The 72089-nt window shown below is 46.6% G+C and overlaps 1 pseudogene; it reads left to right on the forward strand.

Annotated features, from left to right (window-relative positions):
* Window positions 1–974: 974 nt before the first annotated feature.
* LOC114783574 (receptor tyrosine-protein kinase erbB-4-like) lies at window positions 975–46857 on the forward strand (annotated as a pseudogene).
* Window positions 46858–72089: the final 25232 nt, after the last annotated feature.

A 72089-nucleotide genomic window follows, 5' to 3' on the forward strand; every position in this document is an offset into this window, starting at 1 on the left:
TGGTTGTGGGTCTGGTCTCAGTCATGACTGTGCAGCCACTTTATAATCAGCAATTAAAAGTCAGTCAAGGTGAAAGGCTTCAGTCATCATGGACGTTGTGCTTTTTGTATTCTGAATCAGCGCTGTGTTTTTTCTACCGAAATTCCCGCCGGCTCAGGGCCATTTGTCATTTTGTCAAAAAAAACAAAAAAAAAAAGCTGCAGCCAAACGCGGTGATTTTACAAAGGAGTTCTGCTGGCATCAGCACATCAAATCCATGTGAAAAATGTTCATGGAAGCATATATGTGAGGAAAAACCGGGCCAGATCTTCAGAGGAGCAGATCACTTGGAACCTTCAACCTTTCGCCGGGTGACTTTTGGCCCTGGCATTTTGTCCCTGTTTGGCTTGCTCTCTTCGTTCTGTTGTCCAAATGTCACCAGAGTGGCTGTATGTGTGGAGGTGCGTGTGTGTGTGTGGGCGTCGCCAGAATGGAGTCTGTCTTCTAGAATAATAACTCGGCAGTAAAGTGGCGCCGGGGCAGAGGGTGACACTCGGCACGCAGTCCACCTACTCTGTAATTACCCAGCGGTCAATTAAGGCAAAATTGACGGCACGTTGGGGGGGGGACGGGCTAAAGAAAGGCCATGACAGTTCTGTCGGCTCGGCGGGGGCGGGCCCCTCCGCTGCGTGACAGCTCGGCCCCGCCCACTTTCCTTCGTTTCCGGCGCACTGGCTCGGCAGTGGGTTAATGAGACAGTAAATCGGAGCGGGATTAGAGGCGGGCGGGCGGGCGGGCGGGCGGGGTGACCTCTGGCGAGTCTTCAGATACTTGATCAACATCAGAGCGCATCACCGGCGGGGCGGCGGCGGCTTATTGAGGTCGAGTCACAACTCTCGCCAAACAAATGCTTCCGCTTATTTACTCTGTCAGGCCGTATCGATCGGCTCCGCCTCCCGAGCTCTAAAGGAAAAAATGAAGCGTGATGTTGATGCATGTCGTCCGCAGGCAGGCGATGTCACCGGTCCTGCAACGGACGCTGCTGGGGACATCAGGAGGACCAGTGTCAGAGCCGTGAGTTCCCTTCCACGCCCTGCATCTCACTACACCAGGTTCACCGGAACCCGCCCAGGTTCAAACCCCACTTACTACCACCGTGTCCCTGAGCAGGACACTTAACCCGGGGGGACACTGTCCCTGTAACTACTGATTGTGAAGTCGCTCTGGATAAGGGCATGTGGTAAATGCTGTAAATGTACCGTAATTTCCCAGGATGCATCAGAATGCGTTCAGGTTTCAGCACCGCAGTCCATCAGACGTGATGGAAACCTGGTGTTTCAGTGCTTCATCTTATATAATTATAGAAATAGCTCTCAAAAAAAGAGAAATATCTCTTTTTTTTTTTTTTCGTTCTTTTTTTCCAGGCCAGTTGTTAGCAGCTGAGCTATAAAATTCTTTTCTTTGAAAAAAAAAAATCCCCTCGTCCTTGCCTGAAGTTGACCGCAGCCTCCTCGCATCTCCTGGCGCGGGGGACGGAGACGCGCCAGCTCCACGGCCGGGGGACACGCTCTCGGTTTCACTTGGCGGTGACCCCCCCGTGACTCAGCTCCGGCGTGGGAGGCAATTATGGAGGGAGGCGGAGAGGCGAGAAGACGAGGCGCTCGGCGGCGCCGCTGGCCTCCGGCGGTCTACTTTAGTAATTACCAGTCGGCAACGCGGAGAACGAAAAACAGGAGTTCGCAACACGTCCGTCCGTCAAAGAGGGGAGAACTTCAGTAGAACAAAACAGCCGAGATTTCCACGCCGAACGGCATATCCACGAACGTATAAAACACCGGCGGTTTGGCCGCAGTTACCTGCAGCAAACATCACTGACCTCCAGGGTCCATTGAAAGATGCCAATAAAACAATATTGGTTTAATGGGACATTTCAGCTTTTGTCTTCAGGCATTAAACCGGCGCTTTTCTGTGTGCTTGGCTCCTCAGTGACGAAGACGGTGTGCGCCGAGCAGTGTGACGGCCGCTGCTTCGGCCCCTACGTCAGCGACTGCCACCGGGAGTGCGCCGGGGGCTGCTCAGGTCCAAAGGACACCGACTGCTTCGTACGTCACACGTCCCGCCGTCACAAAGTCGGTTTCAAGCCGCGGCGCGGTGGCTCGGCCCCCACTGACCTTTCTAACATTTTCCCCAAAGAACCTTCTAGTGGCCACCAAACAGCCGCGGTGACAATAGCCCGCCGGCACATCCATCGAGGCGTGCGTGCGGGTTGGAACCGCTGATGAAATGTTCGCCAAACGCGTTAATGAAGAGAACGTTTCACCGTCGGCACGACGCCGCGGATCAATGCTTCCAATTTCCTTCCCGTTTAGTGGCAGGAAGCGGGAGGCTCTTCCTAACCGCCATAAACGGCGCCAAACGCGTGACACTCCGGTTTAATATCGGTGACAGGTGCCATGTCAGGGCATGAAAAGGTGCCGTAGATCCCCCGCTGTTACACCGGCGTCACGCTGATACATCCTGACATGTGTCATAACAGCGGCGCGTCAAAATGTGCCGCCGCCTGACGCGCGCCTTGTGTTTTATTCAGGCCTGCACCAACTTTAACGACAGCGGGGCCTGCGTCACCCAGTGTCCCCAGCCGCTGGTCTACAACCCCACCTCCTTCCAGCTGGAGCAGAACCCCAACGCCAAGTACACCTACGGGGCCTTCTGCGTCAAGAAGTGTCCACGTACGGAACCGCGGCACCACACTCACACTCACAGAGGCCGGCGCCGCCGCCACCGCCACTAACTCAGCCTGCCCTCCACAGATAACTTCGTGGTGGACCAGAGCTCCTGCGTGCGCGCCTGCCCCAGCAACAAAGATGAGGTGGAGGAGAACCGCGTCAAAATCTGCGTCCCCTGCACCGACATTTGCCCCAAAGGTGAAGGGTGATTCTTTTAATCACTCGATTATTCTGGGAAGAGGGGTAATGAGGGAAATCTGCGGGAAAATGATAATGCAGCAGCATCGCGCGGCGGCTGAACTGGGGCGAATAAATCACCATCAGATGTGGGTTCCACCGGTTAATCACGGCCACATTCATCATTCTTCCCCGGGTTACGGCGGCCATTAACTGGAATTGATGCAGATGTAGTAAATTAATTAAAGTGTGGAATTTGCCATCGTGGAAAGTGTAATGCATGGAGCAGTGGGGACCCTGCAGGAAGAGAACATTAGTAGAGGAACGGAATAAATACGAGGGGACTTTACTTAGCAGTGCTGGTGGCATATGTGTTTTGTGGCTTTCTTTATTCTTTCTTTCTTTCTTTCTTTCTTTCTTTCTCATGTGTGTGTGTGTGTGTGTGTGTGTTTCAGTGTGTGACGGGATAGGGACCGGCAGTTTGCAGACGGCGCAGACTGTGGACTCCAGCAACATTAATAAATTCGTCAATTGCACCAAGATCAATGGCAACCTGATCTTCCTCATCACTGGCATCAAAGGGTGGGAATCCACCACGTCCACCAAACAGGCCGTAATCTGCTCAGACTGTTGCGTCTCTCACAGTTCCACCCTTTTTATCACGGGCTTTATACAAGCTCGACTCTGATTGGCTAGGAGGTGCCCTGTCTTTTCATCACAGGTTAATCGGTTTGCCTTCAGCGCTTTTCCACGGATGTACCATGAATCGCTTTAAGATCGATACGAAAGCGTGAGGTTTAAAAGCATGAAAATTTGTTATGATGCAATTTTTTTTACATATAAATTCAAAGTCGAAGTTTCTCGGTGTGGGAACAGCAGCAGCGTGCAAACTGCATGAAACATGCAACACCTACTGTATTTAATTCTGCAGTAATTATTTGTCTTTAGCCAGTTTCATTTTTGCATTTGTTTTTATATTTTAAATTTTAGATGCACTTTTGACACAGTAATTGATATTAAAGATCGTGCACTGTGTGATGGGACCTTGAGTCCAGCCGTCCGGTGTGCCGTGGTGTCTGGCACCGTTTTAAGGCCGCTGACTCAGCGCTGGTCTGTGGTGGGCATCTGATGGGCTTCAGACACCGACTGATGTTCTCAGGAGGCCGTACCCTCAGACCCGACATGTCAGGGGTGATGGATTGTCCTCTGACCTCTGCAGGGCATTGTTCCCCGACGTCCATCCACTGAAGAGCATGTTCTCTTTTGCTCTCATGTTGTCCTTCATATGGCTCTTGTCTTTTAAAATGAAGGTGAAAAAGCGGACTGATAATGGCAGAGTTTCCAATAATAACGAGTCTCTTACCTGGAGAGGGTTCGAGAAGCATCAGAGAATCAGCATCCAACCGCACACCATGGGACCATTTACCTCCATTAACTAAAAAAGGACCAAACACACACAAGTGCACGTGCCAAGCCGCCAAAAATGGGTCCATTTCACACATTCCGCAGGAATTCTATTCCTGAGAAGTTGCCCAATGACGATACACCATGCAGCACAAGCGTGATGAGTTTTACACAATGCAGAGTACATGAGCGACTGTAAAAAGTGCAAATCTGTTTCCGAACGAGACCAATAGAGAGTTGTTGGTGCATCGGTGCTGGGTCTCGACGTAATACCTGGCTTGTTTAATCTTGTTCAGGGACTCGTACCACGGGATTGGGGCCTTGGACCCGGAGCGGCTCAACGTGTTCCGCACGGTGAAGGAGATCACAGGTAAGGCAGCTCCTGTCCACGCTCTTCCTGGAAACGCTGCATCTGTCTCTTTACGAGAGAGGAGGTGGAGAAGTGGAGTATTTATTTGTTTGGTAATGCCCATTAGGATGCTGGGAGATGAACTATACCTCAAGTTTAAGGCCCTTTGTCACATTAGATTCCATCTCACCATTGTGCCAAATAGCTAATGGAGTGAAACTGCATTTTCATAATGAAAAGCCAAGCAACAAGGAAGAGCAATGACAGGCATGGAAATGTGCAATCCCGCCGGTGTCTGCCCGGGCAATATTAATCAATAAAGCATGTGCCAACCGGAGAAATCACCAGCAGCGGAATCAAAACTCATTCTTTTAATTAGCTTGATATTGTCTTCATTCCTGGTGCGTGCTTTTCTCGAGAGTAATGGGCCTGTTTTTGTTGCCTTGGAGAAGCAATAAAAGTGCAACTCCTGATGATGCCCAGAAATATGAGCAGTCATTGTTACAATGCTGGTTATTGTCAATTTATAGCCCCCCGCCCGGCCCTCCCTCGCCGCGCCCGGCCTGTGTCGTGCCACTGATTTATGCGAGGGCAATATCGGCTGCGACAGTCTATAAAAGGGACGGCTAAGCAATGATTTTTATTGTCCCTGCAGCCAATGTTGCCGAAAGACAAGAGAAAGGAAAAGTTCTTGATACAAGCGCTGGAATGGTGCGGTCGATATAAACAGGGCATTACACGACTGTAATGGTGGAGAACTCTCCATCACAGTCACTGCTGGCCAAATGGCTCCGCGTTGCTGCTCAGGTTCACACCGGGCCGTGATGGATGGTGCTAAAACTCGTCTCCCCACTGGACCTTTTGGACGGGAAGTGGCGCTCTTCTCGCCGTTCCCTCCTCATGCTTCTTTCCCTTCACTCTTCAAGGTTTTTTAAACATCCAGTCCTGGCCTGAGAACATGACTGACCTCAGTGTCTTCTCCAACCTGGCAACCATCGGAGGCAGGACCCTCTACAGGTAAACGGACGGTAAACCCACGGTTCCATAACAGGAAAATAATCCGCACATCACTGTATATAACGGCAGTGACATTATTTAAAAAGCACATGATCGTAATCATACGTCATTCAATGTGCTTTACAGAGATGAAATAAAAGTGTCAGAGTATCTGTGTTTCATGCTGACAGTCAACAACTGGCATAAATCTAAACGAATAAAAGCATAATGTCTCTGGATGTTGCCACGCCCCCAATTTAAGCTTAAAACTATGCAGTGGGTGGAGTTACATTAATGAAAGTAGTAGACAAAAATTATAATAGAAATATCCGTCTGTTTATCTTTTTATATAAACAATTAGTGCTGATCCAGAACACACAAGAAACTGTAGTCACATCACAAGCCTCCATACGAAAGAATTTGGATCCGGCCTAAAACCTGGACCTTAAATTATTTGAAAATAATTCAAAACAGGCCTTAAAATACCATGTACTGTATGTGAATGTTTCTTGTGGGTTGCTCAGTTGAGCCCATTTCATTTAATTCATTAATAACAAGAAAGATGCACTCAAAAATAAATACATGCATGCACGGGTTTTGCAACTGATAATTACCTAATGGATCATCTTAAGGTCTGATTTCTACCCCCAGATATAGAGCATAGAGTGACACCAGAGTTGGTTCACAGCAGCCTGTTCATTTACTTTACTTTACTTTACTTTATTTTACTTTACTTTATCCAAAGCGACTTACAAGAGGAAGACGGCAGCAATTCTCATTCGATTTCTATAGATTTTGAGTTACAAAACTAAGAGCTCTGATAAGGCCGAACTTGTCTGGAATAGAACATACTGGGAATTGTTAAGTGCTAAACAAAAAAAAATTAATTGTGTGTGTGCATGTGTGTGTGTGTGTGTGTGAGTGTGGTGTGTTGACTCGTGTGAAATGCTTTTTGAACAAGTGGGTTTTCAGCTGCTTCTTAAAGGTGGTGGTAGTCTCGGCTAGTCGAATGGAGCAGGACAAATTGTCCCACCAGCCGGGGACAACAAAGGAGAACAGAGTCGATTGGGATTGGAGACCCCGTGAAGAGGGAATTTTCAGTCTCTGGACGCTGCCTGGACGAGGAGCTGCATAGCCTGTTGAGAGTCTAGAAGTAGAATATTGCAATAAGACCATCTCCCTCACACAAGGCCATCGCTGCACTGAACGTTCATGGTGACACATGACCAGAAAAGGAAAATTTGTCTTTATAGAATGTATATGTAGTAAATGTGTGTATTAATATAATTATTTCTACTGTGTTCCTGCGGTTCTTATAAATGTATTTTATGATTACCTGAAAAGCACTATTAGACCATTTTTAATAACCAGTGTAGACGTGGCCTCATTGAGAATGTAGGGGTCGTCTGAGGGGCTCTCGACTGAGGGATGTGTTCCATCTGTCCAATCAGGAGCAAGCATCTGCACTCAGACGCCCTTTTAGACAGTTGAAGGACGTCTGTGGAGCATTTTTGCTTCTGAAAGTTGATATAAACCTTTTGAAACCATGTTGATGTTAATAGTTCCATCTCCCGTGTGGACAAGGCTACATGGCGGCATGGCGGATTTCACGGTGTGTTCCTTGATCGTTCTCCGATCTGATCATTCACTGGCTCTGCCTTTCATTTCCATTCCCCTTTCTAATTACCGTTATTACACCTCGCTTCTGATGAGTGCGATGGAGACCTTCTGTTTTCTCCTCCCTCCTTTACCCAGAGGATCTTGGGCCGTTCAGACGGGCTGAACACCCTACCTGGAAAAAGCCACTTTGATGCATTTCTTTGATTAATATGCTGTTTTAATACCTGCTTTACACAGCAGCAACCACAACCATATTATTTCTAAAGTAGGAAGTGAGATAAGGAAGTAATAATTCCACAGGCGATGCATTAAAAATGTGTCTTTATGCATATTTTACAGCGGTTTATTTGCATCATTACTATTTTACGGTAGTCTTTAAATCATTTACCATTGTTTACCATGCTTGTAACATTATATCCACTGCATCTCTTTAAGCGTCACCTTATCACAGATTAAAGTCCCACGGGGAAATCTGTAAAATGAATAAATATGAACAGGTAAATATGAACCTGTCCACTCTCGGCACAATCGCCCAATCACACGTCAGCATCCCAGGCTTTTACTGCTCAGTTAATACATTCTCAATTCAGTATTCTATTTATTGTTCTGCACATTTCTACAGTATATACAGTATATTACATTATGCTAAAGAGGAGGCATATTTCTTTCAACAGTTGCACGGAATTGAGCATTCCGGCTGAGACGCGGTTTGTAATAGTCCTGGTTGTCCCTGCGTCCCTGGTGGCCGCGCGCTGCCGTTTCATGTCATGTATCATTATGTGCTTGGAGAAGTTATGAGGCGCCTGTGCAGACATGAAAGCGGCGTGGTGTAAATGTCAGCGCCGTTTCCTGTTTGATTCGCCCCTGCAGCGGCATCTCGGTGCTGATCCTGAAGCAGCGCTGGATCTCCTCGCTCCAGTTCCAGTCGCTGAAGGAGATCAGCGCCGGCAACGTCTACATTACCAACAACAGCCAGCTGTGCTACTACAACACCATCAACTGGACCAGCCTGTTCCGCACCGGCAGCCAGAAGGTCCTGATCCGCAGCAACCGGGACTCCAGGGAGTGCAGTGAGTTCTGGACTTTACTACGCTGCAGCACAGCACACGGTGTCACGGTGAAACGTGTCCTCTGCATTTAACCATCACCCTTGGTGAGCAGTTGACGCCATGACAGGCGCCCGGGGAGCAGCGTGTGGGGACGGGACCTTCATCATGGGGACCTCAGTGGCACCTTCGGAACCTTCTGATTACGGGGCCGCTTCCTTAACCACTACCACTGCCCCATACACACAACATGCACACAAACATCTACACACATGATATAAACGGATGAATGTGGTACGTTTGATGGCTTCAGACCGGAGCTGAACATAATCCTATGCGCTACATGTCGTATTGGGGACTACCGAGGTACAGTCCGTCCAGAAAGTATCGACAGCGTATCCATTTTATCACATACAGCCTTGTTCCAAAATGAAATAAATCTTTTTTTCTGAATTTTACACACATTTTTGTGTAGACTGGCACACACCGCATTAAGAGTGAAATTTAGTTGACCTTTGCATGGTGTGATGCGTTCTTGCACAACCAATAGAAACAAAGCATTGAAACGAAGATGGAGGTGAAGTTGAGTACAGTCCGGATTATCAACACTGTATGGAAGGAGAAAATGGAGAAGGAGAAAAGTGGAAGAACCCATAAAGTTCCTGACATTATACAGACCTCTGGAATGTTTGATTTAGCAGCATAAACCACATATTTATAATTGAATTTAACATGACAGTGTGGGTCATATTTATAATTTAGTTTAAAATCTGCTAATTCGTTCGATTTTTAGATTGATGTGCTCAGAAACCTCGACATGTAATAATTTCAGTGGGGGAGTTTCCGGATTACGGTACGATTGGTTGAATTTGCGCTCTGTGAAGACATCTGGCCGCTGTTAAATTGTGCCTGTCGAGTGGGGGGGCAGCGAACCTACAAACAGCACAATTACGGGGAATAAGTGGCACCGCGTGGAAACCGAGGCGAGTGGCTGACGATGCCGACTGCACGTTGGAGGAGGTCTGTGAAAAGGAGCTAATGAAGACGTCCACCGGCTCAGTGTGTGTGTGAGTGTGTGTGTGTGTGTGTGTGTGTGTGAGTGTGTGTTCGCCCGCGGTGCAGCCGCTGATGTAATTAGCGCCTTAATGACAGTGTGGTGTTCGGGATCAATGGCTCCGTTTGTGGACTCATTCATTAGGCTCCTGGCCGCCAATCGATCAGGGTTGGTTTAGACAGCGAGGGGAGAAGATCCCAGGCTTCGGCGCGGCCATGTGACAGGCGTGGTGAGGATTAGCGGCCGGCTTGAGCCGTCAGACAGACAGGAGTCGTCCCTGCGCCCTGTCCCTGTGTGGCCCATTAAAAGGTCACTCGTCCCTGGCTGCTGTTGTCTGTGATCTGTTGCAGGTGTCACCATCGATCGGGGATCAACCAGGAACTATGCAGGAACTTTCCAGCAAAACTTGGCAATCCCGCGAAGCCCGAGGCCATGCTGGCAGAGTGTCCCGCAAACTTCACGAACTTTGCCACGGTTTTTCACTGCTTGTCTTCTCCTTTGTGTGTGTGCAGCCCAAGATCAGATGGTGTGTGACCATTTGTGCTCGGACACGGATGCTGGGGACCAGGACCGGACCAGGTCTCTCCTGTCGCCACTTCAGCAGGGGACGCACGTGCGTGGAGTCCTGCAGTCTGTATGAAGGGTGAGCAGGATATTTTCTGCCGGCCAGATGACCATGTTTTTATACGCAGGGGAGGAGCCTGTAGGCATGATGACAGCTTCCTCGATCTGGACTATTTAAACCCTCCTGTCAATACGTGGCGATGTTATTATTCATCTTGATGTTCTGTTGCTGGGTCACATCACATCTGTTTCATCTAATTCCTCAACTTACTGATGTTCTTCAGAATTTAGCATTTGGGGTTCATCCAAAGTTGCTTTCACAGGAAGTGAAGCAGCAGCGGGCAGCCATGAAAGGTGCCTGCAGAGAAGTGTGTGGGGACCTCAAGGGGACCTCGGTCGCACATTGACGATTCAGGATTCTAACCAGCAACCTTCTGATTACGAGGAGTGTTGAAACGAATCTCATGAGGCAGACGCGGACGATTCAGAACATTTTGGATTATTTCAGAATGACGTTTTTTTGGTGGTTTTCTAGTTAAAAGTAGTGCCGGTTGGGACCGTGGTGCCCTGATCTGTGTACAGCGCCACTCCGGGTACGAGTTTGGCCTCGTCCACACGGACATTTGAAATGAACGCCCACTGAACGGCGTACACGTTTTTTGTTGGGCTTTGTGGCTGGATTCGGTTTAAGGTTCGTCATGATGTCCATAGAAATTGATGGTTAAATACAGAGGACACGTTTCACCGTGTCACCGTGGTGCAGCGCTGCAGTGTCTCACATTGACAATCACTTCACATTGATAATTGAGACATTGACAATCGTAATGGAATCGAATAGTGAGAGCAGTGAAGGGTCCCACCATTGCAGCAAGTGAACTCATGTTTTGTAAGTTTGTAAGATATATACTGGTATTTCTGGTAGTTGATTCCTTATAATAGAAGCTTTCACTGAGAGTGAAATTGTCACCCGGATACAGTCCTGACACATGCAACTACAGATGTGGAATATAGGTTTTTTTTTTATTATTCTATTCTTTTAATTTAGCATGGTACTTTAATATACTGATAAAATACTACAAATAAAACCATTACAAGATATCCAGAGCAGATTTAATAAACAAAAAATAAATAAAATATGCTTCAAATCCCATTGAGACATACCGTTTTGGATTTTGGGCTAGAAATAAATATCCACAGCACTCCTATCTCTAAAGTATCTTAAATTGTTTTTGGAATGACTGACAATGACGTCATGTTCCATGTGGCTCCACCCCCAAATGACACGCTCCCTCTCCCCTGAGTATTAGGGTCTGTGTCTGTATCATGGGCACCCTGGTAAGGTCCCAGACCCGTATGGTGCAGTTGGCATTTCCTCTTGCACTTCCGGGTTGTGGGTTCCTCATCACGTTCCTCACAGGGTTCCTCACAGGGTTCCTCACAGGGTTCCTCACAGGGATCCTCACAGGTGTAACGAGCGTCAGAGTGTCGTGTGATCTGGAGTCTACAGAGCTGTTCTCCAACGCCTGCACTGAGGATCCCCCGTGTCCCCGCGCTGGTATGTGCCACCTGCTGCGGAACTTTGATTACGTAGACACGAGGACCCCTGGACTGTGTGTGAAGCGGCGGGTGGTGGTGCCAGAGAAGTGGGGACCACAGTTCCCCCTTCAGCGAGTAGCGTGGTGGATGATTGGACCCTTTTGCTGTTTAAGTTCTCATACTGGAGATGAACTGTGAGTTCATTTCCTCTCACTCCACCTCTGACCTTTCAGGTATATTTATCTCCATATTTTTTTTTAAATACCAAAACGTTAACATCTAGACCCATTTATTTTTGCAACAAAAAAAAAGGAATCAAATTATTGATGAGCAGAACGGACTGGTTCTAGACTGGTTTCAGAGAAGCTCCGGCTCAGCTCGGCTTGGCAGCATTTAAACATTTTCTGGTGGACCCCGTTATTCTGAAAGCGTGGCATCAGAGGGCCCAGGCTTTTCTGATGTCTTGTTCCTCGCTCTCCCCATTTCATCCAAGTTCATACAGTTAGAGACAGTGGAGGAACACTTTGAAGCCCTCATGACAGATGAAAGGACGCTCAGATGTGTATTAAGATTTGTTCATCACTCCGATTTCTGAAAGGCTTGTTGTCTTTGGCGCACGTTGCCGCGACCGTATCGCGCTCGGTCCTCCTCTCTTGTTGATTTTTGTTTCCAGCCTGGACGGTTTGAGGGTGACTTTGAAGTGGGAGTAAACTGCGGCGCTTTGAAGATAAGAAACGCTGGCCAGTCAGATCAGACGCTCACGCCTCAGCGCCCACTCTGGGAACGGAGACGTGCTCCACGGGAAACTTTGGGCACTTTTCCCCAAAGGCGAAGGGGTGTTTTCTGGCCGGGCGAAGGAGAACCTCGCGTGGACGTGCGAACACGTACACCACTCCGCAGGGATGCGGGGCAGGATTACAGTGCGCCGAGAAGGTTTAATTAAAGCGCCGCGGCTGCGGCCCGGGTGCTGGGAGCGGGAACAGGCCAAATTCCCATTAATCCGCCCGTCTGCGCCTCCGGAACCCACGTCCGAGCGGGAAATGCACGTTCCCCTCGCCAGGGAGGCGCGGGAACAAAAGGCCTTTGTTGGATGTGATTCTGCCTCCGTATCTCCCAGACAAAGGGCCGCTCTGTTCCCCGGATCTTTTTTTATTGGAAGACCCCTCCGCTCGGACGTGGGTTCTCTTCGTTTGCGAGGAGGTGTGTGGAACATCTGGCCGTTTGCTACTGGAACCGCCGGTCCATCTGCTGAGGATTTACTTTAAACAAAAAGCTGCGACAGGCTTGTTAAACATCGCAGCGTTATTCCATCAAAGACTCGGATTTACCGCGTGCGTCGCGGTGTAGGATGGAGAACAGAAATATTTCCATTCATTCTTCTATTAGTCCTGAAAAAGGAAGGTCCACGTCCACGAGTCTCAGGCAGTTGTCAGCCTGGACCCCCTCATCTTCTTTGTTAAAAGCAGCTTGAATGGACTCTGGTTCTGTTTAGGCTCGCAGCCACATCGAGTCGTGTGACAGATGATCGAGGACGGTGGCCTCATTTCAGTCCCCACTTACTGCCGTCTTTGTGCCTGTAATTGTCCTTCGTAAGCCCTAAAAAATTATTATTCACATTTGCCTGGACATGTTTTCCTTCAGCCATGGGGCACACCAGTCTACACCTGCTTCATGTTCTCTGGGTCCTCATGGACTCCTCTAGACCTCTGAAGTTCTCCTCTACTATCTGGAGAATCTGGTGACGCGCTTTCGCTCCCTGAAGTCCAACACAGAGAGAATGAGGAGGAGCTTCTTCCCATTAAAGCATTTCACTGCATATCATACAGTGTATGACTGTGTTCGTGACAAATAAAGTTCGAATTTGATCTGGCTTCGTATGGTGACTTCATGGATCTGCGTTCTAGCAGTGATGTTTGTGGTCTGCACCGTCCTACATTGCTCACCTGTCCTTGGTAGGACCTTGCAGCTGTAGGTCTGTAGCTCCTGACAGTGATACCACATGTGTGGGACGTGAATCAGCATCTTGACTCTTTTTTTGGTTGTTTTATTTGGTGATTCTGTTGATCGGGGACATGGTACGGACCGGAGCTCCATGTCCAGAGCTCTGTTGATATGGAAGAGAATCGTCCCTCTCGTGCCAGGCTTGGACGGCTTGCGGAGCCCCCAGGTGCCGTTCTGGTCGCGGCCATCTGGCCAGAAGGAACAAGAGAGAAGAATCTCTGTCCACCCCCCGGGAGACTGTGCAGGAAAAGAGTGTTTGTCGATTAATTATAATGGCATTAATTATTCATGGATCCCGTCGCTCCACTGTTTAGCATATTGACCCGGCTGAAGGCTTAACTTAATCACAGCAGACTCCAGCTCCCCGAGGCACCACAGCACCAGCAGTGGAAGTTACGGACCTGCAGCCTCAGAGAAGTTGCGAGATGGTGGAGGGAAGCCCACGTGGAGAATTCGGCTCTTTTTTCAGCTTCTCAGCTTCATTTATCAGCATTTATCATGGACGGTAGCTTAAACGAACCTGGTTTAGTGAGGAATTCTGCTTTCTCTGCTCAGAAATGTGGCCTGACAAGACCAGCGCGTGGATACGGGGAATCCGGGCTGTTATTCTGTTATTATATTCCATGAACTTTAATACATAGAAAAACACCCCCCCTGTACATTTACATTTACATTTAAGGCATTTAGCAGACGTCCTTATCCAGAGCGACTTACAACGTGCTTCCATGTCACCATGGATGAAGTGGTCAGTTCTGGTTCACCAGGACCCCCAACTATGAATACAATCTTTTTATTCACTCTGTTCTAGTTTCTATACAGAAGTCAGACAAGAAGAAGGTCACAAGTTCATCTAAATCTTCTCTAAAGAGGAAGGTCTTGAGCTGCCGTGTGAAGGTGCTCAGTGACTGAGCTGGAAGTTCATTCCACCACCGAGGGGCCAAGACGGAGAAGAGTCTAGATGAGCGTCTTCCTCGTACCTTCAGAGATGGAGGGACCAGGCGAGCAGTACTGGAGGCTCGGAGTATACGAGGTGCAGTGTGAGGTGTAATAAGGGCTGTGAGGTAGGATGGTGCTACTCCATGTTTGGCTTTGTAGGCCAGCATCAGTATTTTTAACCTGATGCGTGCAGCTACTGGGAGCCGATGGAGGGAACGTAGCAGAAGGGTGGAGTGGAGAACTTGGGAAGGTTGAAGATCAGTCGTGCTGCTGCATTTTGTATGAGTTGTAGAGGCCGGATGGTACATAGTGGTAGACCAGCTAGAAGGGATTAAAGCCGTAAAAAAGGAATCTTCACCGTAAAGAATGATTCGGTGTTTTAAATGTCTTTTTGGCGTCGGGTGGTGAAGAGCTTTTGGAATCACCTCTGTTCTTGAAGCGAGCTGAGATCATAAACGATCCTTGACCCAACAAAAGTGATGTTACTCAGCTATCATGCTCTAATGAGAGAAGTGTTAATTGCTGCTCATTATGGCCTCTCCCGAGTGCGGCATTTCCATTTTAAATCTGATTGAATCTTCTGCCTCCGCAGGGACGTCCGCGAGTTCGCCAACGGCTCGGCGTGTCTGGAGTGCGACAGCCAGTGTGAGAAGACGGCGGATAAATCTCCGACCTGCCACGGCCCGGTAAAACGTGCTTTCAGCGCTCTCATCCCCTCCCTCCTGGCTGTCCGTCAGGCCGCCGCCCGTGCGTGATTAACGCCGTGATTTATGCAGCGGGCCAATCACCGGAATCGACTGTTTATTTATGTATTCGCCTTTTTATGTGGGCTTCGGGATGCATATTCATGCGCGTTATTTTTGCATGAAAGGCCCTGGCTGGCACTGGCCGTACAATAACCGTAAATCAGACATCCGGACGGACGGGTTGTGTAGACGCCGCAGCGCGCCGATGCTCTTGTTATTTACAGCTGTTAATGTTAATTGTGGATTTGTGCCGCATATTCTGTTGGAAATAATCATTTCTTCACAGATAAAGCAAGACCGACGACAGTCACGCTTGATTATCTCTGTGAATTTTATTTAATGAAGTTAATATTTAAATATTATAGTATTACGTAAATACAGACAAACTCTACCTAATGGACAGAACAAATAGGCGTCACACGGAACATGACCTGCGGGTTTTTGTAGGCCAGTCCCCGCCCCCTGCCGTGGCTTTACGTGGACCCTCCTCTCCCTCTCTCCTTCAGGGCCCGGACCAGTGCGCCAAGTGCCTGCACCTCAAAGACGGACCCAACTGTGTGGAGAAGTGTCCCGACGGCCTGCAGGGCACCAGCAGCTTCATCTTCAAATACGCCGAAGCCAACAACGAGTGTCACCCCTGCCATGCCAACTGCACTCAGGGGTGAGCAGGAGTGTGTGTGTGTGTGTGTGTGTGTGTGTGTGTGAGATGGTGCTTAGATTTGTGGAAAATTCCTGAGAATTTGAAACGCTTCACTGTGAGTCATCATACACCACGATCACGCCACAGATCACACACACATACACACACACACACTCACACACTCTCAGAATCCCTGCTGGACGCAGGGCCCATCAGATACACTCATCTCCAGCTGCTGTGACAGTCATACAACTTTGGGGAATTGAAGAACAATCCAGCTTAGTCCTTTACACACACACACACACACACACATTCTTATTTTATCTCAGCCTCTGTGAGGATTCCCTCTCTCTTTCTCACACATTCTCTCAGTCCGTCTCTATCTCTCGCTCGGGAGTGGATCATGATTCCGAAATCAAAGCCCCGCCCCCCTCCCGCTCCGGGGCCTTCTGACACAGCGCTCCCCCTTCATCTCGGCGGTGACAGCCATCGCCAGCGGTTACTGTCAGCCAGCTCACTGATCCCCGCCGCGCCGTGCTCTGATTACTGAGTGCCGCGGTTGCCGCGGTGACAGTCTGCGTTTGGCTGTCATGACCCTGGGCCGACACGGGGCCCGGGAGATTAGCATCGGCGCTCCGCCCGCGCGGCCAAACAGAGAGCGGCGCCTGTGGCCCCCGATGCAGCGGAGGACCGGAGCCAGCGCGGGTCTGCAGGCTTCTTCAGCTGATGGTCCACAGGAACCAGATCATCAACTCAACAAACGCCAAGCTGCTGATCCCTTCAAACCATGATCAGATCGGGTCCACGTTCCCAGCGTAACCGGCCGGGTCGTGCACCGCTGCTGCCACTCTGCGGGGCGTGGCTTAGTGAAGGACTTGTGACACCAGAGCCAGTGACCAGGGTTTATTTTCAGTAGAAAATTCATTCGCTAAAGAGACAAAGGAGAATCTGCTCATTTTTTATATATACAAAACCGAGCAATTAAACACCATAAATCTCAAAAAGATAAAAGAGCATGACGCTGATGGAGCGTGCTCGGGCGCCCCGATAGATATACATCAAATTTTTAGAAATATAACGTGAAATACCACAAACAAACATAAAAAATGAAGCATTTCTTTCAGCCGTTACATCAGCGTGGGCTGGTCTGGGTCTCCACAGCCCCGATACCTGGACTGTCCTGGACTTTCCTGGACTGTCCACCTTTGGCAGCTACCATGGAAACCCGGTCATCCTGGTTCCACTGATGTGGCTGAGTTTTGGCGTGTTGGAAACGATATTCGTACGTGTTTGTGCGTTGTTGTAAACCTGCTTCATGTTTAAGCTGGAGGAAGCTCCTCCACGTCCCGCCTGCCATGTCCTGTCAGGCCTCGTCGCGGTTTTAACGAGCGCTGAGGCGCGGCACGCCGTCGCCGACCAGACACCGCGGATCGCTGCTTTAATTGCTTTCTAATTGCCAATTTGCCGCCGCTTAAGCCTCATGTCATTGTGAAGGGTTCTGCGGAGATGGATTTAATTTTCCCATCCCGCCATTTTTTTTTTTTTTTTATTAATTTATGGTGTAATTTGAACCCTGTTGCTGTCGTCAGGACAACCACGTCTCCGCTACCGTCTCCGAACGCTCCTTCTTCTTGAACATGATGACATGTAAATTACTGGTCAGCTGAAAGTGACTCTTCTCTCCTGTTCCAGCTGCACCGGGCCCGGCATCCAGGACTGCGTGGGGATGATCGACAGGTACGGGAAATTACACAGCAACACAGCGCCTGATTGGCTGTCAGTCTGGGGGGCGTGAAAGGTCACCGGCTTGATTAGAGTCCCTCCCTCCGGAATCTCGTTACACGCGGCCAGCAGAATTCCGGCTGGGAGTCGGTGTCCCTGCACTCCACATCTTTTGATGTTTTCTGCGTTTGCTTAAGCGCCTCTTGCTCACTGGAGTCTCCGGGAGGGGAGAGAAGCGAGAGGGAAGCGAGACGCAGTAGTAATAAAACCAAGTAACTGTGCGAGGGCGAGCCGCACCGCCTGATGAACGGCCGGGACGCTTTATTCCTCCACGAGACCAAAAAATAATAATAACTCTACCAACAATCTGGCCCCGAGGGGTTCAGCAGGGGAACGAGTTCGGCGAGCGGAGAAGGAAACCGCAAGGCACTCGGCCGGGTTGGGATTAGTTGGCCTTCCTGGAAACGTCCCCGCACCCGAGATCATTAAAAAATTGGACATCATGTCCCCGCTGTGGGAACCCCACGCACGCACGCCACGAGAACACGATGATTCCGTACATGTCTTTTGGGATATTTGTACACGCAGGATGTGGAAGTAGATGGACTAATGATCAACGCGACCTGAGGTGCGCGGCACAGGTGACCACACCCACTACAAACATCATCATGCTGGCTATCAAGCCTTCTGGTGGGTGACCTGGTGAGTTAGTTGGTTCCGACGGCTCCCGTTCCCTGTCCAAGTCAGTCGGTTTTGTCAGGTACTGTGTCAGCAGGGACAAGAAGGTTCGACCTGAGGGGAGCAGATGGCCATATTACCACTTTACACTGTGGCCATAAAACGAGAAGGACCACAACATCTGAACATTCGAAACAATCAGAGGTCCTTCACCTTCATCCGCACAGTTACATTTACGGCATTTACCAGACGCCCTTATCCAGAGCGACTTACAATCAGTACTTACAGGGACAGTCCCCCCTGGAGACACTCAGGGTTGAGTGTCCTGCTCAGGGACACGATGGTAGTAAGTGGGGTTTGAACCTGGGTCTTCTGGTTCGTAGGCGAGTGTGTTACCTGCTAGACTACTACCACACAGTTCTTATCTTCAGACTCACACAGATCTTTTACATCAAACCTTTTTCTAGTAGACAATGATTTAGCACCCAGTTTCATTTTCTCCTAAAGTATTGAAATCCCGTCTGGGCAGTGAGTTATGGCAATAGCTTGTTTTGTGTTCAATAAGAGGTGAAGGACTGAGGACTTCTTCTTCTTTCCCCTTCAGAACCCCCTTGATTGCAGCCGGGGTGATCGGGGGACTTTTTGTGGTGGTCATTGTGGCACTGGGTGTTTCCATCTACATCAGACGCAAGAGCATCAAGAAGAAGAGGGCCCTGCGGCGCTTCCTGGAGACAGAGGTGAGGGAACGTGTAGACAGACATGATGCCTTCTTCATGTGCTCTTACTTCCTGCCAAACTGAAGCAGCTGATCTTGGGATCCATTTCTGGAAAGACATCATAAATCATTCGCCTGCGGCAGTCGTCGTAACTCTCCTTTTACCATCTACAGCGTTTACCAGGTTAAAACACAAGGTCATTGTGACCAAAGAACCTCACAGGGTTGCACCGGGTTTGGATTTCAGGATTAAGAATAAGCGTGTTCTACCAGGACTGTATTAACTGTTACCTTTTTCCGGAAAATGAATATAGAACCACGCTGTTTAGAACCATGCTATATACAACCACATCATGTCGAAATATGTAGTGTATATAGTGAAAAGTGAAGTGATTGTCATTGTGATACACTGCAGCACAGCACACGTGCTGTACACAGTACACAGGGGAGCAGCAGTGTGGGGACGGTACCTTCATCAAGGGCACCTCATTTGCACCTCTAGGCCACCGCTGGCCCTATATATATATATATAACCATACTGTATATAACCACACTGTGTAGAACCATGGCGTGTACAACCACATCTGTGTAGAACAACACCATGTAGTAATACACCATATATTATCACATTGTATATAACCATGGTGTATAGAACCACGTTATTTGGTAATACATTATATAGAACCACAGCATATAGAACCACTCCGTATAGAACCACACTGTGTAGAAGAACACCCTCTAGTAATAAGCCGTATAGAACTACTTTGTGTTGAACAACACCATGCAGTAATACAATATATATATAACCACATCGTATAGAACCATGGTGTATAGAACCACTCTGTATAGAACCACGCTGTGTAGAAGAACACCATCTAGTAATAAGCCGTATAGAACCACTTTGTGTTGAACAACACCATGCAGTAATACAATATATATAACCACATCGTATAGAAGCATGGTGTATAGAACCACTTTATGTAGTAATACACCATATAGAACCATGGAATATAGAACCACACTGTGTAGAACCACGTCTTGTGAAACCGTGCCGTATCATTTAAGGATTTATGGTTATAGGTGACTCTACACTGACATACTTGTGAACCTGCAGGTGGTCATGTGACTTCTCATTACCAGGAACATTATCAGCAGCATGCACACCCACACACACATACACACACCCACACTCACACACCCTCACTCCACCAGCACAATCACCACAGGAGCCATGGTGTCAGGGGAGCTTAGGCTCCTCTCTCCAAACAAAGCAGAACCAAGATGCATTTTGTAAGTGTGTGTGTGTGTGTTCTGGGAGAACTGCCCAGCGCGGTTCTATCGCTGGTATTAAAAGCGTTTACGTGATGCTGCTGCTACTCGCTGGAAACGAGCTCTAGGTGTTGAAGCAGCAGAGCGCCACGCCCAGAAGAGTTTATGGCCATAAAATGCCCACGGCCGCAGGAGAACAGAACAACGGAGTGTGACGCTGCTGCGGCTAAAGCGATAATGATGATGCGTTCTTGGCATTTCAGGGGTGGCATTGGTGGGATAAATGCTAATGTATGCACGACTGACCCCTGACCCCCACCCCCCAGTGGCGCAGAGTGTAGCCAACATTAGATCTTAATTCGAACAGAGGAACCTATAAAGAAATTTGGTGTTTCCTCCATTACCTCACAGATGAGGCACATAAAAAAACAGAAGATAAAAGTCCTGATGTTCCTTGGAGCCCTTTCACCCTGTGACATGTGACGTTATACCCGTCCTTGGAATGAAACGTCTGTGGGACATTTGACCAAAATAAACAAGAAGGATGACGCAGCCCCTGGGATGAGCATCTGTGTGTGGAGATGTTAAGGTGGGGAATTGTTATTCCAATGAGCCTGGTGTGATCTCACAAGCATCTGAACAGATTTAGGCAGCAGCGACTGGGGTTTGTTGGGTGGAAGGGACATCTGAGACCTTCACACCTTCTCTTCTCTTTATAATGTTCCTTAGACGTTACATTTTCATTCACGGCATTTACCAGACGCCCTTATCCGGAGCGACAATCAGTACAATCAGTAGTTACAGGGACAGTCCCCTCCTGGAGACATTCAGGGTTAAGTGTCTCGCTCAGGGACACGATGGTAGTAAGTGGGGTTCGAACCTGGGTCTTTCTATACTTCAATGAATACTGAGAAAAATGTTGCAAATAAACACCTCATTTCACTCATCAATTCGTTCATAAATGTGTTTATTTTCCGGTTAATTTATCTAGTGCTGAACCTCGGACATTTTAATAACCATCACAAACTGATTACCTAGAAATGAATTACCGAGATCAACAATAGACATTAGAAAACCATCAGAAGGGTTGCGTTTTTGTCACGGTTGCCAGGAAAGCAGGACGCATACGCATGACTCATGAGACAGGGACACAAGACATCACCTAACAAACGACCCGATGGGGACCAGGCACAAACAGGGCAGCTTTAAACATGCATACACAGGTGAGAACAATCTAGAATCCGGGGAACACCTGATTCTAACCTCGGATTTCCCATTCCGGACAGGAACCTGACAATTTTCCTTCACTATGCGTCCATTGGAAAACAGCAGCATTGTCTCCTTTGTTAATGTGCACGACCCTGCGACACATTGGATTTTAAATGAACAGATGAGAGCCTTTGGTTGGTTAATGACTGTGGTGAAGCTTCGCAATCTCATCTTTCCGTGTACTTGCACACGGTGAGTTGAAAAAGAAAGTTCGTTCTGACTTTTGACCTTGATGTCCATAAAAGAACTAAAGAGATCAGTGAAAAGACCACATCTGAGTTTAAAACATTGCAGGCTGACCATCTTCCAGAGTGAACGGCTGGAATCATTTTTTTGTATATTTCCTCAGCTCTACTTCTGCAAATATGTGGTGTGAAGGGTGCTGTCAGTCAGGAGGCAAATTGCAGTAAAAAGTGCAGGAAGATGAAGCCCTGTGTGAACCTGCAGCAGTGTGACATGCCGGTTGAAACCTGCCTCCTGCCATCTGTGCTTTATGTGGAGTGAGAGGCAACTTCTGCAGACGTGCTAGATGTGGAGATGTACAGACTCTGTAGCTCTATAAATAATAATTGATGTAGGGCTCCGGTTCGAGTGTATTTTACAGCCCGCTTCTCTGGAACTATCATGCTGGACATCAGGGAAGTTTCAGCACCATTAGTCTGAGGGTGAGTCTGGACAGCTCCCGTTCTGTTGCTCTGCCAGAAGCTTTCAGCACCACCACAGCCATGGACAGCTCCGCAGTGCCGCTGGAGATCCCTCTGGTTCTGCAGGAACTGCACAGATCCTCGGCAATTCCCATCACTCTGCAACGTATAGAGCCTCAGTGGTTCTGCTCTCTCTCTCTCTCCCTCGCTGCCTCTCTAGCCAGGCACCCGTGGGGTTTTATTATCGAGGGTGTGGTCACGGTGTGTGAAGACTCTCTCACTGACGTTGGATAAGTACAGGAGTGTGTGTGCACTCTTCAACCACAACATTAAAACCACATGTCTAGTATAGTGTAGCTGTCACAGTTGCATGGAAATTGAGGACTCTATCGCTCGACTTATACACACAAATGGGGATTTATTACAAACAAAGAAACAAAGCGTGCATGGTAGCACTGGACAGGACACATAAGACACGCAATGACCCGACAAAGACAAGATGCATGACTATAAATTAACCCACGTGAGGCTATGTAATAAACTAAGCGCCGCGAGCTCTTGCTGTGATGGCAGCATTTCACACTCTTGTCTTCCCTCTACAACGGGGACGGTTTCCAGCAGTCCTGAAGGTTTATGCTGTTCACTGACAATAGTGAACAAAGCAGCCATGAAGGTAAAAACATAATTCACGTTGAATCAAACCTGCTTCACTTTCTCCTCATACAACCAACACTAAATATTAGATTCCCCGAAAAGGAAAAGGGGGCATCCAGATTTTTGACTGGTAGTAGATGTAATACTTACAATATATATATATGTTGTATGTGTTAGTATTTTAGGATAAGTAGACTCTGGCACAGTCCTGAATATTTCTGGCTGTTTCTCATTGCTCTGTAAATAGACGTGATTTATTTGTATCCACGTATTCCATTTTTCAAGGCATTCAGCTACATCCTGCAGTGCTTCTGCAGTGGTTACAGCTCCACAAACTCCTTCCTTAAATAGCATGACTTGCTCCTCTGTGCTATCCAGAGATCCTGACCTCCATGATTCACACAAAGGGGTTGCTGGTGGAGAGGCGTGGGTTGTGTTCCGACTGTTTTTCTACCCGTGTGTGTGTGTGTGTGTCCCCAGTATTGTCTCTTTTACTTTATTGAGGTTTACCCCCATTCCTCTCATTGTTTCTACTCGACGGCTTGAGATTGTGGATCTAATATATAATGAAACTGTTTTATCCCGCTGCCCACTGAGTAATGTCGATTTGGAATTATGATCATATAATCGGCCCGCCCTGCGCTACGCCCACATTATGCAGAATCCAGTTCGGCGGTGGAGAGTTCGACCACCTTGTTAATCTCCTCTTATATACTGCTTTATACTGAAAAGGTTGCTGCAGACCAATTGTACCCGTAGTGGTCATCCAACCCCCACAAGACATTCCATTTGTGGACCTTTTGGCCTCCTGGTGATTGTTCTTGTTTAAGAGGGAGAGACCATGGTTAGGGGTGTAAAATGATCATGATAAGTTGTGAAGTTCGCGCTTTATATCCTAAACCCTTACAAAGGTGACGACTGTCAAAAAAATCACACAATCAGTAGTGAGTGGGAAATATTGAATATTGTACCGCTGTCCATACAGGGTCCAACACGGTGTTAAAAAGCTCGTCTCGTCTTTGTGCATCGTCTCGTGAGCTGAGCTGCGTGTATAATCTCGCAGACCTTCGCTTTCTTTCTCTATGCTGTAGTGAGGCAGGGAGGACACGGGATGGGAGTCTGGTCCTGCCTACAGGCCCCTTGATCTTTCAGGGTTTAAATTCCTCAGACGGCTACATGCATTTCCGGTGAAAAGTTTACACTCACTCATCAATGTCATGGTGCTTTTGGACTTTCCGTGACTTCTTTGACTATATGATGGGAATGTGTGGCTGTGATGCCGAGAGGAGAGAAGGTGCAGGATGGTCTTCCTTGTGGGACGTGTCCCATAAACCTTCTGAGTTACGTTTGGGGTACATCGGCTCACAGTGAAGATCAGACCAAGACTGAAAACTGAAAATAGTGAACACTGGCTAAACTGAAAAAATGAATCTGTCACACCTAATAGTTTAGCATATGAATGTTTGGTTTAAATTATTACAGAAATATTGGAAAAAAGGTAGGGTCACACACCAGCAAAAGAAGAAAGGAGCACATCTGCGCGTGTAATAGAGCTGTTTAGTTGTGATTTATTGAAGGTCTCTGCTTTATAATAATAATTCATGAACATTCACAAAGATGTTGTTAAAATTCAGTTTCTCACACCCACACACACACACACACACACACACACACACACAGGTGTTTGAGAGGGTTATTGATCATACTCTGCACTTGTTCTCGCTCAGCTGGTGGAGCCGCTCACCCCCAGTGGCACCGCCCCCAACCAGGCCCAGCTACGCATCCTCAAGGAGACCGAGCTGAAGAGGGTCAAGATCCTGGGCTCTGGGGCCTTTGGAACAGTCTATAAGGTTGGGTGTGTCCATGCATGTGTGTGTGTGAGAGAGAGAGAGTTAAATCATTTTAATACAGTTTTAAAGGAATAAATCCTGCTGTCCAGCATCTGTCAGAACAAAATGTCATAAAAAATCCAGCTCATCCCAGACAGGTTGATGTGCAGATGCAGATTGATATCAGGGGCAGTGGTGGCCTAGCTGGTAAGGAATCAGACTTGTGAGCAGAAGGTTGCGGGTTCGAATCCCAAACCGCCAAGGTGCCACTGACGTCCCCTTGACAGATTTCACTGCGTCACTGTTTTATTTTTGAAAACTTATTGCAATTCATGCTATTTTCTTGTGAGTTTTCTTATATTGTGAGCTGTTCGGATCAGAGTACAAAGAATGAAATGAAACAATTATGCTGAAACTTAAAGGTGAATTGAACTCCTTCTTGTAACTTGTTATGCAGAATTGAACTATTCATGTTATACAGAATACATTTTTAATGCAGTAAATATTATAATATAATGTATGTTAAAAGTCTGGTTTTCACCTTTTCTTTTAGGGCATCTGGGTCCCAGAAGGAGAGACGGTGAAGATCCCAGTGGCCATAAAGATCTTGAACGAGACCACGGGGCCTAAAGTTAACGTGGAGCTTATGGATGTGAGTTGGGGTGCGGTGCAAGTCATTCTGTGGTGTGTGTGTGTGTGTGTGTGTGTGTGTGTCGGACAGAAAGAAATGGAAATTCACACATTTTCCTTCCTGAATTTCTTCACATCTGAATCACACAACATCTGCCCTTTCACAGCATTTCACAAACTCCCCACTACAGCTCCTGCAGAAAGGTTGCACATCTCAGAAGCCATTATAACGCAGGTCAAACACACCCCGTTAAACACCATCTATAAATCTCCATAAAAGGAGCCGCTTTAAGGGAGGACCCCGCCCCCCACCATCGGACCTGCCCCTAAGCGAGGGACGCTGGGACGACCTTCACTTGCCTTTGAGGCGGCCGGCTCTCGGTTAAAGGCAGACGGGCGTGGGAAACTGGCATAATTGAAACGGCCCCCCGGTCCGTCCCCGTCTCCACTCTCGGCAGGAAACGGCATTCAAAACGCCAGCCTGACTCCCGCTGCGGCCTGCCGGCGTCTCGCTAATCACATGACGTGGGATGGTGGGGTATTAATGTCTAGGTGGCTTTCCAGTGTCCTCACAAGGTGGAGGTGTTTTGCTGGTCTCTTCTAGGGAAGTAGATTTACCTAAAAAATATATAAAAGGTTCATTTTTGGGGCACCACAACAGTACTGAGAGAAGGATAAAGAAAGGCCCAGGAATTCTCAGAATTAGCCCGTATAAAATTAAAACGCAGGACTCAAGAAAAGTTATATTTATCAGTTTACCAACTGAGCATTAGGTCATGCTGCGCCGCAGAAGAACGCAACGTTTGTTCGTTATAATAATTAGTATGCCCTGGATAAGTTTTTCTATTTCGTAATGGAGATATTACACCAGGTCCTTTTCAAATAGAGAGGCAGAAGGTGTGTGTTTCTGATATTGTAGTCATGTCGCCGTCTCTGACCTCTGGTGACCCCAGTCCAGCCGGCCATTCACTAAACAGTCTTTTTATGCAAGCTATATCTGTTACGAGTTTTTAACGTTTCTTCTAAAGAAACCTTTTATCCATAAACAGAGCAACTTCTTCTTTATTTTCCTCTGGCCCAGGTGTCACCAGGACATTTACTATTGATTTCGGTGGCTTTGGGATTTTGGTACCCATGAGGTTACGTGTCCATGTTTGGATTGTGAGCAAAAATGCCAATGTCCCCAGGAGATTAAAACACACACACACACATACACATACACACTCACTCACTCACACTCCCTGTGGTTGTGGGTCTATCAGAGTGTGGAGTGCAGATCTGGGGAGGAATGAGTTTGAGAGACGGCCCGGGGTCAGACAGAGTAATGGAGGTCAGTTGAGCTGAGGGAGATGAGTGAAACACACACACACACACACACACATTCTGTTTCTCTCACAACTTGTGCCACATTTTCTTTCGCATGACAGACACACATGGTCTCTCTCTCTCTCTCTCGCACCCTCATCATGTTTTTCCAGGGATTTGAAATCGCAGCCACTTCTCAGCCTTTCATTTACTGCTAACAAGGCAGCTTCACACTGCACTTCACTGCAGACACTGCAGACACTGGAGGGGTGTGTGTGTGTGTGTGTGTGTGTGTGTGTGTGTGCTGACCTCGGGCAGTTTCATATTCACAGGGTGGTAGTAGCCTAGAGGGTAACACACTCGCCTATGAACCAGAAGACCCGGGTTCGAATCCCACTTACTACCATTGTGTCCCTGAGCAAGACACTTAACCCTAAATTGCTCCAGGGAGACTGACCCTGTAATACTGATTGGAAGTCGCTCTGGATAAGGGCGTCTGATAAAAAAAAATGCTGTAAATATTTAATAAACGTGCACGTACGTGGAAGTTCAGGAGAACCCTCGGTAACCCTGCGTCCCCCGTCCTCCAGGAGGCGCTCATCATGGCCAGCATGGAACACCCTCACCTGGTGCGTCTGCTGGGCGTCTGCCTGAGTCCCACCATCCAGCTGGTCACCCAGCTCATGCCCCACGGCTGCCTGCTGGACTACGTCCACGAGCACAAGGACAACATCGGCTCGCAGCTGCTGCTCAACTGGTGTGTCCAGATCGCCAAGGTGAGCGTCGCGCGCGTGTGTGTGTGTGTGTGTGAAGCCAGTTTGAGTGAAATTCCCAGGTAGGCGGTCACCTCTGTTGGAATTCTCACCCGGAGTTCCTACAGAAGACATCAGGGCCTCAAATCATGTGCAAGGAGACCGTCCTGAGTGTCCACACACACACACACCCACCCACAGATGGCCTTGATTGAAACATGAGGAAGTAATGCCTCCCACCTCCTGAAGGAAAGGTCAACCCTGCTGTACCCTCCTCGTCCTCGTCCTCCTCCTCCTTTCCTCGGTGAAGGGATGTATAAAATGCAGGTTATGTTGCAGCAGTATATAAAGGTATTCAGGTTGGTTCGCCCCCTCGTCTGCTTTTGAAGGACCGGGTTCTAAATCTTGGATGAGACACCATCATCAAGTGGTGATGAGATTTAAACACTGGAACTTGGTACGAGGAACCCGTTTAAGTTTGTCACTGCTGTCTGTGGGACCATCGCTTCCACGTTCGCTCACAGCCCCGCTGAATCATATCAATCTGACTGGCGCTGGCCACGCCCACTCCTTACCGCATCCACTTCCTGTTCAAATCTGCTCATCAGCACGTGAATGTGTTTTCATAGAGCGTATGCTGCTTTCCTGGGGCTCCCCTTTCACGTCGCCCCACCTGGCGAGGTGAACACCTTGTCCACCCTGTCACATGACCCGTCTGCGCTGAATTGATAGGCCGAGAGCCGGCGACGGGCAGGGGTTCTTCATCACCCGCAGTTTTTGGGTACAGAGTTAATGGCGCCGATTAATCAAGGCCGCTCCCCCGGCGCCAGCCCCGCCCTAACTGCCCATGTGCGGCTTCCCTGTAGACGCGCGCCCGCTGTCACCACTTGTCCTACAGCGCTGGCACGTCACGAGGTACCTCTTCTTCGTCCAGGGTTCCTCCCGCTGGAAAGCGGATATTTTTATCTCCGGTAGAACTGAGCATGTGCAGAAGAACGACCCGTGATGCTGATCCATTATTGGCTGCATTATTAATAGAATAATTAGGTTTTGGGATTCGTCTTAATGAGAAGATTCGTCGGTGAAGGAAGGACTGTCCCTCGCACCCCTCCACCCTCCCGCCGTTCCAAGGCCTCTTCGTTAAAGCGTATTGATGTTCTCCGTGTGGAACCGAGTGTGGAACCGAGGGTCTAACGAGGACGCGGCGCCGGGTGATACTGGTCACCGACGCTTCGGACCACTCGTGCCAGTGGGGGCGCTGCCTGCTGACGTCTCCGCCCTGACTCAGCAGAACGGGGGTAATTGTGCTTCTCCAATTTGGTCCGTGATCCCTGCCTCTCGGCCCGGGGACCCCTGGGGACCGCGCTCAGTGGTGAATGTCCAATCTGTGGCGACTTACTGTGTCATTTAGCCCCACAAACGGGCTTCTCCCCCTGCTGAGCCAACACTGCACCCGGCGCTCATTAGCAGGGCCTGAAGGCTTGCTTACCTCCTCGGCGTCCTCCTCCTCCTCGTCTTCATCCCTGTGCTGCATCCCAATGAGACTTTTAATGTTCCACTTCACTTTTTGCCCTTCTTGCTCCAGGTAGGGAGATGGTGGTGAGATGGTGTTTTCTATAGAAAAAATGCTTCAAATCTGACCCGTAAACTGCGCGCCACTGCTGTCCGTAACTTAACTAGCGTAACTAGTGTCCACATTGCCACCCGTAACTAACCGTGTAAAACCAAGCAACCCACAATATGACGAATGCAGGACAGAACAAAGACAACAAAGAGCAATAAATGGCAAATCATACTTTACTGGTGGGTGAATGTGGTGAAGTTCCACAATGCCTTGCTTTGACATGTTAAACGTATGCATAGGATTTACTTTCTGCCCACATTTTGTATTTAATGCTAAAAGAGAAAATGGCCTGGCTGGTTAATATTTTCCAACCATAATTCTCTAATTTAATCAACCTGGAGCACGGTGAAATGTGCCCTTAAATGTCATTTCCATTCAGCTGAAATTAACAAGGCAGGTTAGAAGCAGCATTAAACGGCTGCTAAATGAATGAATGAATGAATGAATGAATGAATGCATGAATGCATGTTCTGCATGGTTCTCTATAAGCTGGAGTTGCATTTAAAACTGAAACGACTGTACGTTATTAAAGGTGATAAATTGCCTTAGAAATTCATAAACAATGTCAACCGTGAAACAGAAATCGGAGCCTGAACTGCATATAGCGGCTAATAAAAACGGCGAATCCTACAAAGATGAAAATGCCGTAAAAAAAAGTTTCCCTGCCGCCTGGAACCCCTCACCACCACCCTGCTGAGTTCACGGAAACAAGTCCCAACGTGAGGAGTTTGCACGAAGAGGCGAGGGGTTATGCAAATGAGGCCCGGAACCCTCCAATTAGCCACGCGGCTCAGGATGGCTAATGGAGGCGCAGGGTCGGGATTTCAGCTGCAGATTTAGGGGGGATTGGGGAGTCTGATTGGATTGGTCACCTCGTGGTGGTCCTTCCTGGAAAAGTGCTGAGGCATCATGTACACAGATTAGGGTGAAGCGAGGTCCAATTCAAACAGCCCCAGATTCCCTGCGAGCCGCTGGGACTCCGGCGTGATTAATGATTTAGTTCTGTTTGTATTGGAGGGTTTCTGCGAGGCGGCACGTTCTTACTTCACAGCTCATCCCGGGCACCGGCGTGGCCTGCCGGAGTCGCTCTCCTTCTCTGTATTTCTGATGAAGGGGGGTAACGTTGGGACGAGCGCTTTCAGCCAAGAAGGTCTAATTGCAGAGTACTGGCACGTGGAGTTGGAAGGAACTGCAGGGTTGAAACATGGAGACCAAGGACACAGGACCTCACACGTTCTCACTTCGTCTTCACACCGTGCTCTCGAGCTTTTTTAGTTTTATTAGTCATGGTCGTGTCCAGATTCATTTTAGTCTCGGTTGACTAAACGTCTGAGCATTTATCCATGTTCATCCATGAATATTTTAGTTTCGTTTTTTAGTCAATGAAAATTGTATTTTATTCTTTTTTATTAATGCAATTCTATTTAACCCAGTCAGTATAATACAAGAACCGAGTAGAACAGACAAAACAACATTTTCTTTTAGTCAAACCCACAAGGTTGTCTTATTATTATATTATTTCTCCCTGTGCTTTTCCACACATTGTAAATTTTATCGCCATCTTATAACCCGTCACTGTATATCTATAACCCACCATCTAAACAATGCCACAAATGCATATTGAGGAAGTTATAGTTTCCTTATAGTCTCATCGTGTCTTCGTCACATCGAAAAGGTTTGTTGACAAAGACATTTCGTCATTAATTCCGTTAATGGAAACAACACTATCATCACATCATCATTACAGTTCATGCGTCCAGTGCTTCAGAACAAGAAACTACTCCTGTACTACTGGAACCATTTGGCCCAGTAAAATCCCCTTCGGTTGGTCAGAGGTCGAGGTCAACCACGTCTTTTTCAGTTCAGAAGGTTTTGCATTTCTATGAGTTCCCACCAGGCCTTTAACATATTTAGCCACAAACCCTGGGGGCGGCTTACAGGCCAATCAAACATCTTCCTCCAACCCGGAGCTTCCTGACTCTTCTAGATGTCCTCAGTTGAACTGCCGCTCCTGAGGGCCTATTTTCGATTTCAGAATACAACAAGGAGACTTATTGACATTTACTCATGTAAATTGTGCCAAGGTAACATTTTATTGCCTGAGCGGTGACATTTGAGAGGATTCCATGCGAGAAGGTGAGAGGAGACGGCTGAGAATGGATGGTGTCCCACCTCAGACACTGCAGGGATTTCGACACGTGGGTCAACATCCTGGTCATTTTTAATAACGGGAACCTCAACAAATGTCAGCCTCAGTAACGAGGAGGTTGGTACTAATCAGGTCTTAAAACCTAATCTCCAGAAATGCACCTTTAAGTGTGTGTGTGTTTGTGTGTGTGTGTGTGTGTGTGTGATCAGAAAATCGTTCGTTTTCTTTGAACAATGGAGGAGGTGACAGCATCTTCCATCGTTCAGTAATAAAGATTTTTTTCATGTTGCGTCCTGACATCAGATACAGAAGCAGGTCTAGATTTCTACAGCTTCAGCACCACCATATTTCTACATGATCTGTTCTTCTGCCTGAGCGCTGAGGGAACCCAACTCCCGTCTCTCTACTGACATGTGTGACGTGGGTCCGGTTCCATAAACACACGCACAGTAATTGGAATAACACCACTGGCCCAGGCCTTCAGGGGAGAGGAGTTGTGGGAAGACCGTTGTGCTGAAGGCCGTCACCAGGGGTCTGGAGGTGGCACTTGAGATGAATGAGATGGTTTTTTTTTTTTTTTGGGAAATCTGTAAATAGGATTTGTAACGTATGGAGACACTTGGGGATGCATTTGGGATTCTGGTCCCATGCCGTGGCTGGGGAAGCTCCTGGTTCTGTGTCACCACGCGCCGAGCCCCTCTGCCCTTTCTGCTTTGGCGCCCACTCCTTTCTTATTTTCTCCGGAGCCAGTGTGGGAGCGGGTAAACACACCTCCCCTACGTGTGCGGTTTTCATTTTAATTAGCCCCGGGTCGTTGTGCGAAACACCATCTTTGTTATTTCCCCTGCCAGAGGTGGAGAAAGTGTTGTAATAGGCCGCACTGGGAGCCTCTGCCTCTCCTACTCCGGAGAAACTTTAACCTCGATTATAACGCACTCCCGGCAAAAAGCGCAGCAGGCCCCGGCCCCGCCCCGCCGCTCGCGCCCGAGCCCGCGTTCGCAGGCAGGAGTCGGCCGAGACCGGGGGAAAGGTCAGAGGGCAAGGATCCGCGGTCAAGCGCCGAGCCTGGTCAGCGCTCGTTGCCATGGAAGCCGCCCTCCAGAGGACGAGAGAACGTCCAGCTTTTTGTGTGAATTTTGCTTTAAAAACAGATCAATGCGCTTTGATTGTGAGCGCGCGCGTTGCAACTTTAATGCACCGCGCTGCCGCTCTGCTCATGTGACGGGACGGCTGCCAGGTGGACTAAATACTGAAATAATTGTGGCACCTTTGATGTTTTCAATTGAAAGGTGAAAAGAAAAGCAAAAAAAAAAAACGCTTGTTTGAAATGACTTTTGACATTTATCGAACACACACACACACACACACACACACACACATTCTCATTGCTGCTGTAAGAGAGTAAATTTGCACTCTGGGGATGTAAAGTCTGCTGCTTGCCTGCATGTACAGTGGTAATAATTACATGAACACACACTGCTGCGTACCGGGATGCCAACGCTGCCTGTGTTTTTGTGCCGTTATCGGTGAATTATTGACACCATCGGTGATTTATCGGCTTTCCGTTGTTTTCTTTGTTCTGTTGAATCATTTGTGCTGAAACGGCAGTAACCGCGGCGGCTATGTTACATTAATATCTGCGCAGAGTACTGGAGACACTAGAAGAATATTTTATTAACATCCTCTGTCCACATTATGGTGAATTTCTTTTATGTCCCAAGGACACAAAGGTTCCAAGCACACAAATTAAATTAATCGCTGGATTATTATCGTGAGGCATTTCTGTATTCAATGTCATGTAACGTTTACCAGACAATTGGTAGTGACAGGGACAGACCCCCTGGAGACGTCAGGATTAGGTGCACCTGGGACATCTGGAGGGCGCTTTTGTAAGGCGCTGTGGCTCCGCCCATTTTTGTGGACCATACAACGTATGTGTAGTGTCGGGTTTGTTTAAGTTCCCCCTTTCTCCCCTGTTTTCGGCCCTCGTGCCGTGTTCCTTTATGGTTAATAAATCATCTTTTCCCAGAATGTCCCGTCTCTGCGCTTCCTTCCCTCGTCAGCTCACCGACGTGACAAGTGGGGTTCGAACCTGCGACTGTGGTTTTCTGCCGAGTGTTTTACCTGCTTGGCTACTATCTACAGATCTGAAATTGTCTTGTTGTCTGTAAATGTTGTTATTCCGGGGAGCAATGAAGAAAAGTTCATCTGCATATATTACTGGTCTGATTTAAATGTTTACATTTATCCAGAGTTACAGGGACAGTCCCCCCCCAGAGACACTCAGGGTTAAGTGTCCTGCTCAGGGACACGGTGGTAGTAAGTGGGGTTTGATCCTGGGTCTTCTGGTTCGTAGGCGAGTGTGTTACTCCACTAGGCCACTAACAGCCTACTTACTGTACGCTACCATCCTTACAATGAGTAGTTACAGGGACAGTCCCCCCCAGAGACACTCAGGGTTAAGTGTCCTATTCAGGGACACGATGGTAGTAAGTGGGGTTTGATCCTGGGTCTTCTGGTTCGTAGGCGAGTGTGTTACTCCACTAGGCCACTAACAGCCTACTTACTGTACGCTACCATCCTTACAATGAGTAGTTACAGGGACAGTCCCCCCCAGAGACACTCAGGGTTAAGTGTCCTGCTCAGGGACACGATGGTAGTAAGTGGGGTTTGATCCTGGGTCTTCTGGTTCGTAGGCGAGTGTGTTACTCCACTAGGCCACTAACAGCCTACTTACACTACGCTACCATCCTTACAATGAGTAGTTACAGGGACAGTCCCCCCCTGGAGACACTCAGGGTTAAGTGTCCTATTCAGGGACACGATGGTAGTAAGTGGGTCTTCTGGTTCACAGGCGAGTGTGTTACCCGCTAGGCTACTACCAGCCATGATTTCAGGCTCGGCGTGATCCGGCTTGTGGGCGTGAGGCCAGGGCGCCGCTCCTCTCGGTTACCGTGCTACTGAAATGTAGCCGCGGTGTCACAATCCTGTCGATACCACGGCGGTTGGGTGATTCTGGGCCCATTACATTTGAGGCCATTGTGTTTATTGCCATCAGAAGCGAATTAATGTGCGGCCGCGCTCATTTCCCATTTCTCAGAGCCGCTGCATTCACTGCTTCATCACTAGTGGATCAAGTGTATTAATGGGCTATATGCGCCATTGATTCCTAATTCTTTTTACGCAGATGCCGAAGATAAATATTACGCCGCACAGGCCTCTTCTGGGTTTATTGTAATCAACATCTTGCTATTGATCGCCTGCCCGGGCCGCAGAAGTAATCTATTTTAAATACACTTCGGGCGCTGCTCTCTGGCTGGCCAGGCACATTCTACTGAAATTGTGTTGGCAGAGCTCCACGGCAGGACCACCTTGCCTCCGGTTTTTAATCAGAACTATCTAAATCATGTTCTGTGTCATGTCCGATTCATTATGATATGATTACAGCAAATAATTTTCTTTTTCGAACACGTGCGGCCTGTACGTTGCAGCCAAACGGCATCACAGCTTGTTTAATTGGGCCACATTCACACTGTTTCTGTGACCCCGCCCAGTCTCACCTGCACACTCCGCCCGCTTCTTCCTCATCTACCTTACATACATTCCCAGCGCTTATCCAGACCGCCTTACAGTCAGCAGTGACGGGGACAGTCCCCCGGGAGACAGTCAGGGTTAAGGGTCCTGCCGAGGGAAACGATGGTGGTAAGTGGGGTTTGAACCTGGGACTTTGTGGCTTTACTCACCAGGCCCCCTCTCCTGCTGTTCATTTGGCCCTATTTACGTGGAACATGAAGGTCGCCCTCACCTTGCCTTACTTTAACTCGAATTGCCTGTTTCCTCTCGTCATTTGCTTGTTACCTGTAATAATTCTGCTGCTGGGGCTGGATACGCTGTGTGTTCGGCCATTTTGCAAGATTTAATGGTAGAGCAGTGGTTTAAATATAGTTTTTATCTCTACAGATCCTGGTGCCATTATTAATTATGTAATAAATTAACGACCTGAGGGATAATCTGCATTTCAGCAGCGTCTCTCGATCCCAGCCTGTGTGTGTGTGTGTGTGTTGAATGGCATTTTAAAAGCAGCCGAATGATTGATGAATCCAGCGAATATCCTCTGCCAGACGTCTGTACTATTGATTTATCCACAGTAGAACGAATCGGGACAAAATACTTTTTAACACAATGTGCTTGACTCAGCTTTTGTCTGCATGCATGATATGTACACACATATATCTCCGAGGCTGGTGCATAAGTATTTGCTGCCGGGCAATGATTCTCTGCTCCCTGGCAGGATGGATGGCTTGTAGGGGGAATTCACCAGGCATGACGGGAAGTGCATTAAAAAAAGGGGGCTCTGCCTTCCAATACTGGACATTTATTGATTAGACTCTAACCTGGCAACAATGTGGTTAACATCGCTAATGTTGCCCATGCCGGTGCTGGCTCGTGCCTCCGATGCCTTCTCTAGATCATTGAGCAACAAATGAGAGCTGGAAATACGTGTCAATTTTTGCACAATTCTCCCTGCCATGTCATTTGTGTCTTTGTTCACCGACGTACGTAATTAGCTTTAACGTGCTGGTGGGACATCAATTTTCTCACTGCCTAATTGTCTTGAAAATTTACAAAATTGCACAGCACAACTCTAATAAAAGTTCGATATTTTGATGCTCATTGACTCCCCAGGCTACCTGTTTTACAGTCGGATGAGCATCTTCAATTGCTTTCTTCTTATGAGACGAGCGTACAGCAACACAAACCTTTTTGTATCTTGAGACAAAGAAGCACATCATTAAGTTTGAGAAGAAATGTCTGAAAACACGTCCACTCTCACCTCACCTCTCTCTCCCTGCACTCGGGTAATTGCATTTTAATCCGCGATTAACATAAAGCCATAAATCATAGCAGAGGCCCCGAGAAGAGGGTAAGATTGGGTGACCATGGTGAGGAGGGTGTGAGCAGACATGCCAGGGACCTCCGTTCCGAACACGTCCACATACTGATTAGGTGTCACTGAGATTTACAGACGTCCAGGAGAAAGGCGACAGGCCAAGAACTGGTCCTTGATGCACCCTCGCACACGGTGTAGCGTTCTTCTCACCTCTACTACTCTACTGCAGCACCTACACAGATTATAACAAATAAAACTAAAAATAAAATAAAATAAAAACATTATTTTCCGGTTCAAATTCAGCGTAAAGTTGAATATCTACATAAATACAAAATTCCTTCAAATTGTCCTGCACTGCAATGACAATCACTTCACTTTCATTCCTCTGTGACAGGGCATGATGTACTTGGAGGAACGCAGACTGGTTCACAGGGACCTGGCGGCGCGTAATGTTCTGGTCAAATCTCCAAACCACATCAAGATCACCGACTTTGGGCTGGCACGCCTGCTGGACGTAAACGAGAAGGAGTACAACGCGGACGGCGGGAAGGTCAGAACCTCTGCTCTTAAACGTTGTGTAGCTCGAATCACGAACCGCCAAGGTGCCACTGACGTACCCACAACACTGCTCACTAAGGGTTAAATACAGAGGACACATTTCACCGTGTCACCATGTGCTGTGCTTCACTTTCACATATTTGTGCAAAGTGTGGTTTTATATGTTCTGGATTTCATTTGTTCTGTGAAAGGTAATTTAGTAAAATTTTATGAATTAAGGTGCTTGGACAATGTGAACATCACATGCATCCCAATCCACAGAAATATTCCTCAAATTAAATGATTAATTAATCAAAATTAATCATACATGCATTAAGAATAAATGAATAGTTTAATGTGGCATACCCTTACTCACGACCAGACAGTTATAAAAAATCACAATTATAAATACCTCTCATATTGTTTCATATTCATTTTAAATCATTTGACGTTTGGAAGATCAACCAAGGCCATGAGGAATAATGGGTATCTTGCACAATTTTGGTTTCATGGCACAAGGGAACGTTGTACGAAGGTCAGGCTCCATTAAAAAATGGCTGCAGATACAGATCTGATCAGTAAATTTTCACATCATGTCAAATTTTACAATATGGAATATCAATAATTCATGCTGTAGATGTAGTACTTTCAGGTTCTCCTTGTATTTGTGTAGGATTTCCTCTTAGGTTCCTTGGAGTTTATGAGCATTAACCTTTTTGAATCTAACATTACTCATTTTAAGTTCCCGCTCGATCCAGAATCACCACATGAAATGACAACAGATAGATTTGGGAACAGAGCTGCCTTAAATGGGCATAAACGGGCCAACATTGCTCGAGTGCTGATGATGATGATGATGACGACTGCCTGGTTGCCATGGTGTAAGATGTTGGGCATGAAGTTAGCAGCTGGACAAAACAAATCCAGAGAAAAGAGAACTTGAGTGCAGGCCAGCGCTGAGCCATTGATCCAGATCCACCTTCCAGTCTGAGTCTCATGTTTGTCCCACCTGTTCAAACAATTCTGACACAGTGTGGGGACAAATATTGAGTCATTTGAAATTCACATGTTTTAATGAGTGTTGTTATTTGCAGAGCGATGTATGTGTGATCATGTGATTATCCCCCACAGTCCAGGCACTGAAATAAATATGTCCCTGTAGAATTAAGTATTTTTGTTTTATGAAAGCGCATATTATGCATTCAGAGAGCACATTATGTTTTGTTCAGTGAGTGAAGAACATCCCACCCAAACATGACCCAAACCAAAGCACGTTCACAGCATTTACAGCATTTATCGCCCTTTTCCAGATCACCTTACAATCAGTAAAGATAGGGACAGTCCCCTTGGAGACACTCAGGGTTAAGTGTCTTGCTCAGGGACACAGTGGTAGTAAGAAGAGTTTGAACCTGGGACTTTGTGGTATTCTGGTTTAAAGGTGACCACCCTGTTTTTTTATAGCCCCAATTCCAGAAAGTTGGTACATGGTCTAAAATGTTCATGTAATTTTGGAGTTGTAGTCATTTCAGTGACACACCAGCAAATGTTGATTGTATATGATGACCTGCATATAATATGTAGATGGAAAATTGTCATCGTCTGGACAAATATAAGCAAATAGGCAAAAATGATTGATTGGCTGATAACGTAATTGAAAATGCTTCAGTGTCACAGGATGGGCCGGGAGGCGCATTAGCAGGAGAGGCTGGAGGACTAGGGATGGAGGGATGTGGGCACTTGGACTGGTGAGGGGGTGCAGGGATGCAGGCGGGTGGTCGTAAGCATCGGGAGCAGAACAAACGACCGGCAAGGGCGAATCCAGAAGAAAAGTCTGGCAAAGAGAGGTCGGCGTGAGGAATAAAAGCTGAGCAGCAATAAAGGGTAGGACCACAATGATGAGTGGGCGAGGGAATTATGCAGCCCGTCTCTTCCTGCTTATCCTTCCTGGGCAGGCAGGTGGAACGGAATCCGTGACAATCAGTGAAGTCCTCCTTATTTCTTACATATCCATGTCAGAAGACACCAACCATGGTCAAAATTGCCAAATTGCATCAATTCCTGCATCAAGCAAGGAAAGCAACTTATGAGATCTAAAATGCTCCAACACAAAAACAGGAAAAAACCTGTAAGGATGGTGGAGCACTATCATCTGGTCAGAATAAAACCCGAGAAGACCATGATCAGAAATGGTAGGAAACGGGCAGGCGAACTCACAGTAGCCTTAAATAGCGAAAGATAAATTATCCACACGCACTATAGAAGAAGAACTTGGCAGAATAATATTGAAAATATGGGACCCGGCGGCGCTTAATGTTCCGGTCAAATCTCCAAACCACATCAAGATCACTGACTTTGGGCTGGCCGCCTCCTGGATGCCCCTGCTCACCAAGGCTGATGGTTAAAAGCAGAGGACACATTTCGTTGTGTCGCCATGTGCTGTGCTTCACACTGACAATCACGTCACTTTCACTTTTATGGCCAAAATTTTGAACTTTCCACGGAACTAGGGATGGGAAGTTACTTGTCAAATATGAATGCTTTGTGTGTTGATAAATCATATTTGTCAAGTAAGGCAGAAATATGAGGCACTCTGAGTAGATCCAAACTTCCCATCCCAACTCTGAATTCCCATCCCAACTCTGAGATGCGTACGCACAGCGGTAACGGCCATTTGCCATCGTATATGGAATGAGATTTGGCCACTCGGACTGATGAGAGGGGGCTGGAGAGCTTCGGCATGAGAAAGTCACTTGGAAGCGCAGCATCGAAAAGGCTCCAGTTCGTGCGTGTATAGGAGCCGTTCTGATCTGGGGGTCTTCAGTAGGTCACGTCTGGGCTCAACATCATTATGTGGTAATAAAGTCCTTCAGACTTTTCACAGACAGTGTGCTGACCTTGGGAATCTTTGAAATAAACGTCACCTTTCGTGCGTTTATTGAAACAAAGCTAAATTAAGACCAACCACACCTTAGAGAAGCAGTAGGAGATGGTGCTCTGCTTTTGTAATGTTGACAACCTTGATGTCTTTAGATGCCCATAAAATGGATGGCTTTGGAGTGTATCCACTACCGAAAGTTCACTCACCAAAGTGATGTCTGGAGCTACGGTGAGTCGCCTTCGTTTTCTCCACATCTCGCACAGCTTCAGTTGTGATGAATAGTTTTTAGAATAGCGGCTGCTAAAAGGCTGGAAAAATGTGTTCTTCCCATCACACAGGAGTAACCATCTGGGAGCTGATGACCTTTGGGGGGAAGCCCTACGATGGGATCCCCACGCGCGAGATTCCGGACCTGCTGGAGAAGGGCGAGCGGTTGCCCCAGCCTCCCATCTGCACGATTGATGTGTACATGGTCATGGTGAAATGTACGAATGATCTCCTTCTCGTCATCCTCACTTCACACACGTCATCACCAAGACACAGAGACAATATTCTTCCTAGTGTACAAGAAGACAGGGGACCTGCTGAAAGCCCCCTGGATACCAGGGGTGGGGAACCAGGTCCGTGGAGATCCATGGCTTTTGGGGCAGGTCCTCCGTGGAGACCGTGATGAGAAGAAAACGCACACATATCTAGATTGTCAATTTTCCGTGTCCAAGCAGGAAGAAGCGGAGCGCTGAGGGGCCTGGTTGGCTGTGGCGGCTCGAGGACGAGGGGCTGGAGATTAGACGCATTCATTCTAATTACATGTCAGCCGGCGGCGCCTGTTTATGACTCGATTGGACGCAGCATTGATGCCCCCACGGAGGGCGAAATATTGATAGAGATGAAATAGAGTTTGATTGCGTGAGTAATTGAGGCTCATTTAGATAATGCGTTTGAGTGTGTGTGGAGCGGAAATTAATTGTGAGGAAATGAGAGCCGGGCCAGCGTGAGGTGAAAGCGCGTAAGTGGTTGTCAGAAATATTATGATGGTTTTTTGGGGTTTTTTTTTCGCTGCCGTTCTCGCCGCGGTTCTCGCAACGTGTCACCGGAACCGCTGATCTAGCGGTCGCTTCGGCGTCACCGACTGCTAATTATCCCCATAATGAAGTCGAGTAGCGTTCCGTTCATCCGCTTGAAGAATGTGTCGGGGTTCGCGGGTTCGCCGAGCTCCCCGTGGACGGGAGCGGCTGACGGGCTTTTGTTTTAAGTGAGTCAAGTCGAGACCTCTGCTCCTCACAGGCTGGATGATTGACGCTGACAGTAGGCCCAAGTTTAAAGAGCTGGCGGCTGAGTTTTGTCGGATGGCGCGAGATCCCCAGCGGTATCTTGTCATTCAGGTGAGGTGTATTTCTTCTTCTTCTTCTCCTTCATTTGAAAGGTAATTTTCTGACCAATGAATTCTCCTTTTATCTTCTGGGCTTCAGGGAGATGATCGTATGAAGCTGCCCAGCCCCAATGACAGCAAGTTTTTCCAGAGCCTTCTGGACGAAGAAGACCTTGACAACCTCATGGACGCTGACGAGTACCTTGTTCCCCATGGGTTTAACATGCCTCCACCATCCTGCTCCTCCAGACCCCATATGGATTCTAACCGGGTAGGAGCTCCAGCCCCCACCTTGATCATCTGTGGTCTACATGCTCAATTTCAGCACTCTGGGATCCAGATCTCTCCATGCTCTCGTTGTCTCAAATGCGCTTTTCATTACTGGGCTCCTCATGTGCAAATAGCACTATCTCCACTAAGGCGAGTGCTGCAGTTTGCTCAGAGACAATGAGCTGGACCAGATATTTACTCCATTCCACACCCTGCTCCGTCTGGCCATGGCCATGCATTTTAAATGGACCCTCTGTCCACATGGTGAGACCCCCAGTGGTCCTGCAAGCAGCACAGGAGCTGGAAAGGTCAACATCTTCGACTTGATTCCTTTACTGTAATTATGCAGCCAAACAGCTTGTTCTGATGACACAGCAGGTGCCGGCTGGTACGTAACCACTGGTCACTCCGCAGATCACTTCTCCACATGGGTGACAGTTGCACACAAGCTCCTCGGTCAGGAAGTGCAGAAGGAAACTTCCTGTTTACTTTGCCGCCTTTTGCCGTTTCTCATTTTGAATATTTACTTCACGTCGCATTTTATGCCGCATTTTCAGCTGCACCCACCTGTTCAGTTTGGACCATGATTCTGTTCTCTTCTCTCGCGTCCACCTGTGCTCGAACAGAAGAGTGAGAGATGGACGCCGAGGCGGGAAAGAAATAGAGAGAGAGAGTTCAGCGTAAATAAACTGCCATCTGCTCCTGCAGCCACTGGAGGCGCTGGTCAGCAGACCCGCCTGTCCACGCTGATGGACGGTAGGAATGTCCTTGGGATGGGAGAGAGAGTCTCGTTGTTGTGGATCAGCACCGGCCGGGGGGAGGCCAAAAATAGGATGATAGGACGGATTGTTTGGGTTTTCCGTATGGAAAAGCTGGGAATTTCCAGCTCAGTGTCCACGCTGGTCTCCAGCCAACAGTCTATGCAGATCTGTGAGATGATGTCCAGAGTGACTTACAATCAGTAGTTACAGTGGTGGTAGTAGCCTAGCGGGTAACACACTTGCCTATGAACCAGAAGACCCAGGTTCAAATCCCACTTAGTACCATTGTGTCCCTGAGCAAGACACTTAACCCTAAGGGGGTTAAGGGGGACAGTCTCCAGGGGGGGACTGTCCCTGCAACTACTGACTGTAAGTCGCTCTGGATAAGGGCGTCTGATAAATGCTGTAAATGTAAATGTAAAATGTACAGGGACAGTCCCCCCCTGGAGACACTCAAGGATAAGTGTCTTGCTCAGGGACATGGGGGTAGTATGTGGGGTTTGAACCCGGGTCTTCTGGTTCATAGGCGAGTGTGTTACCCTCTAGGCTACTACCAATAATCACAGTGATGTTCTCCAATCTGTGATCGATCATCACAGTCTGAGTGCCAACAACTCTGCCCACTCCTTCAGTCATCCTGGACAACCCAGTGGGGGTTTGAAAGGCCGTCACAGTCTCCAATCATCAATAAACCAGTTCCTAATCCAATCAGCACAAGACCAGTTATCATGGCTCAGAATAGGTAGATATCCTCGATGTCCCACCCGTCCTTGCCGTTACCCGGCGCATATGTTCTACTCAGGATCCCACGCACCTGGGAGAGTCTCTCAAGGTACGAGACAATAGACGAGACGAAGGGCCAAGCAGGAGAACAGAGAAGGGAGGGAGAGGGAAGATGCGTCCGCCTCCGCCGAGAGCAAAAGAGAGATATGTGCTTGGATTGCTTGGATTGATCTGCACTTTTAGCTTCTCCGCTGGGGACTGATATTCGTTAGCGTTGGCGTCCTAAAGCAGGAAGTAGAGCTTCCATCACCACTACACCTGTAGTGGAGTGATGAATTACATGTTCACATTAAACAGGATGCACTGAATTGACTTATAAAGGTCATACACCTTCATACATATTAGTGTGTTCTTTTCCCAGAACCAGTTTGGGTGCCGTGATGGAGGGTTTGGTGCAGATGACGGCACAGGGGGTCACCCTCACTCTTCTACCTGCTCGACCTCAGAGCATTCAGGCTCCCAGGGGGCAGCGTTGGACACGCTGGAGGACCAGCGGTGCAACGGGGGCCTGCAGAAGCAACCCACTGCCCGTCTGGTGGAGGACAGCAGTGGCCAGCGCTACAGTGCAGACCCCACCATCTTCCTGGGCGAGCGGGGCGCTCGGGCAGACACCGATGAAGACGGTTACATGACACCGATGAAGGACAAAACTGCCTCAGGTATGAAACGGGCAGATTTCACTCATTCCCTGTAAAACAGCCCTAACTGAGAAATTTCTCAGTGTCAGGATTGGGGGCAGAGATACACCAACAACGTTGGGGCTCCGTGATTCTCACTATTCTGTCTGTCTTTGTCTCCTTTTTCCCACAGACTATTTGAACCCTGTCGAAGAGAACCCATTTGTCACCCGCCGCAAGAACGGGGAGATCCATGCCCTGGACAACCCAGGTTACCACAGCACCCCCAATGGACAACCAAAACGGGAGGACGAGTACATAAACGAGCCGCTCTACCTCAACACTTTCCACAACATTGGGGACGTGAACCCTGAACTCCTGAAGAGAAATGGGCTCTCTGCGCCGCTCGCCACAACCACCCCGATATCCCTGAGCACCCCCCCAAACTAGCAACGCCCCTCACCAAGCCCCAGTCAGCCATGTTCACTTCGCTCATCCTCCAGTTCAGCCGGGTTTGCCGAGCCAAGCTGCACACCCTTCGCTTCCAGCCCAGGTCGTCCATGGTCCCCTCCCTGCTGTCCACCCAGGTCCAATCTGCCACCCGACCAGTGCGCACTACCATGTGGCGTCTGCTCCTGCAGGCCAGAGCAGTGTCCCGAGAATCACGGTCCACCCCAGGCATCCCAGCAGCATTCTGCAGACGAGCCACACCGGGACCATTATGCCTGACAAGAAACACAAGGTGACCTTTGACAATCCAGAATACTGGCAGCACAGTCTTCCGCCCAAGCCTACTCAGCAGAACCCCGACTCGTCGCAAGGGGGCAACACAAAGTTCTTCTACAAACAGAATGGACGCGTCCGGCCAGCGGTGGCTGAAAACCCCGAGTACCTGTCAGAATTCTCCCTGAAGCCGGGTACAGTGCTGCCTCCGCCTCCATACCGCCAGCGGAACACTGTGGTGTAACGTCTAGAACCTGCCCCCCCCCAGAGCCTGGTTCCTCTACCAGCACCCAACTCCTACCTGGTTCTCAGTGTCCCTCCGTACTGAAACCGCCACCTCAAGAGACATCCAAGTCTCCAATCTTTTAGCTCATGTACCTGCAAGCAGGAGCTCCCTGGGGAAGAAACCTCTCGACCTTGGTAGGGGAAAAATAATTAAATCCGCCAGTCAAGTCCAGTCTTTCTGCACACCTCCTCATACAAGAGTTATCATGGCGACCTTTTCCAAATGACACAATGAGCTCCTTGAGTGGCATGTACCTTTCCGCCTTTTTTTTTTTTTTTAACTCTGAAGTCATCATGCCTCCACCTAAGAGGTAGATTCGAGAAAGGAACAAGAGGTTTAAAGCAATATGGAGGTGAGCCACCATATTGAATGACAGTTATCTGCAGAGGCATGGTGCGCGGACCCATCTAAGGGAACGTTCAGGAGGCTTCTACATCACGGAGCCGTACTTTCTGACTGATGGACTCTAATTGGAACCCAGCAGCCCCAGCAACACTCAACACTAACTCTGTTTACTATTTATTTACTATTCATTTCACGACTGTTACTTTTTCTACCACGCCCATGTAGTGATTTTGAAGTCCAAAAGCGTGTGTCAGAAGTCCAAGGGTTGCGTCTGTAGAATAAGAGTGAGTTAGACAAGGCCACATGGCCTACACAGGTGGCTTTTCTGCACAGGACTGTTGGTTGGAGTTCAGGAGCCTGTTGAAGGCCCTCTATGCATCAGAGTTGATTGCAGATCTCACACAGCTCTCAGGTAGAGGAAGCACCTGAAGGCAAAAACGTCTCGGAAGGGCTTAGGACCCAAGGTTCAGAAAACTGTGCCAAACTAAGTGGAAAGATTGAGAACGTGGGTTGGGCTCCTTCAGGGGTTAAAAGATCTCTCATGGTTGCTTTTTTTGCATGGCTGTGTTCAGTTGAGTTTTTAATTATCTTTGTAGATGAACAACAGTATACCTTGTAGATCTTTGTGGCACTACCATACTGCTGCTACGTACATATTGGTTCTGTTTGAGCATCTCATGCTTTTGTAGAGTCCAGCTGCACTGGAGCAGATACGCTCGTTTCAGTGTTGTCCTCCAAGCCTTCAGTCGTTGCTGCGTTCATGTGTTTGCTTTGAGCACTTTTGTCCGTCCAGGAGTAAGACCAGCCGGATGGGCTTACGGGGACAGAGAGACCCTGTTCAACGTGGGATTTGTGAAATGTGAAGAATAAATGCACTTTTTAATGAACCAGATTTACAGATTCCCAGCAGTGACGTCCACGGCTGCAGTAGACTCAAGGTGGACATTTTTAGGCAGAGAGTCGTAGGCACATGACAGATGATGGAAATTTACATGTAGTGCATGAAACAAGAAAAGGAAGATTCTTCTTTCTTTTATTGAACGTGTCTTTTTATTACTAATGGAAGACCACGTCTTTGTTGAAAGACTTGATCTCAGAGTGAAATACAGTATTTATTTAACTCCAGGAAAAATAACCTCACATTGATATATCTTTCCCAGATCGACAGAGAGCAGATTCTGGCCAGTTGGTGTGTGCTAGTGTCTGTGAATTCATTTCTGTATCATCTCACACACAGCATAAATGAAGATTTGAATTTGAAGTAATGACTTTGCTTTTGATTCTACTGGCTTCCAAAATAACATGCATCAAGCGCAGTGTGAAGTTTACAGCAGGGCCGAGAGCACTTAGCAGCTCATAAAGGACGGGCCGAGATATGAAATTGCTGGTGAACTACAGCAATTTGGTTTGGAAATTTCAATTTGTACCTGTAAAATGGAACTATTTCTTCTTCTCCAGTCATGAGCACTGATGATTTTTGCACACACTACTGTCACTACACACACTACTGAGCCGCCACTGAACGGGCATGTGAGGGACAATGTGAGAAAATGTGAAAAGTATTTTTATAGCGACAGGAGGAACTTCGCAGAAGACGGCGATGTTGTAAATAGGGCGGAAAGGCTGCGTTTGGACCCCTTCTTTTCCCCCTTCGTGTCTTGCTTTTGTGTTTAACACGTAAGAAGTGGCTGGTAGTGACCGGACATTGTGTTCATGTGTATATACATGTGCTGTGTGTTTCCTCTAGACTTAACCCTTGGGATACTGCTTTTTTTATTCTTCGTGAGACTAGTATGAAGCACTGCTCTGTGTTCTCTGTATCTCTGTTCCTGCTGCTTTCACCCTTCGATGTGCACCTCTCACACCATCATCCCGGTGTAAATATGACAGCTGTGCAGGTTTTTACCCCCTTTTAACATATTAATGACTGCCCCCCACCCCCTGGCATTCAGTATTTAAATAAAAAGATGATCAGTGTTTATATTCGAAAGATGTCCCGAGTGAATGGTGAACAATTCTGCCCTGTGTGCGCTGGTGATTCACTTTTCTATCATTTATTTATTCAGAGGCTATTAAGAGTTTCCCGGAAATCTGAGATCATGCCAGTGCTCTGTGTACCCATTTATTTATTGATTTATTTATGATTATTATTATAATTGTCTTGTTTTCTGTCGCACTATAACAGAGACAGCACAGCTAGAAACGTCATCAGTTCATATCATTCCTCCCCAGCTTGTTGTTGGCAGCAGTGGCTATTACTCTCCACTTTTTACCATACCTAAGGCTTTATATCGTTGAAATACTTTTCCTCATATTTGTTACATGAATCTGTCAAAAAGTATATTTTTAATTTAATATAAATAAAGATCTACTCAATATTTGACCTGAGGACTGTGTTTCTGGTGGGGATGTTCTGCGGGAAACAAAATACCACTGGATTTAGTAAGAAGTATCCCAGCCATGTACATATAGTACACGATGCTTAGTACCTGGTGCAACATACAAAGCTAGAAAATACAAAAAAAAATACAAAAGATGAACAGAAATGAACAGGTATGTTCCTCTCATGACCTTCAGCATGATGCCACCTTCGGTTCACGAATCAAAATGCATTTAGCAAAAAACACATCCTCATATAGAGAGATCATGTCAGGTCACGTAGTTCCTCGCTGACTGTAGATGAATGAAAATGATTCCACGTGAGGCGGAAATAACACGGCACAGCAGCTTACAACACCGCTGGCTGTGGAGCTGAGCAGCAGGGTCAAAAGGTCAAAATGAAGCACACACACACACACACACACACACACGCTGCCTTATATAAATATAAAATAAATATATATTCATATGATGGATTTGTAAAAAAAAATGACCTTGTCTTTACCCATGTTTACATGTCAGTTGGAGAATAAATCTGCCACAGCGGTAAAGAGGTGCGGAGTTCATTAGACAAATTACAAGCAATTAAAACCAGAAGGTTCTAATTTGATTGCGCTTTGTTATAAATGGTCTGAAATGGAGTCCAGAGTGTCTGATTCGGCTCTGATCAGATCGTTGCTGAGATGATTTTATTCAGAAGACGCTAAATGTCCCCTGAGCTTTTGCCACTAAGGACTGTGGCTGACTTTCAGTTTTGTACCAACTTAAACATACGGAATGATCACAACTGGATTCGGTTTTTAGCATTATTTTATCTTTATTTTGTGTCCATGCATCTGTTGCATTTTGTAAGTAAAATAAATAGAAAGAGAAACAAGGAAAACTTCTGTTTGGAGAGTTGAAGCTCAAGGTGACAGTGACCTTCTGATGGTGTCATTCTCACCGAGGGTTGTGTGCAGGGTTGGGGTTCAGTAATAAATGCAGCATCAGTTAACTAAGTAAACAGGTTCACAGGAATCCAGATTTTTAACATCAAAAAGCCTGCCGAGATAAACTGGTGGTTCCGATTTCGCAAGACTAATGACTGTCAAAAGTTTTCCTCAAACCTTCTGTTTACAGGGACAGAGATTATATAAACCAGTGTAAGCAAAAAAAACTTCATTTTCTATGCAGCAAGCATATTTCCCTGCTCCCAGAGACTTTCATTTCAATCATAAATAATACAAAACTGTCCAATGCTGGAATAGAAGCCCTCTGAAGTATCTCTTATTAATACTAATAAGCCAAATGCTTGGAAGTGTTTATGAAATATAACCAGCATCCTTTAAACCAGTCTGTGCTAAAAACATTCCCATGACTGAAGCGCACCACTGCATTTTAACGTTGAAAGCAGAATTTCTATTTTAATGGCGTCTCAGTGGAACCGTACTCATGATGGATGTGGGCGGGGCTCCTGTGGGTTTAATGTGGGTATCTGGTGGGCGTGTCCTCCTACAGGCGAGTGTCAGGTGTGAAGGTGGCGCCTTGGAAGGCTCTTTACCTCCAGCTCACCACAATGTTCTCATGATGTTCTATGTCAGCGCTGTGAATATGGACTCGTGATGTTCTCATGATGTTCTATGACAGCGCTGTGAATATGGACTCATGATGTTCTCATGATGTTCTATGACAGAGTTGTGAATATGGACTCATGATGTTCTCACGATGTTCTATGAAGAGTTGTGAATATGGATTGTGATGTTCTCATGATGTTCTATGACAGTGCTGTGAATTTGTTCTCATGATGTTCTCATGATGTTCTATGACAGCGCTGTGAATATGGACTCATGATGTTCTCATGATGTTCTATGACAGAGTTGTGAATATGGACTCATGATGTTCTCACGATGTTCTATGAAGAGTTGTGAATATGGATTGTGATGTTCTCATGATGTTCTATGACAGTGCTGTGAATTTGTTCTCATGATGTTCTCATGATGTTCTATGACAGCGCTGTGTATATGGACTCATGATGTTCTCATGATGTTCTATGACAGCACTGTGAATTTGCTCTTGTGATGTTCTCATGATGTTCGAACGACATTCTGCAGTTGCTGCAGTCCTAAGGAGGAAGGTGAGGAAAGGGAGGTGTGCTGCTGTTGTTGTGTCCCTCGTTTTCTGCTCATTAGCTTTTCCGATGTCTTCAGGCCATGTAACATTTTGATTGGATAAAACCCTGATCTGCTTTACGAGCAGCTTTTTAGTAATGAAATGATGGTTTTGTAGGAGGGATGTAGGGTACAACTGAAGGACATTATGTGGGTTAAAAGTGTCTGTCATGTTTTAATTTAACAGCACTGTCATAATGAAAGTGTAATTAGTTTAACCCTTTATGTCAGTAAAGAAAGTTTGTTGGGAATACAGTAAGTAAGACTGTGTGAGAGAATGAGTGAGAACAGAGAGTGAGTGTGATTACACAGTGAGTGAATTAGAGTGAGAATATAGAGTGAGTGTGATTACACAGTGAGTGAATTAGAGAGTGAGAATAAAGAGTGAGTGTGAGTACACAGTGAGTGAGAACAGAGAGTGAGTGTGATTACACAGTGAGTGAATTAGATAGTGAGAATAAAGAGTGGGTGTGATTACACAGTGAGTGAGAACAGAGAGTGAGAATAGAGAGTGAGTGTGATTACACAGTGAGTGAATTAGTGAGTGAGAATAAAGACTGAGTGTGATTACACAGTGAGTGAATTAGAGAGTGAGAAGAGAGTGAGTGTGATTACACAGTGAGTGAATTAGAGAGTGAGAATAGAGAGTGAGTGTGATTACACAGTGAGTGTATCAGAGAGTGAAAATAAAGAGTGAGTGTGATTACACAGTGAGTGAATTAGTGAGTGAGAACAGAGAGTGAGTGTGATTACACAGTGAGAGTATTAGAGAGTAAAAATAAAGAGTGAGGTTGATTACACCGTGAGTGAATTAGTGAGTGAAAACAGAGAGTGAGTGTGATTACACAGTGAGTGAATTAGAGAGGGAGAAGAGAGTGAGTGTGATTACACAGTGAGTGAATTAGAGAGTGAGAATAGAGAGTGAGTGTGATTACACAGTGAGTGAATTAGTGAGTGAGAACAGAGAGTGAGTGTGATTACACAGTGAGTGAATTAGAGAGTGAGAATAGAGAGTGAGTGTGATTACACAGTGAGTGTATCAGAGAGTGAAAATAAAGAGTGAGTGTGATTACACCGTGAGTGAATTAGTGAGTGAGAACTGAGAGTGAGTGTGATTACACAGTGAGTGTATCAGAGAGTGAAAATAAAGAGTGAGTGTGATTACACAGTGAGTGAATTAGTGAGTGAGAACAGAGAGTGAGTGTGATTACACAGTGAGTGAATTAGAGAGTGAGAATAGAGAGTGAGTGTGATTACACAGTGAGTGTATCAGAGAGTGAAAATAAAGAGTGAGTGTGATTACACCGTGAGTGAATTAGTGAGTGAGAACAGAGAGTGAGTGTGATTACACAGTGAGTGAATTAGAGAGTGAGAATAGAGAGTGAGTGTGATTACACAGTGAGTGTATCAGAGAGTGAAAATAAAGAGTGAGTGTGATTACACCGTGAGTGAATTAGTGAGTGAAAACAGAGAGTGAGTGTGATTACACAGTGAGTGAATTAGTGAGTGGGAATAGAGAGTGAGTGATGAGAGTGAGTGAGAATAGAGAGTGAGTGATGAGAGTGAGTGAGAATAGAGAGTGTCGGATGAGAATTTTCTCCACCTGCTCCACCCACTTCCCACTCATGATTTACAGCATCCAGAAAGTTCTGATGCAGACCAAACAACGTTCGATACCAAATCAAATCAATTGTTCACCTCGGCCTGGACGTCACTTAACTTAGTTTTGGGATCACCGGGGCACTAATAAGGTGGACGGGTGTGAAGCGTGGCCACAAAGAGAGGCTTTGGCCGATTCATCAGCTTTTTGATCATTAAATCACTGAAACACAAAGTGAAGGGAAAAAACATGATTCCATAATCTCACTTTTTCACCCTTTCACTCTGCTGTAGTTCTGCTGAGTAATGAAACGTGTTTTTGTTCACTGTGTTTTGCTCCACTCTCATTTTACTTTTATCTGTGCAGATATGTGTGATGAAATCCATGCTGAATTTTTACCAATGTCTTGGTGCACAAATGACCTGGAATGAGTCATTTCAAGCCTTCTACCCGCCACTAGAGGGCAGAATTACAAACATGGTGAATGATAAAATTCCTCATTCATTCACTCAAGACTCTTCTCATCTTTTTCTGTCTGAATTCCCCACAAATTCAGAAACACAGACATTAAACTTGAAATAAAATCCAACCGACATGACAGCAGAGCATTAAATCCCATCACACGATATTCCGGTCTAACCCAGAATCAGTCCAACAAAACAGAACGTGTGTGTGTGAGTGTGTTTGTACGTGTCCATGTGCGTGTTGTGTTATATCTACATTAAGAGGTCGCCCCAGAACCAGGATGCGAGCAGAGACACTGACACACACGAGCCATCGGCCGTCCTCCAGCCACGTTTCAGCTCTTTGTGCTCCATGGTTCGTGTTTTGTTCAGCAGACAGAGATGGAGCGCTCTAATTTCCACCCTGCCCACCATCTCATGACCAATTCCAGCCCACCACCCTCCGTTTCCTGCTCAGACACACACACACACGCCCACGCACACTCCTTCAGACAGAATCAGACTTTCCTTGCTTACAAAAGTATTTACTAGAGCCGACTCTGGTGTCATTCTGCTGTACAAGCAACAAAGAAACAGCATAGAAACCAAACACAATCACCGCATTTTTAAACATCTCCTGCATAACGCTGGTGAGATACTCTGGGTCCCAGTGGGTCTTCACAGTCGCGTGGATGGTGGGATCACACTGGGACTTTCTCCTCAATCTCAGATCTGGCAGCAACTTTCATTCCGGCTGCTGCTGCTGCAGGAACATTTTTTTTTTTTTTTTTACAGGTTCTACAGGAACGGCAGCATCTCGAATCTGCTGACTGTAAATTTGTCGTCTTCACGTCCCTTTGGAAATGAACTTCAGGCTCTGAAGCAGATGACTTTTACAGCTCATCACCTGATGTAACCTGCACTGTTGTCATCTTCTTATCAAGTCTCATCAACTCTGTCCTTCATAAAGCGATTCGTTGAATGTATGAAAAAAAAGAGATGATAAAATTGAGAGGAAAAAAACTTAAATAACATCATTCACCAATGAGGAGGAGCCAGACACAAGAGTAGGAGGACCAACGGCCAGTTGCACCTGGACCTGATAAACAGAATCAGATAAAAACAGATAAAACACCAGCGGTATGTGGAGATGGTTTAGATTCAAAATTCACGAAATATTACAATAAATATCACACCGTTCACAAATATACTCCAGCAACAAATGTAAAGAGATTCACAAATATCAATTATCACTTACAAATAAAAGTAACACCGTTCACAGATGCATTTCTCATTGAAATGTGGGTGCGGCTACATTCGTTCACGAACCCGTAAACCTGCATTTACAAACCACCGTATATATTTGTGAACGTCTCGATACATGAATGTGTTTTTACAAAAGGTAGCCAATCAAATCTTCTCAAAAATGTACAGCCAGTCGAATCAACTGATATTCGAGGGTTTGATTTAATGGTGACAACATTGCGCTCCTATTGACATTGTCGTGGTAGGAACGGCGAAAACACAAGTTTAATAAAAGGAATCGGGAAAAAGTAATAAATAGAACGTAAACCCTGTGGTAGTAACCGTGTTCCTGCTGGATTTAAATGAAAGTCTCGGGTCAACACGTCTGGACGAACCCCGGATAGAATACGACTCCGTTTCATTTGACGATCATCCAGCACTTCCTGTCTGACTTGGACCAACCAGCTGCCGGAAACACCAACACGTGCACGTGCAGGCCAATCCGTAACAACTGCGCCTGGATGATCATTTTCCCGACTAACACTGAATGTTCCTATGTAAATGTTGGCTGTACCTGCCCCGCCCGCTGTGTGTATTTTTTCTGTGCCTTGCACGGTCTGGATTAAGGTGAGGTAGAACTTTCCCCAGGTAGAACGTTTTACACGTTGTTATGTTCCTGGGTGCTTAGTGCCAGGGAGCGTGTTCGTGGGGAGGTGTGTCCTCCTTTCAGGCCTGAAGGGGCGGTGCTTCTGGTTGCTGGCCACACCCCCGGCCTCCTGCCCCAGTATATGAGGAGGCCTGAGACAGGAAGATGGTGGCCTAGTGCTCGTGGAGGACTTTGGAGTGGTGTTGGTTGGACTTGTTCTTGTTCTTCGTCTCTAGCGTTGGTTTCGGTTCTCCCTCTGGCCAGTATGTTCCTCCTTGTCACCGTCCACCTAGTTCATGTTGTTCACGTTCCTTCCCCCTAGACAGGATCGTGACAACGTGGAGAAAATAACGTAGCAATATTCCGAAAAACATTGAGTAAAAATGCCATCAAATGTCATGTGTATGTCAGGCCAGTAGGTGGATCTGACACTTCCATCGATCAATTCCAGATTTTTGAAGGATCTGTCTCACTAGTCTGCTGTTGATGTTCATCTCTGGCTGTCATGTCGTAATTTAAATAATAAAGGGACTTTAAAAAGGGTGGAGGCAGGTGCACACGGCCCTTTGGGAAGCCTGAGAAGAATACACCAGGAAAACACATGAAATCTGAAACATATCAGACCCGTTTTGATTCTGGCAGATGAAAAAAAAGTGATTTAAAGTCAATGTTTGTGATCCCATAAAAGCGAGCATTTCATATAAAATCCACACCTACAGCTGCTTTTCACGGCCCATGAATCTCCAGCAGGGATCTAGGGGCTGATATGATGCAGAACATCATACTCCTAAAAGCAGGGATGGATTAGAGGAGTGGTGCTGGGATCAGGCTGAACCATTCATTCCAAAATCACATTTTTTTAAAAGCACTGTGACAAAATAAAAATTATTCAGTGACCACAGCAGCATGACAGCGGAGAGAAGGTGAGAAGGTGTGTGGGCGGGTCATGATGGAAAAACCCCACTTACGACCCCGAGTGTCTCCAGGGGGGGACTGTCCCTGTCACCACTGACTGATGAATGCTGTAAATGTGAATGGAACGTGCGTGTGACAGTGTGCTGGCAGGATGAGTTGGACCACATTACCTGATCTCAGCTGAGAGGACCACCCACCCTCCATCTCCAGGCCTCCCCACCCAGACCGCAGCTCCCCAGACGACCTCCACTCATCCCCAGGCGTGAAGCTGCAGCCCTGCTCCACCTTCCGGATCGTCCAGAAAATCTCTCCAGCCTTTAATGTCAGGCTGGCTGAACAAACCCCCTCCTCACGTCTCTGGTTGCCAGATATGTATGCCACGAACGCATCTAGAAGCATTTTTAAAATTCAAAAGCACATAAATTAATGACTGCTTATCGCGACCCCCCTGAACCTCATTTTCCAACTCGGACTGTGTAATGTGGAATAACGGAGGGTCTGTGAGAAGCTGTCAGCGCCGCCGCCGCCCAACGGGCCCTTATCACCATGCAGCGCAGGGACGCGTCTGCTGGAGGCGCTGTGACACGCCGCTGCTGCTCAGGGTTGTAATGAGCTCCCCGGGGACACGCTTTACTCATTCAGCGGCCCGGCCAGCCCGAGGACATCGATATCCACGACGACGGTGACCCCGGTGTCACAGCCGACTCACACAGGCAGGAGCAGCAACACACAGCAGGAGGAGACGGTGCAGCGTTCAGTGGATTAAACAGAAGGTCCGGAATAAAAGAACATGGAGAATCGTGGAGACACACACACACACACACACACATATACAGTCTTAGTCTGAAACACACACACATTCTCACTGAAAAAACACACACACACACACACATATACAGTCTTAGTCTGAAACACACACACATTCTCACTGAAAAAACACACACACATATACAGTCTTAGTCTGAAACACACACACATTCTCACTGAAAAAACACACACACACACATATACAGTCTTAGTCTGAAACACACACACATTCTCACTGAAAAAACACACACACATATACAGTCTTAGTCTGAAACACACATACATTCTCACTGAAAAAACACACACACACACACACATATACAGTCTTAGTCTGAAACACACACACATTCTCACTGAAAAAACACACACACACACACATATACAGTCTTAGTCTGAAACACACACACATTCTCACTGAAAAAACACACACACACATATACAGTCTTAGTCTGAAACACACACACATTCTCACTGAAAAAACACACACACACATATACAGTCTTAGTCTGAAACACACACACATTCTCACTGAAAAAACACACACACACATATACAGTCTTAGTCTGAAACACACACACAAATACATACATTCTCACTGTGAAACACACACAAATACCCACATTCTCACTGTGAAACACACACACACATTCTCAATGAAAAAACACACACACATACACACATTCCCTCTGTAAAACACACACACACACACACACTTTCTGACCGCCATCACTTCTTATACATGGCGTTCATGAGGTTTGTAGACCACGAAGTTGCATAAGAGACCAAAACCAAAGTGAGTCCCGGTTCCTTGACCTCCTGAGAAGACCAGATGGATGGTCGTGAAATCGTATTCGCAGGGGTCGGCAAACTTTTAACTTTTCAGCGGGAACTGCGTTGCTGATCGGCCTTCACTTCAGAGAGAGGCTTGCAAGACTGAGAAGGAAATAGAACCGAGCGAGTTGGGTGTAAACAGTTTAATGTTGCTTGTTGAGATGTGTGTTATGTGGGGGTTAAACACAGTTTGGTTACTCCAGAGAGTAAGAACAGCCGCGTTCTCGACTTCGGCTACCAGCGTGTAAAAATAAAAATCTCTCATTCCAGCCAGAACGAACGCGTCATGCAGCTCTTTTACTTTGTCAAGAATGCAACTCAAACATTTACATTTACAGCATTTACCAGAGCATTTACCCTTATCCATAGAGATTTACAGTCAGTGGGTACAAGGACAGTCCCCCCCTGGACACACTCAGGGTTAAGTGTCTTGCTCAGGGACACGATGGTAGTAAGTGGGGTTTGAACCTGGGTCTTCTGGTTCATAGGCAAGTGTGTTACCCACTAGGCTACTACCACCCTGGTGGTAACATACAGGAAGTGCAGAATTATTAGGCAAATGAGTATTTTGTCCACATCATCCTCTTCATGCATGTTGTCTTACTCCAAGCTGTATAGGCTCGAAAGCCTACTACCAATTAAGCATATTAGGTGATGTGCATCTCTGTAATGAGAAGGGGTGTGGTCTAATGACATCAACACCCTATATCAGGTGTGCATAATTATTAGGCAACTTCCTTTCCTTTGGCAAAATGGGTCAAAAGAAGGACTTGACAGGCTCAGAAAAGTCAAAAATAGTGAGATATCTTGCAGAGGGATGCAGCACTCTTAAAATTGCAAAGCTTCTGAAGCGTGATCATCGAACAATCAAGCGTTTCATCCAAACTAGTCAACAGGGTCGCAAGAAGCGTGTGGAAAAACCAAGGCGCAAAATAACTGCCCATGAACTGAGAAAAGTCAAGCGTGCAGCTGCCAAGATGCCACTTGCCACCAGTTTGGCCATATTTCAGAGCTGCAACATCACTGGAGTGCCCAAAAGCACAAGGTGTGCAATACTCAGAGACATGGCCAAGGTAAGAAAGGCTGAAAGACAACCACCACTGAACAAGACACACAAGCTGAAACATCAAGACTGGGCCAAGAAATATCTCAAGACTGATTTTTCTAAGGTTTTATGGACTGATGAAATGAGAGTGAGTCTTGATGGGCCCGTGGCTGGATTGGTAAAGGTCAGAGAGCTCCAGTCCGACTCAGACGCCAGCAAGGTGGAGGTGGAGTACTGGTTTGGGCTGGTATCATCAAAGATGAGCTTGTGGGGCCTTTTCGGGTTGAGGATGGAGTCAAGCTCAACTCCCAGTCCTACTGCCAGTTTCTGGAAGACACCTTCTTCAAGCAGTGGTACAGGAAGTCTGCATCCTTCAAGAAAAACATGATTTTCATGCAGGACAATGCTCCATCACACGCGTCCAAGTACTCCACAGCGTGGCTGGCAAGAAAGGGTATAAAAGAAGAAAAACGAATGACATGGCCTCCTTGTTCACCTGATCTGAACCCCATTGAGAACCTGTGGTCCATCATCAAATGTGAGATTTACAAGGAGGGAAAACAGTACACCTCTCTGAACAGTGTCTGGGAGGCTGTGGTTGCTGCTGCACGCAATGTTGATGGTGAACAGATCAAAACACTGACAGAATCCATGGATGGCAGGCTTTTGAGTGTCCTTGCAAAGAAAGGTGGCTATATAGGTCGCTGATTTGTTTTTGTTTTGTTTATGAATGTCAGAAATGTATATTTGTGAATGTGGAGATGTTATATTGGTTTCACTGGTAAAAATAAATAATTGAAATGGGTATATGTTTGTTTTTTGTTAAGTTGCCTAATAATTATGCACAGTAATAGTCACCTGCACACACAGATATCCCCCTAAAATAGCAAAAAATAAAAACAAACTAAAAACTACTTCCAAAAACATTCAGCTTTGATAATAATTAGTTTTTTGGGTTCATTGAGAACATGGTTGTTGTTAAATAATAAAATTATTCCTCAAAAATACAACTTGCCTAATAATTCTGCACTCCCTGTAATCAACTCCGCACCTTCTCACCATTTATGCATCTTTCTCTCTAGTTGAAATGCATCGCCAATTTACCATGCAAGTCAGTGTAAAAACCCTTTGGGTTCAGGCGAAGATCTCCATCTGCGCCTAATGCGCCACCTACAGGGTGAGTTCAAATGAGAGCCGCCACAATTCCGACTTTATTCCGCCACTTCTAGACCAGCGGGCCGGAGTTTGCCCACCCCTGCTCCATGGTGAGTCTCTAGTCAAAATGGTTCTGAAACATCTTCCCAGCATCCCAGCATGGGTGTTAATGGGAGAAGACTTCCTGAAGGATGGATGAATGGATGGAGGGACTGATGGATTCAGAACCTGTAATATCCTCGACACGCCATTAGCCTTTGTGTCAAAATGCAGGATCATCAACGTCGAGAGGAAGTGTGCGTCCGCAGCACATACATGCACGAATGAAAGAAGCTGGCTGGGACCCGTGCTCGGCTTCGTGGTTGAACCTGCTCAGCTGGTAATGGGTTGAGTGTTGACTCGGAAAACAAGGCTGCGCTGATATTGTTTATCTTGGACAAGCTAATTAAAGTGTCACAATTCATTACAGCAGCTCTGCACTCACCTTGTCACCGGGAAAATGGGAATATCAATCATATATCCCCCAAGCTTCAACCCCTTCCCTCATAAAGACTCCACCCGCCCTGGCCACAAATCTCCATCAGCAATGGGTTCCCCTTAAAAATGAGCCAAGCTGGGAGTCTTTTAATATCTGTGTTGTCTCGTGTCTGGAGGTACGTTCGTGCAGTGATTGCAGAAGATCACTATTCTGTTATTGAACAAGCCCCATTGGTCCAACGCAAAACCCTTTCATTATTTTAAACAATTTTGTGACAGAAAAATAGCCGGATGCCCTTGCACTGGACTTTATTCTTCTTTTCCATCCCTACAGCTGCATTCAGCACTGGTTTCTATGGTTACTCTAAGCTGTAGTAGAATGAAGTTGCACTCTGGAGATAATGAAGTTTTATCCTTGTAGTGGTGCTGCAGTAAAGCACTTGGAGACCTTTTCAGCCCCGGATGGAGCTTTACTAGTACAAAACAAGAGCTCTCCAGCTGGAGCACCCAGTAAGAAGGACGAACAAATCCTGGGACCTTGTACCTGCGAGTGCACAGATAATCTGGACACTTATTTGTGCAAAAAGTACAAGATAAGAGAGCTCAAAAGAACAGGCAGAACCAAATGGAAATGAGAATGACATTTACTTAACATTTTGTCATTTTGCAGATGCTTTTATCCCAAGCGACCCGCAGATGACGACCAACAATTCATCTTAATGATGATGGATGACAAACTCTGCTCGAGTGGAAGCACGTGAGCTTGAAGGAACTGGTTTACGGACAGGAGGTGCTCTCAAAATACATGAGTCTTCAAGAGATTTTCTTAAAGGTGGAGATGAGATCCCGTCCAAACCTTAATTCAATCATGATAAGGAGGGAAACGGAGGAGAAAGGGAGGAGATGGACGCTGCGCTACACCTGGCCGTGTCAGGTATTGACAGGAGGGGTTTAAATCAAACAGAACGAGGAAGTAGGGGGTGTGAGAGCTGTCAATCATGCATACAGGCTCCTCCCCTTTTAAACTTTGTTCATAAAAACATCATTAAAGTTAATTTTCTGGGTGTCAGATATGATTAGACACCAACAAAAAGGTCTGGGTGGTAAATTGGTTCTTCTTCTACAACTCAAAGGTAACCTCAGCAAAATCAGACAAAAAATGTTTCTAATAAAATCTGTAGAATCGGATTCATGTTACAAACCACGATGACATGAGTGAACAAGTGACATTTAGCCTGTAATCTGTGCAGCCCTAAGAAAGCCCCTCCGGCTCTGCTGCTGAGCTCCTCAGAGACGTCCCAAATGTTACTAACCTATAAAATCAGATGAGGCTTGCAGTGTGGCTCGGTGACATTTTGCATCATTTTAAAATCCGTCAGACCATTAACTTCCACCATCTCCACCATCTCCAACATCAGCGTTTACTAAAGATGGAACGTGTCGAGTGAAGACGAGGAAGTTTCCTTCATCACAGGCAGTTGCTGTTGTGGTCAAAGTAAAGTCATTATTTATGCAGGAAGCCGCACATTTTTAATATTTTAAATAAAAAATGTCATTTTCACCTAATACATACATGATGTCATCTTTAAATGAGCAGAATTATGAAAACAGGCAGATTCAAAATTCTAAAGCAGAACCAAACTAAACTCTGCTGCCACAATATATCTAATAATTAGGACAAAAAAGACTTCTCAGCACATCAGGGCAGATTACAGGCATTTTAGTCACAGTCAGAGTTCTCCTCAACATGCTGAAGACCATGATGCTCTGTTGAGCAGGGAAATGAAATCTGATCAGAAGTGACCAGTTGAGATGTGATCAGATCACCCAAGATGTGTGTTAATGCCTGGACCCAGGAGCACCATCACCAAACAGGTCCCCTGTGCAGTCGTGAGTTATCAGGGACAGTGTCACGCCTTCTTGAGGGTCTGTGGACATCTGCTGCTGCTGCTCGGATCTGCAGGGTAAACTCATCTCGCCTGAAGAGCAGCCTGGACAGGCAATTCCAGGAATTCTGTCTGCAAGGGGCTTCAGGAATGAAGGTTACTGGTGTTTGGTGTAGCTGGAGATCTGAGAGCATCCTGCCAGATAAACACAGACATGTGAACACTGAACATCACAAATACCATGCTGGACATTCAGAACACAGTCTTTAATAAATGGATTTTTAAAATGGGAGGAGCCTGAATGAATGATTGACATCTCTCACAATGCTCTCCTCCCACCGCAGTCCAACAGGCTGATGGTGGCCAAGCGGGTAAGGAAGCGGACTCGTCACCGGAGGTGGCACTGCCCATTCATGGCTGCCCACCACTCACTAAATTGATGGGTTAAACCAGGGGTGGGCAAACTATGGCCCGCAGGCCACATCCGGCGCATTGGTCTTGTGGATTGGTACCGAACTGCCCAGATAATTTCCCATAATTCTACCTGCGTTAGTTTTCCTGCAACGCCTGACGTTACACCAGGTGGCGCTTTAGGCCCAGAGAGAGCTGAAGCTCTACGCCCGAACCCCGTTTTTATACTGGCTTGCGCGGTCAGGTATGGCGAGCAGTCAGGACCAGTAATCTCCAGGTTTTTATAGCTTGCAACAGAACAGAGGGAAAAAACAGCCTTTTTACCCAGGGCGGCGTAAATACGCAGTTTTCTGGTATTCTAACGGTCTCAGTCCTGTCAGACGGATCTCCTGCACCCAGCTGCCACACCCAGAGGTTCCCCTTAACAATCCAGCAATTAACCAACATCATTTTAGCCCTTAAAACCTTTGCCGACGTTCACTATGTTGCATTTCATACTATATGCTGCATTTCATACATGCATTTTCATTCCTTTCTAAGGTGAGATATAAAGAAACAGATCAAACGATTAAACATTTACAGGGAGTGCAGAATTATTAGGCAAGTTGTATTTTTGAGGAATAATTTTATTATTGAACAACAACCATGTTCTCAATGAACCCAAAAAACTCATTAATATCAAAGCTGAATGTTTTTGGAAGTAGTTTTTAGTTTGTTTTTATTTTATAGCTATTTTAGGGGGATATCTGTGTGTGCAGGTGACTATTACTGTGCATAATTATTAGGCAACTTAACAAAAAACAAACATATACCCATTTCAATTATTTATTTTTACCAGTGAAACCAATATAACATCTCCACATTCACAAATATACATTTCTGACATTCAAAATCAAAACAAAAACAAATCAGCAACCAATATAGCCACCTTTCTTTGCAAGGACACTCAAAAGCCTGCCATCCATGGATTCTGTCAGTGTTTTGATCTGTTCACCATCAACATTGCGTGCAGCAGCAACCACAGCCTCCCAGACACTGTTCAGAGAGGTGTACTGTTTTCCCTCCTTGTAAATCTCACATTTGATGATGGACCACAGGTTCTCAATGGGGTTCAGATCAGGTGAACAAGGAGGCCATGTCATTAGTTTTTCATTCTTTTATACCCTTTCTTGCCAGCCACGCTGTGGAGTACTTGGTCGCGTGTGATGGAGCATTGTCCTGCATGAAAATCATGTTTTTCTTGAAGGATGCAGACTTCTTCCTGTACCACTGCTTGAAGAAGGTGTCTTCCAGAAACTGGCAGTAGGACTGGGAGTTGAGCTTGACTCCATCCTCAACCCGAAAAGGCCCCACAAGCTCATCTTTGATGATACCAGCCCAAACCAGTACTCCACCTCCACCTTGCTGGCGTCTGAGTCGGACTGGAGCTCTCTGCCCTTTACCAATCCAGCCACGGGCCCATCCATCTGGCCCATCAAGACTCACTCTCATTTCATCACTCCATAAAACCTTACAAAAATCAGTCTTGAGATATTTCTTGGCCCAGTCTTGACGTTTCAGCTTGTGTTCAGCCTTTCTTACCTTGGCCATGTCTCTGAGTATTGTACACCTTGTGCTTTTGGGCACTCCAGTGATGTTGCAGCTCTGAAATATGGCCAAACTGGTGGCAAGTGGCATCTTGGCAGCTGCACGCTTGACTTTTCTCAGTTCATGGGCAGTTATTTGGCGCCTTGGTTTTTCCACACGCTTTTTATGACCCTGTTGACTATTTTGAATGAAACGCTTGATTGTTCAATGATCACGCTTCAGAAGCTTTGCAATTTTAAGAGTGCTGCATCCCTCTGCAAGATATCTCACTATTTTTGACTTTTCTGAGCCTGTCAAGTCCTTCTTTTGACCCATTTTGCCAAAGGAAAGGAAGTTGCCTAATAATTATGCACACCTGATATAGGGTGTTGATGTCATTAGACCACACCCCTTCTCATTACAGAGATGCACATCACCTAATATGCTTAATTGGTAGTAGGCTTTCGAGCCTATACAGCTTGGAGTAAGACAACATGCATGAAGAGGATGATGTGGACAAAAATACTCATTTGCCTAATAATTCTGCACTCCCTGTAATTCCAGCGTGAGGAGGAATACTTGGGTGCAGTTGTTTGCAGTGTAGGAGATCCGTCCTGTGTTACTGATTGTGTAAATATGAACACTGTCATGCCTTTTTATGTTTATGTCTGATATGCATGCATATGGTGCTGGTCCGGTTCGTCAGTGTGGCCCCTGAGCTAAAAACCCCGGCCCTCGTTTTATATGAGGCAGGGAACAAAGGATGTAAACCTATCGACACAGGAATTTACTGGATACACCAGCGTACAGGGACACTCACGAGTTAATGACAAATGACACGGGATCGAATCAATCGGTCCAGAGTACTGCCACACCCATGGGACGGCCACCCGGAAGCAGGCGTTGAACATTGTGCTGCTGGCTTTATCTGACTGACCCTGCCGTGTTCTATCGACTCTTCTAACGGACTTGCCCCGGCCCGTCTCACGTTCTGAACCCAGTTGTTCCAGCCAATCGCCTGTCTGACATTCTTCTGTCTCGGATTCATCCACCAACTCACCAGACGGGGGGGGGGGAAGGAAATGCAAAGTCACTTATTCATAAGGGAAGAACAGGTTGATTCCCTTCCTGTTATCCCGTTGGGTCCTGCAGCAGAGAGGTGGGACATGAGAAGTTACTTGCTTCCAGGCTCTTCCATTAACTTGATTAATGGCGTAATTACTGCAAGTAAACTCTTGTGTGAGATAAGAGGACAAACAGAAGACGAGTACCTGCTGTTGAGGGCAAGAAAGAGAGGGAATATCTGTATAAAATGAGAGCAAATTTCTAATGACAAGTAAAATTTGTTTAATCTGCATAGCACTTTATCTTTACGTAACACCACTGATGTTCACCAGACCCACACCCCACCTACAAGGGTTGCTGGTGGATCAGTGAAGGGAATTATTCAAATTTCATCATGACTCCTGATCTGATGGACATGCCGGGAGTACGTCTTCATGTCGTCCGCCGGGCCTTACTGCACAGCACTTGGAGGAAAAGACAAAATCATACAAACTGCTCCAAATTTCCCATCATCATCATGCAGCATCATGCAAAACGCAGCTTTGTGACGACCAATGAGAAATCCTCAATTTTTATTTTACATTTACAGCATTTACCAGACGTCCTTATCCAGAGCGACTTACAGTCAGTAGTTACAGCGACAGTCCCCCCTGGAGACACTCAGGGTTAAGTGTCCTGCTCAGGGACACGATGGTGGTAAGTGGGATTTGAACCTGGGTCTTCTGGTTCATAGGCGAGTGTGTTACCCGCACTAGGATACTACCACCATGTAAGAATCGCAGGTTTGAGGCGCATTCACAGGGCTCATATGAACTCACACCAGCTTCACGTGACCACTCTGCACCTTCAGAGTTCTCGGCTGAAATGAAAACACTTACGCTACAGAAGCCGCTCATTCACGGCGAATTCCCTTCACACTCCACAGGCCCGATGCCTTCCTGACACGTACTGCTTCTCCGCACGGCGCTCTGCTGCATGGTGATGCCACCACGGAGAGGCGGGGGGCATTTCAATTAGCGGGAGTCAGCAGCACACAGAAGAAGACGACATTGTCTTAAAATCCGCGTGCCCTCTGGCCTCCGAAATATCATTTCTGCTGCCTTCAGGATGAATAAAAAGACGCGACGCTCTCCGCTTGCCACCGAACTTCTATAAAAAGTGACGAGTCGGAGTGGCACGCGCGCGTCTCCAACGAGGCTGCGGGGGCGAAATATCCTTCACACATCTCCCACACACGCTCCACAGGAAATGAGAAGGTAGAGGGTGGCAGATAGCGCCAAGCCAGACGTCACGCGTGGCCACCACGCCACGGGGAATATTAATAACCATCACGGTGCAAAAACAAGCACAGCCTCCCAGAAGGTCGTGGTTCAGAGTGAAGATGGTGAAGTGGAGAACTTCTCCACGGTGGTTCTCCACCGATTCTGGCATCGCGCCTGAGCTACAGGCGCCTTTCCCCGGGATTTAATTCTGGACTTGGAGAGGGTGACCGAGGAAAGTGAAGCACGATGGATGCCGGCTCGGTACCGCACTGTTCCACACGTCAATCTTCTCAACACACACAGACACAGTCCGCTTACCGGAAAATATAATGGTCACGGGAGATTTCTGCACCGACGTGTTAGGCTCCACTGTTTAATGGCCCGAAGGGCAAACAACAAACCACCTCTTGCCAACGTTAAAATACCAGCAAGCATGATGAAAGTTACCCAGCGGATCCATTCCACATAAAACCGAGACAGAAGAACATAAGGAGACGACAAACAGCCAACAGGAGGAGCCTCCCAGGCAAGAATTATCCCTGGACTGCAACTACAGACAATGAATGAAAAGATGTCATTATTTGAATAATAATAATACTATTCATAATAATAACAATAAGAATCTTCATTTAAATGGTACAAAGTAAGAATTAACTACATTGTCATTTACATCATTTAGCAGACGCCCTTATCCAGAGCGACTTGTAGTCAGTAGTGACAGGGACAGTCCCCCCCTGGAGACAGTGTCCTGTGTCCTGCTCAAGGACATGATGGTAGTAAGTGGGGTTCGAGTCTTTGTGCTCTTCTGGTTTATAGGGCATTTTTTTACCCACTAGTCTAATACAACCCCATAGTACCTCAAATTTACTTACAGTTCAGCACACCATAACTTAAAAATAAACACACTCACTCACTCATTCACACATTCTCACACACTCGCTCACACACACACACTCACTCACTCATTCACACATTCTCACACACTCGCTCACACACACACACTCACTCACTCATTCACACATTCTCACACACTCGCTCACACACACACTCACTCACTCATTCACACATTCTCACACACTCGCTCACACACACACACACACACACTCAAACACTCACTATCTCACTAAATCAAACACTCACTCACACACTCACACACACACACTCAAACACTCACTATCTCACTAAATCAACACTCACTCAAACACTCACACACACACTCACTCACACATTCTCACACACACTCACTCAAACACTCACTCACTCACTAAATCAAACACTAACTCACACATTCACTCACACACTCACTCACTCACACATTCACTCTCACATCTACAGACAGTTCCGAGTCTCCTATATTGCACACTTTTTCAGTTTTGAGATCATCACCATTTTAAAAATGAAATATGTGTAGAAGTGGGAAGAAAAGAAGAGAAAGTTTTTTCATTGTTTGTGGATGTCTGGCTGTCTTCTCAGGCGCCTTTGAGAGGCGTGGACTTTGAGGGAGTCGAGTGAGATGTATGCTTCAGAGGAATCTGTCTGGACAGCCTTGCTGAGGAGTCTCCGCCCGGCCTGCTGACGCTCTTCATGAAACTTTCAGCATGATGCTGTTTGGTGAAACCGACACCAACTGAAAACATCACAATTTCCACCAAATCCATCAAACCGTGACTATGAAGAGACTGACCTTCACAGTAGACCATCGGACTCCGTGCGGATCTTCAGAATTCCAGTCCATTAGCATGTGTGCCGATCCCTCTCTTCTGACGCTCGGAACGCTGGATCCATGCATCTCTCCGCTGGGAACCCTGGGCTGCTGGGTGAATATGAATATGGTGATAAACTGACAGGTTGTACTTAATAAAGGAAACGGGCCTGACAAAACTCAGGAGGACCAATTATGGGCATTTATCCCAACAGCTTCTTTTATTTAATCACGAGACGCTGCCGCACTAGACGCCTCTCAGCGCCGCCGCTTTCATCAGGCGGCATGACAACGGGCTCAGAGTGGCACACTTGTCAACGGCAAATGGAGTCAGTCGGCGTGGCTGATGATGATGATGATGATGAGGCGTGTACACACACACACGCGCGCACACACACCACTAATCAGCCATGTTGAGGTGTTTCTACCTGCATCTGTCTCTCTGCCTGGAATACCTGGAGCAGGATTATACCCAGTGATGGGAAGTTCAGATTTCTGCTTTATTCCCGGGGGGGTGGGGAGGTCAGACTAATCTCATCCGTCCGAATGGATGACGTATCTTGTAATGTTGTATCTCAAACCTGCTAAGAATAGCAAGCCATATTTGACTAAAATAACAGTGCAATACAACATTTTGTATTTTGACATTACAGTTTTTTACAATCACTTTTGCACTAATAACAGAACCTTCATGTCATTTTTCAAAATTCTAGACACAAAACTCAGAATGGTCATTATTTTTAACACAGGCTGTCTAGTGTTCAAAACTTTGCATATTGCTTTCATATCTTTAGAGAAGCCTTGCTTTTGCAGAAGCATTGTTTCTAAAAATCAAATTTATTATGAAATATCATAGGAACATTACTTTAGATCACCCATACACAAGATACCCATAGCTTCATTGTGTATTTGTTAGTACAATCATTAAATATAGGTGTACAAATTATGTGATTCAGGTTTCATTATTTTATTGAAGACTAGAGAGAATAGTACAGACACAGTGGCATTATTGAAATCCTGCAATGTGGAATTTACTGATCAAATCAAATCACAACATAAGATTTGTAGATTACTTAAAAAACCAAAAAGAACAGAAAACAATACTGTATACTGTAAACGGAAGTGTTCTTCACTGCACTATGGATCTATGTTTCCACCAACCCGGTCTTGTGGATTTGGCCACAGGTTCTCATCTACATCACAATGAATGTTTTCATTCGCCAAACATCTGGGAAAGAATCTTCTGGCATGGCGAATCCAGGCCTGACACTGATCTGCTGTGATGTCATTGCAAGCATCATCCATGGCCTGGAGAAGAGTGACTTGTTCGTGAGGGTGCCTATCATAGACCTCCACCTTCAATTGGGTTAAGGAAAGGGGAGTATGGAGGTAAATGTAGGGCGAGAAACTGTGGATGGGCCTGAAACCATGCCTCATCCAAAAACAAGAATTTGTGATGGTTTTCATCAGTGTCAAGCTCCATCACCCTCTAAAATATAAAATCAATTACTGATTACAATGACAGAATGTTTGGAGATTTTTTCTCCCCCTAAAACAGGCAAATTGATCATACCTGAACATACTCAGACCTCAGTTGCTTCTGTATTTCTTTGAAAAGGCACGTGATATCGTTGTTTTAAAGACACCTGATGTCTTTTCAGCACCTGTGCAATAGTGGGCAAACTTATGGCATTCACATTGCTGAATAAGTCATCATTGTCCAAGATGTGCTGCTGGATTTCTCTAAGGCGAATAACATTTCTGACCCGAACCATATTGACCACAGCGTGCTCTAGTTGGTCAGTCATAATTTTGCTTCTGCCTCCCCTATTTGGCCTAATCTCTATTCTGCAGGGAGAAAGTCATAGTAAGAACAAATTTACAAAAAAAATCACATCACACCCTTTGGTACACACTGCCATGCTGTATACACTAATTCACTGCAACAGTTTGAAATTTGAGTAGATTCTGAAGACTTACCGGTTTTCATTGCAGAAAGTTCTGAAAATGGAGGCCACAGAAGATCTTCTGAGGTTTGGTTGAAACATTGTAGCTGCTGCTGTCATCGTCATGCCATGGTTTATGACATAGTCTACAACCATAGCCCTGATTTCATTCGACACCCTTTGCTGCTGCTGCCGGTGTCCAGGTCTATGGTCTTGTCCTTTACCACGTTCACCCACACCTCTCAAACGAGACCCACGGCCAACTCTCTGGAGAGGCCTAAGCCCGCCTCTATGACGAGGCCCACGGCCACCTCTCAAAAGGGGTGCTTGTCCCCTTCTATTCCTTTGACCACTAGGTATTCCTAGCCTTTCACCTTCCACTTCTGGCTCCATGTCCTCACTATGTTGAGTAGGCTACTACAGTGGGATACCACTCATCTTACTTATATATATACATACAAACATGTGAAATCAATCAGCAGTAATGACCACATTAAAACCACAAAAGCAATCATGTAAAAAAGTGACATCTTGCATACAGTAATGTTGAATATGAAAATGTGTTCTGTAAAAGTGGTACATGGGACCATAGACACTATATCTGGTAAAGAAAGAAAGTCCACCGGGGGTCATATTCTGTGCTAATTGGTATCAAATGATCCTTCCTGAAACTGTCATAATCTAAACATACACTATTAATAATACATTTTCATAAAAGCTATGCTTCAAGAGTAATGCAACAGTTACTTATCATTTTAAGCAGTTGTTTCAATTGATAGTTGGATCTTTATAATGAAATGAATAGACACCAAACTCAGATGTGATGTGTGATTTGCATTTTGAAATAGTAATACTTTGATGTTAAGTTGTGTCATTTTGAACTAGTGATTTTAGTTCAATGAACAAATGATCTTTGGCTTAAATGTATTGTATCCAAGCATTTGAAAAAAAGAGTTAACGGTTTTGAAAAACGAGCATTTTGATCATTGGTTATGATTTATGTGTCTAAAGTTTTGAAAAATGACATGAATGTTCTGTTATTAGTGCAAAAGTGATTGTAAAAAAACTGTAATAAACTGCTTATTTGAGTATTTTAACCATTAAGAAGCTCGATGGAAAAATCTAGGAGTCATTTCTATTAGTAAAAGAAGAGACTTTTTGAAAAACGAGCAGAGTGACTTACAATCAGTAGTTACAGGGACAGTCCCCCCTCTGGAGACACACAGGGTTAAGTGTCTTGCTCAGGGTCATGATGGTAGTAAGTGGGGTTGAACCTGGGTCTTCTGGTTCATAGGTGAGTGTGTTACCCGCTAGGCTACTACCAGCACTAAGCCGTCAGTGGTTCTAGTCTGTATTGCCCTCATGGTCTGTTCATCTGATTTCACACACACACACACACACACACACACACACTCAGGGTTGTTCAGAAGAGCCGCTTCTCTGGGTCCTTGTTGAGGAAACCGAAGGGCACTGAAGGACAACTGAAGGACAAGACACAGCAGATCATCCATCCACATGAATAAAACCCAGCGCCTGAACTGATCCGACCATCACCGTAGACCAGCATCTCCGGCCACTCGGATGTACATCCCGACAGCCAGGCCGTGCAGGAATCTAGATAAAAGGCTGGATTGATGTGACGGGTGCAGAGCAGGTCCAACAGCACCGCCTGCTGCCTCCGTGCCGGTACCCGTCTCTGGCGCTCAGCCTCATGTCGCATCTGATTTTTAACCGTCGTTTATCTGCACCGCCACCATTACAAAGAACAGAAACATATTCGTACCTGCGTGCCAGTCCTTCTCAGCCGATTCCAGCGGCCTGCAGCAACAGAATAGAGACAATAGAGTTTCAGAGCTCCGCAACGCAACCTGCACTTTTCACAATGTCACACACACACACACACACACACACACAACCCAGAGGTCGTTATTTGACCTCTCACCTGAGCACAGTTTAATGTCACTAAAGTAATTACTCGAGCGTTGTGGAGCGTTTCATGCCTGGGTTTGATGGACCCTTCTTTCTTCTCCCTGTGAGAACGTCCGGCCGGCTGAGGGCTAGGGGCCGAGATGAGTGGGTTCTGGAACGGGTTCTGCGGTGCTGACTTCCTCTGCAGTGCACCACGGGGAGGCAGACAGAGCCAGAGTGTCAGAAGAGAGACTACACACGTCTGGCCCCTCCCACTTTCCCAGCCGCCTGCCCATCAACTCGAACGGGAATAATTACACCGCTGGCTACAGCAGGGAGAGGAAGTGACAAAAATACCCCAGCGCTGCTCACCCAGCTCAGTTTTAACGCCGTATATATGATACGAAAGTGAAGAGATTGTCATTGTGAGACACTGCAGCGCAGCACACGGTGTCACGGTGAAATGTGTCCGCTGTATTTAACCGTCACATGACAGGCGCCCGGGGAGCAGTGTGTGGGGACGGGGGCGGGTCGGGACTCGAACTGTAACTGTTGTGTAGAATCTTGAATCAGCGCTTGATAAAAAGTGTAACGTGATGACGTGGGCGTGACCTGGACGACCTCAGTGCTGAGTGTCACCAAGTTCACACGCCCCACACTATTGCAGCGCAGCAGTGGGGCAGTGGTGGCCTAGCGGTTAAGGAAGCCGCCCCGTAATCAGAAGGTTGCCGGTTCGATTCCCAATCCGCCAAGGTGCCACTGAGCAAAGCACCGTCCCCACACACTGCTCCCCGGGCGCCTGTCACGGTGCCCACTGCTCACTCAGGGTGATGGTTAAATGCAGAGGACAAATTTCACTGTGTGCACCGTGTGCTGTACTGCTGTGTATCACATGTGACAACTTTACTTTTACTTTGAACCGAAAAGTCCTGTTAAAATCCCAGTTATCAGTCCATCAGCGTCTGGATCTCCACGCTGTGTCACTTCGCTCACGTCCTCCAGGACATCCTGCACCGCCAGCAATACTCCATGACAGCGTGACAACTGTCACGAGCGCCCGGCCTGATGAAGAGCCGTGGACCTGGCCAGGGAGGCACCAGCACGTCTTCACCCTCCTCCCAGCAGCTCGCTGTCTTTCTCGTTCGCAGCGTCGCTGTACAAGATGCACGCTGATAACGTCTGTTGTCCGGGATCCAGGATCCGCCCAGGGGAGGCGGAGATAAGGGCCGGAGTGGGAGGGGCTGTTCTCCCTGCATTATCCCCGGAGCTGCACCAGCTGTTGGCTCTTACGCTATCTTTCTAACTTTTATTTTCCACATAAATTCAGCAAATCACGGCTTCCACCTACAATAACTTCTGGCAGGGCCCGAATACTCTCCTGCGGACGTCTGGATCCCCCGGCGCCAGGAGCAGGTGGGGGAGGAGAATGACTTCGCGAGATGACAGCATTAAAATACCCGCCCCGCCCTGCCAGCCTCGGCCTTAATGCGCCCGTCACTGCCAGTCAAGCCCGGGAGATGCTGCTGGACGTCATTCTGATGTCCAAACTCGGCTCTCTATAGACACAACTATTGATTATCGGAGCTTGCCAGCAACGATCTTCCTGAGGCAGGCCAAGAGAGCATCAGTGCCTCAGTAGCGCCATCCAATGATTGAGTCCATCCGCGAAAACTAGAGTCCGCTGCCCAGAAGGACAAAAACCAACACACACACACACACAATGTATAATGCAAAACCAGAGAGCTTAAAAGGCATCATATTAAATTATTCTAAATTATCACTCTTTAATGTGTTTGCATAATTATGATGAACTTGTGCTCTCCTTGCCTACCACTGTAACAAGCATTTCTGCCAAATGCATAACAATTCATGAACGTAGTTATTGTATTTATGATCAATTATAAATCTAGGAGTCATAATGAACAATAAAAACCATTATAAAGCAGGACCTACAATTACGGCCTGAAACGGACATGCAGTATTCATGCAGTTTTTGGTCTTTGCACCGTTTCTTTTCCAGAGTGGACTGATTGAACATCTAATCGTTTTAGAAATTGTGAATCTGGTTTTATTTTTGGAACAGCCCAGGATCCATGAAGAATTTCCCTGATCTAGAAACGGATGGAACAGTCAAGAAAGAAGGAAAAATGTGGTTATGGAATAGAGCAGGATAACGTGG

The sequence above is a fragment of the Denticeps clupeoides genome, unplaced genomic scaffold, assembly GCF_900700375.1.
Source record: "Denticeps clupeoides unplaced genomic scaffold, fDenClu1.1, whole genome shotgun sequence".
Classification (NCBI taxonomy): Eukaryota; Metazoa; Chordata; class Actinopteri; order Clupeiformes; family Denticipitidae; genus Denticeps; species Denticeps clupeoides.